At 35.7% G+C, this 68623-nt stretch overlaps 2 protein-coding genes and 1 long non-coding RNA gene across 9 annotated transcripts; 2 read left to right on the forward strand and 1 right to left on the reverse strand.

Annotated features, from left to right (window-relative positions):
• Positions 1-1338: 1338 nt before the first annotated feature.
• Positions 1339-8462, forward strand: LOC148875523 (cysteine-rich receptor-like protein kinase 25). Of its 5 annotated transcripts, XM_088962323.1 has the most exons (8): positions 1339-1469; positions 1805-2540; positions 3113-3238; positions 4029-4150; positions 4311-4521; positions 4831-5068; positions 7435-7582; positions 7765-8462. In XM_088962323.1, exons 2-8 carry the CDS (start codon positions 1805-1807, stop codon positions 8068-8070), a joined length of 1887 nt encoding a protein of 628 aa, XP_088818449.1. In that variant the 5' UTR covers positions 1339-1469; the 3' UTR covers positions 8071-8462. The 5 variants fall into 5 exon arrangements, with proteins under 5 accessions (XP_088818449.1, XP_088818440.1, XP_088818459.1 ...); XM_088962314.1 differs by lacking the exon at positions 1339-1469 and having other exon boundaries at positions 1553-2540; XM_088962333.1 differs by lacking the exon at positions 1339-1469 and having other exon boundaries at positions 1553-2540; positions 7882-8462.
• Positions 8463-23815: 15353 nt separating this feature from the next.
• LOC148875524 (uncharacterized) lies at positions 23816-27654 on the reverse strand. Of its 2 annotated transcripts, XR_016112819.1 has the most exons (6): positions 27326-27654; positions 27168-27220; positions 27033-27078; positions 25463-25553; positions 24081-24338; positions 23816-23987 (listed from the first exon to the last, which is right to left on the reverse strand). It is a non-coding gene; the product is annotated as an uncharacterized LOC148875524 (long non-coding RNA). The 2 variants fall into 2 exon arrangements; XR_016112820.1 differs by lacking the exon at positions 23816-23987 and having other exon boundaries at positions 24194-24331.
• Positions 27655-46741: 19087 nt separating this feature from the next.
• LOC148875525 (cysteine-rich receptor-like protein kinase 10) lies at positions 46742-50854 on the forward strand. 2 transcript variants are annotated; one of them, XM_088942100.1, is made up of 7 exons: positions 46742-47681; positions 48538-48663; positions 48858-48979; positions 49093-49303; positions 49522-49759; positions 50011-50161; positions 50331-50854. In XM_088942100.1, exons 1-7 carry the CDS (start codon positions 46877-46879, stop codon positions 50676-50678), a joined length of 2001 nt encoding a protein of 666 aa, XP_088798226.1. In that variant the 5' UTR covers positions 46742-46876; the 3' UTR covers positions 50679-50854. The 2 variants fall into 2 exon arrangements, with proteins under 2 accessions (XP_088798226.1, XP_088798225.1); XM_088942099.1 differs by having other exon boundaries at positions 46742-47687; positions 50331-50819.
• The last annotated feature ends 17769 nt before the right edge of the window (positions 50855-68623 follow it).

The raw sequence follows: 68623 nt of genomic DNA on the forward strand, positions 1-68623 counted from the left end.
TTAGGTGAATAGCTGATGGAGGAATGATTCTTATTTGAAAGTCTTATTCTCTGAATCAGAACTCTCGGTGGAACTTTCACTTAAAAGATTCAGACCTCGTTTTTCTGCCTCTTTTTATACGAGAAGACAAGTTAACTCATCACTCTTCTTCTTCCAACTCTCGGTGGAACCTATTTCAGCACCTTGCTTAAATCGAACCAAATACGATCCAAGAAGTCATTCGACTGACTAATATACATGAACGACAATCATTCAAATTCTGGATAGAGGTATAAAAGGGTAATATCAGTCACATGACGCTATATGTGACGGAAAATTAACGTAGGGAAGTTTTAGACAATAAAAGTAATAAATAATATATAAACAATATTATTTATATAAGGATAGTCTTAAAAGTACTTTAATACAATATATAAACAATAAGAATAGTATTAATCAGTGTACAACTTCAAGTAATTATTGCCCGGCTGTATATAACCCCGTTTCTTACAAAATGATTTTGGCCCCGTGACTGAAGAACGATCTGTTTGCAAAACAAGTTCTAACAAATTGGTTATTGATGGAATCCATCCATCTAAAGTTTGGCAATAGCAGGCCCTTGATTTGAGTTTCCCGGTTTATTTTGTTGTTGATGAAAGGTAAATTTCTTTCTTTCTACTTTTTTGTATTATTTTCAAAGTATCAAACATTGAATTGTAAAGACATAATAACTTGTTTAGTTTTCTCCAGTGCCGTACAAATCGCAGGCCCTTGATTTGAGTTTCCCGATTTATTTTGTTGTTGATGAAAAGGAAAATTTCTTTTTTTCTTTCTACCTTTTTTGTATTATTGTCAAACTATCAAACATTGAATTTTAAAGTCACAAGTCAAGTCAATACGCGTTTACCTTTTTCCCAGTGCCTTACAAATTGGTTATTCATGGCATCCCTCCATCTAAATTTTGGCAAATCGCAGACCCTCGATTTGAGTTTCCCGCTTTATTTTGTTGTTGATGGAAGGAAAGTTTCAAACATTGAATTTTGAAGTCACAAGTCATAACGCGTTTAGTTTTTCCCAGTGCCGTACAAATGTGTGACGTGGTTAATTCTGATCGAAAGTTCATCAGTTCACAGTCAAGCGAATGCAAGCTCACATCGTCTGTCACCTTCTGTCCCGTCCAATAGAAATCGCAATTTAAACGGAGTTTCAGATTTAACGGCCGTCTGGACTCCAAAAATCATTCTGGTTTTATTAACCTGCCCAACCCCTCTCTCTCTTACCCACGTGCTTCTTTCTCTCTCTCACTTTCTCTCTGTCCCAATCTGCCATTTTACCCTCCCACTACTCGACATAAGTGAAAGGGCGGTTTGATGTTGTGCAAGAACGGTAGAGAGGGAATGAAAAAGAAAGAAAGAAGCTGAGTGTTAATTAGATTTCATAAACGTTGGTGTACCGACCGCCTTTACGTCTGAATTCCGTCAGTTTGGAAGGTAAGAGGGAGAGGGTGGCGTGTTCCATTTTAATTGGATGGGACAGAAAAATATATGTCCTAGGTACAGACGATGTTTCACTTGACCTACATTATTTTAAGAGCCAAAGATAAACTCCATCTATGGTAATAGCATCAATGCGAGGTTATTCATTCTTTTCCTGCTGATTGCTTGCTGCAACTCTTGTACAGCTTCTGTAACAATTTACAAAGGCTGTTCACGAGAGAAACTCGGCAAACAGATTCGTCCCTGGGCTCATAAAAAATATGCTTTTGTTTCGGTCGTGTGCTATGAAGAAGCTACTACTTTACCATATTTGTCTACTTGTCTTTCAGATGCACACTCGAGCTCAAGAACCTTTCCTTCCCCACTGCTTCGACTCGGGTAATTATACATCCGGCAGCCAATTCGAGAAGAATCTGGTGAATATACTTCTCCCTTCCCTCGTCTCCAATGGCTCCCGCAATGGTTTCTTCAACACCAGCTATGGAGGCAACCCTGCTGACACCGTCTATGGACTTGCTCAGTGCAGAGGAGATATCGCCATGGATGAGTGCCAGAGTTGGTTGAATACCTCCAGCAAACAAATCGTCCAGAGATGCCCCAATAGGAAGGGCGCGTACATCCGTTTCGACAAATGCATCTTACGCTATTCTAATCTCAATTTCTTTTCCCAGGAAGAACCTAATATTTGGGACGCTAGTTACCATACGCAAAGGGCATCAAATACGGATGTTTTTAATAGAAAATTAGATGAACTGTTGACCAATCTTTCATCTACAGCGCCATCTAGGGCATCCAAGTTCTCTTCCGGGAAGATCGAGACCAACCTGCCTCATCAAAATACTATATATGGTTTTGTGGATTGTACTCGGGATTTGACGGAACTTGGCTGCTCCTCTTGCCTCCAGCATCTTATTAACAGGATTCCTCAGTGTTGTAATGGCCAACAAGGAGCCTATATAAATTCTGTGAGTTGTACCGTGAGATTTGAGATTTATCCATTCCTTGTTGATCATGTAGCAGCTCCCCCAACTAAAGACACCGGTAATACGATGGGAGGTGAATCAGGTGATGGGTTAAGATTTTTTTCCTTGTTTCTTTTTACTTTCATAATTTTTTTGAGTTCAAAGCCCCCACAAGACTATTCCCCACAACGTCCCACAGCACATTCCCTTTGTATATTTTAGAAACATTTTTCGATGATAATATCCAGAATGATGATATCATCATTGAGACGATATTTTGGAGATATATTGGTATGAGACATTGTGGGGGTAGATTCGATCTCTTTTTTTTTTTCCTTGAATCGTTATTATTTTTGGAGTTTTTGCTTTTATTTCTCAAGTGCAGTCTATTTATCCTTAAAACCAAAAAAAAAAAAATCCAAGTAGCAAAAGAAATGGTCGAACCCTTTTTGTTCCCTATTTTAGTACTCTAAATCCAACAATTAATTGAATTTAATTCTCACAACCATTGAGAGGGAGAGGGAGAGGGACACCTTTCAAATATATATTTATATATATTTATATCACATATATATATATTTTATTTATACTGTACCCATAACAGTTACTAATTTATGTTCTTAGGGTCCGACTATGATATCCTTTATAATTTTTTCTTTTACCTTCCCAATGCAGAAAAAGGTAAACGGATATCAGTTGGAACTATTCTTGCCACTGCTGTTTCAATTGCCATTGGAGTGTTGCTATTATCAACACTCAGCTGGTGTTGGGTGACTAGGAAGAAAGAGAAAATGATAGGTGGTAAGAGCTCAATTCCTTTACGAAATCTTCATTTTTCATTCGGGGTTCAATATATACTTCAGTCCATGGTTTTTAAAATCGAACTGGTGACTGAACCAGTCAGAGCTCTAGTTATTGGTTTGAATGATCCAATCGTTCAACTTGAATAACTGCCTGTTCTGACAAAAATTTAAAAAAAAATTAAAAAAATTGAGAAATGATCAAAATAGTTTGACAGGTTAACCAGCCGATTTAAAGATTTGTTGATCAAAATCAACAGTTTTGGGGGAAAATGGAACCGATCGGGTGACCAGTTCCCATCCCCAGTTTTTCTGGTTCGACCGTCCAATCCAATCCGATTTTAAAAACCATGCTTCTATTATTTCAAAAGCTTGATAAAAGTAAGCCCATGCATTGTTGAATTATTTTGCTTTCTTATATTTATTATATATTATATATAATATATATATATATATATATAATATAAAAAACATTTTTTGGTTTTTATTCTTTCATTACTCTTACTTAACAAAGCTCATGCATCTCATCGGGGAAAGAAGCACTATTGATGAGATAGACAACAAAAAATTACTGGATTTGTTTGGATTAAATTTTGGTTTTATTCTTAAAAATTTCAATGTTTTTATTTTAATGACAGCAATTTACTTTTATTTTATTTAAAAATACAATTTAAAATTTAGAAAGATTCTTATATCATTAATTTTTCATCATGCCATTTGCCCCTTGCAAAGCTGGGGCCCCTCACTGGTCCATTTTAAAATCTTATTCTTTTCTCTTTATATTGGTCTAGATGCGAATGATATCATAAACGTGGAGTCGTTGCAATTTGATCTGAGTACAGTCATAGCAGCTACAAACAACTTCTCTCACGACAATAAAATTGGTCAAGGTGGATTTGGTTGGGTTTACAAGGTAAGGAGATTTAAACATATTCAGTGACTAAAATTCAGAAAAATGAAAAAGAATTTTATGATAAAGTCTAATTGCATGTTGAACATTTCTTTAAGGTATATCACGAAATTAGAATAAGTTTAATAGGCTAATAACTGTTTATGATGAATTACATTGTCAGGGTAAACTTTGTAATGGACAAGAAATTGCTGTGAAAAGGCTCTCTAAAAGCTCAGGACAAGGAGCAGAAGAATTTAAGAATGAAGTTGTATTGGTTGCCAAGCTTCAACACAGGAATCTTGTTAGGTTATTGGGATTTTGTTTAGAAGGAGAAGAAAAGATACTTATTTATGAATTTGTCCCCAACAAAAGCCTCGACTACTTTCTATTTGGTTTGTTCTCTTTAATCTTTTAAACAACCATCGTTTATGCTTCCTGACAAGCTGATTTATTCAGCACCCCACAGCTGTCTCACGTACACAAAACATTTTTTATATTTTTCATTAAGAGATATTCCCTTTATATAGTTGAGATGTGCCATTGGGCACGTCCTGTGGGGCGTCATTTAAACTCTGATCTAGTGCTGTTTCCCATCCTTACGTGGGTTCAGATCAGCTACCAAAATACGGTTGCAACAATGTCTCCCAACCGGCCATTACAGCCGTACCTAAATCTCTGACTCGTTTTGGTTAATTGTGCAGATTCAGATAAACGTGCATGTCTGGATTGGCCAACACGTTACAAGATTATAGGAGGCATTGCTCGAGGCCTTCTTTATCTCCATGAAGATTCTCGATTCAAGATTATTCATCGTGATCTTAAAGCTAGCAACGTCTTGTTAGATGGTGATATGAACCCCAAAATATCTGATTTTGGGATGGCAAGAATTTTTGGCGTGGATCAATCTCAAGCCAATACAAATAGAGTTGTTGGAACATTGTAAGCCTTCACCGTTTAGTTATTTTTCTTAACCCCAAAATTTACTTAGTTGGAGGGGTGCCAGCCTTAGAAATTTTATTAATCATTAATAAAAAAAATAGTATAGAAAGATACAGAGGAGGACGAAACCCATTTTGCCCTAAACCCTAAAAACAGTAAGTTCTCCCTCAACCACTTGGTCCCACCCAAATAAGAAGGGATTTCATTGGTTCTAGAATAAGAACTGGAATCAGAATAGAAATTAGAATCAACAAGAATACAATTTCATTCTCAAAAGAGTGGCAGGGCCTCAAATAGGAAAATGCCATTCTAGGAATGAAAATTGGATTCTAATTCCATCCAACCAAAGAGTTGGAATCAGAATAGCCCATTCTGATTCCAATTCTAGACCCCTATTCTCCATGAACCAAACAGGCCCAAGATTCTGAGCTGACATGGAATTTCAGATAACTGAGTAAAGGGACTGGAATTTTCTTCGTTCATGGCTTGTTTTGCAAGATTCCTAACCTATATTTTTGTCCTAAAAATGCCTTTTTAACTTCAAATCTCAAATTTTTGTATAAAATATTGAAACTATAATTATATAATTTGTATATAGTTATATAATTTTAAATATTACATGTTATATATATTATATAATATTTTCTATTTATTACTTCCTCATGGTTTCATCTCTGACCTGGGAACCTCTCCCTTTTCGAGTTTGATTAGTGGGGAAGCCCCTGTTTTCTAGGGACAAAATTGAAAATTCCCATTTGAAGATACAATAATAAATTAGGTTATACTTTTTAAATAAAATAACTATAACTATATTATTATAAATAATAAATAATTATAGTGGGATCCAATTTGGTTTAGGGTTGTCAATAAATTAGGACTAAGTAGAACCAGTCATGAACAAGTTATTTAATTCAGATCAAATCAGAGACATGATTATATTGAAAACAATAGTTAAAATAATACTGATTAATTTTATGTTAATAAGTTAATCATTTTTAACTAATATTATCTTATTTATTATTTATCAAATTTGCTATTTCAAACATGAAACACAATAGAAATTACAAGAAAAAAAATATATTTTTCATAAAATATTTGGTTCTAGACTTGAATCAATTTTGGACTGGTAAAAATGAGAGTCGATCCAATAATTAATCAAAGAAAAATCATGGAATCAAAACTTTTATAATTGTTTTCAATCAATTTAGCTCTACAAGGATAGACCTCACTCATTGGTTCAGCCATAGCTTTTCTTAAATAAATTAATGTTTATATAATAAGTTATTAAGTTGAATAAAATAAAAAATAAAAGTTTATTGGGATGAGACTGGTATAGACTATCTCAAGCTAGATCCAACTCATTGACAACACTAAATATGAACTCAAGGGGAGATAATAATTTGATAGTAAATTATTTCTAAATAAATAAATAATTTAGTAAAATAAATGAATAAATAAATGTTTATTAAAATCTTTCGCTCAATGTCACATCTCCTTTATTTTATTGATTTATTTGATTAAAATAAATAGTTTATTTAATTTTATTAAATAAATAAATGTTTAGATAATAATAATAAAATAAGTAAATAAAAAAAATAAAAATTGAGATAAGATGGCATAATCGTAAATAATTGTATGTTGTACACTCTTGTAATTTTCAAATGCCATAGAATCAATTCAATAAGAGGTTTGTCTTATATGTGACATTTTTGTAATTTTTGAATATCATAGAGACAATTACATGGCAAGATAAATAAGGTGCATTTGCCTTAAATATTATAGAATCAATTATAGAGAGAGAGGTTGTCTTCGATGGAGATCAAATCAGCCCCCCACAAGACGGTACCCCACAACGTCCCATAGCACATCCCCACCGTGTACTAGGAACATTTCCTGATGATAGTACCATAAATGGTGAGGTATTCGCAGGAGATGTTCCTACTACACGGTAGGGATGTGTTGTAGGACGTTGTAGGGTGCTGTCTTGTGGGGGGCTGATTTGAATTCTTCTTCTATATGATATTCTTGTAATTTTCGAATGCAAGGTAAGAGAGAGAGAGAGAGAGTAAGAAGAAAATGGAGGGAGAAACACCTGTCAAGCCAAAAGCAAATCATGTATCAACTTTCAAATGCTGCCATACATCTTCACAATGCTTGAAGTATATAGTTATAGATGCCTGAACTGATTCTTTGAACATTAATATTTTATGTTTGAGTGGGTTATATGACAATATTTACAGCTAGTAGTAAAGTAAGATAGAGAAATATAGAATGACCAAATATCAGGTTCTGGTGGTGCTATAATGATCTCAATCAGATTTAAAGTTCATGACTGAGTGTATTTTCCTGTCTATAATTGCTTGCAGTGGTTATATGCCTCCGGAATATGTGAGGCAAGGACTGTTCTCCGTCAAATCTGATATCTATAGCTTTGGTGTTTTGCTTTTAGAGATTATAACTGGCAAGAAGAACTCTTTCTATCATTCAGAGTATGCAGAGTATCTTCTAAGCTTTGTAAGTATAAATCCTTAATTTCAAGTAAATCCCTTTTATTTGGTATAATAATTCATAGATTGTTATTTTTTACATAGAAAGAAGCCAGAATTTCAGTAACAACAATTTATTCTCCATTCACAACAATACATCCAGAAGAGGTCACTGGCAAATTACATAATATATTAATTGAACTGTTATAGGCCTGGAGGAATTGGAATGAAGGAACAGCTTTGGAACTGCTGGATCCAATTTTAAGGGAGTTCTACTCAAGAGAAGAAGTGATGAGATGCATTCATATTGGGTTATTGTGTGTTCAGGATAATGTAGATCAGAGACCTACTATGGCAACGGTAGTACGCATTCTGAATATTCATTCCGTCGCTCTTGAATTGCCTCAGCGACCAGCATTTTTGGGATACGAAAGAATGGAACCAACTCAATCTACAAGTAGATCAATACCAGAGTCTATGAATGATGTCACAAATACAGAATTAGCTCCCAGGTAGTGAGGCCTGCGAAGAGCTTCCAGTGATCTGGTCAGCCCACGGAGCTGGTTTTTTGAAGGTAAATCTAGATGGCTGTTTCTTGAATGATAGTTCTTTTGGAGCTGTGGTGAGAGACGAAGCTGAAGAGTGCTGTCGGGGTATCAAGAGAGGGCCCTGTGGAGCCTCATCTTCTTTACTAGTGGCTGAAGCAAAGACCTTGAAAGAAGCTGTACTTTTTGCTGTCTCTTTAAACCTGATGAAAATGTGCTGTTTGAATCTGATCGCAAGAGTTAATAAACAGTATTTCAAAGATATTCTGATCGCAAGAGTTAATAAACATCAAGAGTTAAACTTGATGAAAATGTGCTGTCTCTTTAAACTTGCTATAAAGACATTTGATTTATTTGCAAAGATATTCTGAATCTTGTTGCAGGTAAAGATTAATTCTAAGTTCTGCTGGGCTCCACGTCAATCAAATAGCGTCAGCCATGATCTTGCTAGGCGTGCTATTAGATCAAGTTTCTGTTGTGTTGATCTTCAATTCTTCCTGTTATTATTTCAGACCTATAAGCGTCTGTTTGCCATCGATGCCATTACTCCAGAAAATGGTGATAGATCAAAATCACAATGGAAAAATCGGTGCTTCAGGAAACATCAATATGTTGGAACTGTTTTTCCATAAAAAAACGGTGCTCCAAGTCATGCCTTGGTAATCAAGAAGGTGTGGTTTGGAGCAATGCTGAACTCAACGTTTTCTCAAATTGGAGCTCGTTGCTTTCAACAAGGACATGATATGGCAGTGACGTGGATTTCCTATAATGGGTACCAATGTTGAAAATAAATATGGAGCACTGGTACCAAACAGAAGGTGCTGTTATTGCTCCAAGAAATATTCTACCTAGCAGCAACCTTTCCAAAAAGAAGAAAAAACATTGTTTTCTCAGAAAATGATGCTTCCAACGTCCCACATATCAGCAAACGGTGTTGTATCCACAGCATCAATGCCAAACAGATGCTAAGTTTTTTTCTTTCTTCCCCTAGCTTGTTTCTTTCTTTCTTTTTGTGTTTGTTATGCTTGGTGTTGCATTGTTTATATACCAGCATTGTAAGATGTTAAATGCATCTTAGCTAAAGTGGTGCTTTTAGTGGTTGTCAATTTAAAGTTGTGGGAATGGTACAGTAGATAATATAATTTGTATGTGCATAAAAGAAACAAATGCAGATAGCAAGAAAGTGAAAGAAAGAAAGAAGAGAGAGAGAACACTAGATTTAACATGATTCAGCCAAAATGCTTACATCCATGAGCAGTAACTCGGAGTTTTATTTCTTCACTATAAACAAGAGAAATACAATACCAAAATGACCTCACCAGAACCTCACCCATACCCAACATGCAATACACCCAACACTACATTCTTATCAATACATTATATACAATGTATACAATGAAATGAAAATGGAATGAAAAGAATAGAGGGGACCCTATTTATACTTGTATAGAGGGGTATAATGGGAATTTTCAAGACTTAATACTTAAGCGGTAAAATAGTCTTCACCACTAAGTAATAACAAAAGGTGGATTCATACGGTGGGCCACCAATTGTAATTTGGTGGGCTCAATCAATGGGTCACTGTTTTGTTAATTCGGTGAACCACCGATTGGTCCACCTATTGTACTTTAACATTCTCCCACTTGAAGATTATTTTTGTAGTGAAAAACCCTCTCGATAATAGATGTTGATCATCTTTTGTTAGGAGGCTTCAAGTGCTAGATAAGTTCTGCACCAAATAAGCTTCTCTCTTATCACAAGCTTTGTTAGCATATCAAGAATGTTATCGTTGATGTGAATCTTTTGTAATGAGACATACCCATCCTTAACTACTTTACGAACAAAGTGGTATTAGTGTAATGTGCTTTGAGTCTTTGACTGTTGCTTGATGTAGAATTCTTCAATCAATCACTTTAGCCAATACTTTCTTTTCATGCTTGTGTAGTTGACATATATTCTGATTTTGTTGTAGATAAAGTCACTATAGATTGCAATTTCGATGCCTAGATCATTGTGCCATTAGTTAAAGAAAACACATAAGCAATAGTTGATTTTTTATTAATACGATCTCTTGCATATTTTGCATCTATATAACCAACTAGCTTCAAGCTTTGGCCACTATAGCAAATGGAGATTTCAGAAGTATCCTTCAAATAATGAAGGATTCTTTTCATTGTAATCTAATGATCTCTTATTGGATTTGCAATGAATTTATTGATTGCTCCCATTGCTTGTATAATGTCTAGTTTGGTGCACACCATGGCAAACATAAGGCTCCTTAGATGGTATGGTATGTGGGACATCTCTATATTCTCAGCTTAGTGCTAGAGGATTTTTCTGAAGACAATTTTCAATCAACAGGAAATGGGGTTCTGACTAGTTTGGGTTTTTGCATATTAAAGCGACATCCTTTTTGAGTTTGTACACCCATCTACAACCAATGGTCTTTTGACCCTTAAGTAGTTTAACTAACTCCTAAGTTTTGTTTTTCTTCAAAGCTTTCATTTGTTCCTCCATAGCCACTAGCCAATGACAAGCATTTACACATTTGCATGTTTTCTAGTATGAACAAAGCTCATGTTCTTATGTAATCCAAGCATAAGTCGTTACATAATCCTGAAGCCAGACAGAAGGTCTTGTAACTCTCTTCAATCAACCTTGATCGTCACGAGTCTCTCCTTCAAAATTTTTAACATACTCTTCATCAGTTTCATCAATAGTTGCATTAATTTGTTACTCTTAAATCCTTTGAAAAGACTCCACTTCAACTTTCTCTATTATCTTAGACTTGATTGTATATTTTCTTTCTACATCAAATCTTCATTGAAGAAAACATTTTGGTTAATAACTATCTTGTGGCTAGTAGGATTCTACAATCTGTACCCCTATGTACTTTCTGCATAGCCAAGAAAAATACACTTTTTGGACCTTACATCTAGCTTGGTCTTTTGCTCCTTAGGAATCTAAACATAAGCATCACAATCAAAGGTATGTAGGAAAGAATAATCAACAGGTTTTCCTAACCATACCTCTTCTGGAACTTTACAATCAAGTGTCTTAGTGGAAGAGTGATTTACTAGATAAATGTTGTATTGACTGCTTCTGCCAAAAGCACCGCTCTAGCCCAATTGCACTTAACATGCTTTTACCTTGATCCATAAGTGTACGGTTCATTCATTCACCAACTCCGTTTTATTATGGAGTTTGAGGAACTATATATTGTCTCGAAATTATGTGCTCAGTGCAAAATTCCTCAAATTCATTTGAGGTATATTTCCCATTGTTGATTCTCAAACACTTCATTCTTTTTCCCTTCTGATTTTCAACTAGAGCTTCAAATTTTTAAAATAGAAAAATGTATCACTCTTCCTTCAAAGCATATACACTTATACTTTCTTGGAGAAATCATCAATAAAGGATATAAAGAATAGAAAACCTCCAAGAGATTTCATAGTAGCTTCCCACGTATTAGAGTGTATTAAATCTAATACCTCTCTACTTCTAGCTTTAAGCTTAGGAAAACTACCTCTATAGTGTTTCTCAAATAAACAATCTTTATAGAAATTCAAATTAGTAGATTTTAAACCATGAATTAGATTTTGATCAAGAGGTACCTTTAGTCCTTGCTTGCTCATATGACCCAAACATCTGTGCCAAATCATATTAAAATCGGTCACAGCATTTGCAATGATGGCATCGCCGACCATGGTATCTTCGATCAAGTGGTATAGCTTTCCTAATAATTTTTCGTTTTCAAGCACCATAGCTCCTTTACTAATCTTCAATTGGCCATTTTCTCCAAAAAACTTGTAATCGTCCTCATCAGAGTTATACGAGTGGTGCGGTCAAACATAGTAAGTCTGACGTCTCCAACTCTCACTATTTTACATGTGTTATTGTCGCCCATGTAAACAATCCCACCATCATTGGTATGAGTAGAACCAATATCTACATGGTGCCATATGGTAAGAAGCACCATAATCTAATACCCAATTGTGATTTAAGTTTTCACATGAATCAACAAACAATACCTCACCATCTTTTGATGAATCACTTCCTTCTGCGATGTTTCCTTGAGGATAATTTGAAGTCGGATCTTTATTAGAGTTGGACTGATTTTGTTCTGCTTTAGGTTGTCTATAATCTTTCTAAAGGTGACCCTTCTTACCACAGTTCCAACACTTGAGTCATTTCCTTTTCCCTCTTGACTTGGATCTCGTTTGATTTCTATTAGAGTTGTTTCTCATTCGATCTATCTCATACCATCATTGCATCACCTAAAGAACTCTCACTAACTTTTTTACGAGATTCTCTCATAAGCAACATAGAAATAATAGATTCTAATGACATTTTTAGTATTTCTCAAATTCATTATCAAGCTATCCTAAGATTCTAGGATAGAGCAAAGTAAAAGAGCACCATTTTCTTCATCATTAATATCTACCTCGGTAGTTGATAATTTTCTTACTAAAGTGTTGAACTCATTCAAGTTTTCTTGTAGAGAAGCTCCGCCATTCATCCTTAGGTTGTAAAGTTGTTTTCAGAAAAGATTCTATTGGACATCGATTTTCCTTCATAGAAATTCCGCAATTTGTTCCCTAAGCCTTTGGTAGCGGTTTTCTCGGATATCAGTCATGGCTATATGGTTTTTTTTCTCAAAATCTTTGTCCTTCATATCAGCAAGCTTCTTCTCTTTTCCTTATAAGGAAATTGCATAATCTTCTTTCACCAACACAACATACATCTTCAGCTTCCCGATTGCATAGTTGGATCCGTTAAATTTTGGTATATCAAACTGAGTAGAGCTCGAGCTTGCCATGTTCAAAACATGCAATATCAAAATAGCAAATACATATTTGGTAGAACCCCGGAATAGAACTATGAAGCTTTTATACCAATTGATGGAATGGCACATCGCATAATATAATTTGTATGTGCATAGAAAGAAGCAAATGCAAATAACAAGAAAGAAAAAAAAAAGAAAGAAGAGAGAGAACATCAGATTTAACGTGGTTCGGCCAAATTGCCTACATCCATGGACAGTAGGTTGGAGTTTTACTTCTTCACTATAAACAAGAGAAAAGACAATAACAAAATGATCTTACCAGAACCTCACCCGTACCTAATACCCAATACACCCAATACTACATTCTTAACACACTGCATACAATGTATACAATGAAATGAAAAGAACAGAAGAGAGGACCCCTATTTATACTTGTAGAGGGGGATAATGGGAATTTTCAAGACTTAATACTTAAAAGAATAAATAGTCTTCACCGCTAAGTAATAACAAAAGATGGACTCATACCTGTGGGCCACAGATTCTAATTTGGTGGGTTCGGTTGGTGGGCCATTGTTTTGTTAATGCGGTGAGCCACACACTGGCACACCGATTGTACTTTAACAAAAGTTGTTTTCTTAGTCCATAAAGGTGCAAAGGTAAAGAGAAAACTTATTTTGGGGCTATGAAAAGCTCAAAGAAGTGGTTACTCTCATGAGAGTACAGATATCTTATAGTCATCATCATCTGTTGCCAACAACAAGTTTTCTAAGATATATATCAACTCTCATGAGATGAGGGAACACATAATGTAGGATTGTAGGTACATGACAAGTGATTCCGTTATCACACTCTTATTTTGACACCGAATCATGAAGAAATCAGTGTTTTAGATTGAAATAATTTGCCTTTGGGTCAGACAAATGGTTCAACGGTATAGGTTGAATGGGTTGGACCATGACACACATATACATATGTGCTTTAAGTGTAATATTCTTTTGGACCATGATATTCAACTCCAAAAATTATGCTTTTGGCAAAAAATAGTGAGGCAAAAGCATCTTGGGATTACAAAAAAGTTTCCTAAAATAAATATACCCAAATTGAATAAATGAATGCAAAGCAATGTTTTAAAAATTGACCCGGAGGTTGAACCATTTTTGCCTTCGGGTCATGCATTTACATCATTATCTATATGCGTGTGTGTGTGTGTAGAAATACATATTTTATCAATAAATAATGTATTATAATGTTTTAGATAGGTTATATGTATTATTTTATGCTTAAAATTTTGTTTTTAAATTCAGTTTTTTATTTTTTATCTATAAAAATATTAAAAATAGTGATTTGAGGCTAAAAAAAGAGTTTTTTCAAAAAAAAATAGCAGGGCAAGGTGCTTACAACTCCTTGGAATGCATAGATCTCAAAAAGTTACCTAAAATAAAAAAAAAATGTGCTTACAACTCCTTGGAATGCATAGTTAGACATTAGAATGCAAAGTTATGGTCTTCTAAAGTTTGCATGCATTGAATGTGCAACCCACGACCCATTAATCGAGTCGAACGAGTAAACAATTAAACCAATCAGGACAAACTGTTTTTGATTGATTGAGTAATGGATTTGAAAAAAACTAGACCAAAAATCTTGATCAAGTAACAATTCAAATGGTTCAATCAACCGGATCAATAGGATGCAAAGTTTCCAAAAGTTTTCAATAAGATATTGTATATAACCTATCATCTAGTGAAGGATCAAGTAGATCAATATTGTATGTGTAAAATGGGCCTTGACTAAATTAACCAACACTTTTTGACAAACTAATTAAATTGGGTCAATAGCGGATTGGAAAAAATAATTCTATACAATCCAACAAAGATTATATCATCACTAAATAGAGCCTTCCACACCAAAATTTCAACTAACTTGTTCACCCTTCACAGTCATCACTCCCGTATGGTTGTTGCTTCTATTAATTTATGTCATGTCGTGTTTGTCTTTGTCTTTTATCTTTGAAATCTACAAGATTATGTCAAACTAAGTCTGTCTAAACTCTAAACTATGCCAAACGTGTGGGGAGGTTTTTTACAATTGAAAGATCAAACCATACGAAAATTCAAGAGATTATCAATAAACTAGTCATTATTTTATGGGTTATTGTAAATAAAATAGTCAATGGACCGAATTATATGTACAATTCAATCCAAACAAGGGTCAATCCATTCTATTTGTTGGGTCCCAATAGCCAATTAAGGTTTATATTGAATGACACGTCAATTCAATCAGACTTCTTTTTATCTTTTTGCTCAAAAATCATTAATAGTAAAGTGTTCTTTTTTATTCTTTTGTCTTTTGTCTTCTTGCATCACACACTATGCTAGCATGCTGCATGGGTGTGGGAAAAAGTTGCCTTCCATATATCACCAAAAAAACAGAAAGCAAAAGCACAAGGCTTCAATGTGAAATTTAATCAAGCTTTAAAATATTGGAAACATAAGGTGTACTGGAAAAATAATTTTAAGAGATGCATCTAAATATGCTTTAGATACGTATGGATACAGATGAAAAATCAAAATACACATAAATACGCTAAAAAACTCAGATAAATCCTAAAAAATATATTAATAATGATAGTTACAAGTTTTATATGATTGTAAATAAGTTATTTAAAAGTAAAAAAAAAAATTATAATTTAATGGTTATATAAAATTCGAGATATCAGGACATACTTAGTAAGTATTGTCAAATGATGGAATAACTAAAACATGAAAAAACACAAAAAAAAACTAAAATGTATATTGATATATATATTAGTTTTAAAATAATCAATATAATTTATCTTTTATTAATACATAAATTTTAATAATTAATTCTAACATTTATTGATAAGCGTACACTAAGAAAAAGAGAAAATTTACTTAAAAATAAAAATTCATAAACCTATAGCAAGCAAATGGGCGTGGATTAGTGGTGAACCGCTATTTGTTAAAGCCTAATGGCTAGGGTTTGAATCTTTCTATTTCTAAGGTTGTAGTTTTATACTAATAAAATGAATTTAATGAGAAAGAGGATTATTAATTAATGAAATTAATGAGAAGAGAATTCCAATTAGGCACTAAAATTGAAATTCAAATTTAAAATGATGCATTAGTTATAGGAGTAATTAACTAATTAATGAGAGAGAAATATAGGAATAAATATAAAATTAATGATAGTTAATTCGGCCCTAAATATAATTTAATGAAGTTAATGAGAACCGTATTGACCAATACAAACCCGAAAAAGACTGATACATACAAAAAAGAATGCTATAGATAATTTCTTGCATTTCATGTATTAGACTTGTACCGTAATGATATGTATCGGCCAATACGGTCTGATACATTGTGAAATTTTGAACCTTGAATCCAACTCTATTATATGTTCGTAAGTTGGAGGCCCGCATTAACACGTGTGAAGATATATCACACATGAACTCCTTTCTTTTTGTGGAAGTCCTATCTTTGAAAGTATTGTAAAGCTTTTGAGGATGAAAGCTGTCTACCGGTTGGCAACTCGTTAAGACAATGAAGTTCTGGGCCCTCAAAAGCCAAAGAAGTCTAACCAACAACTTGTCTATTTTTCTTTCAAGTAAGTATAGACTTGAGTTGAAGACATCCGTATCATGAACTTAACCTTTTGTTCCAACTCGATGACTTATACCTTTGGCAAAAAGTTTTAGAAAAATCTATTCAACCTCCTCTTTCCTTCACTAATATCAAATGGCTCCCAAAATCTTTTTTGAACACTAGTTTTGGCGATAATTCCGACATTGTTTATGAACTTGTTCAGTGCAGAGGCGATATCTCCATGAATGACTTCTAGATGTCCTTGCACAACTTGAGCATAATAATCGTGTAGAGATGCCCCAGTAAGAGGACAGACATTGATTAAATGCAGTAATTACATTGTTCTAGGTCAATGCTTTGATTGAATGTAATTACATTGCATTGCATTGCATTGATTGAATGTAGTAATTATTGCCTCTTGCGTTATTCCAATCTCAATTTTTTCTAGGTCGATGCTTTTCCATGGGACTCTATTCTTATTGATGTTTTTAATAGTGTTAGATTTCATAGAAAGCCATTAAAACATTGCTATGATTGAATGTAGTAATTACATCATATTTATAGACTAAAATAGACCAAACCTATTGAAGCTCAAATTCAAACTCTTAGACTTTATCTAGGACTCTATGTAGTCTATTTCAATCCATCTCAAACTCTATCATAACATAACAAACTCAATCTATATCCTTAATATGCCCCCTCAAACACATGGGGATCAATGATCATCATGTATTTGACCAAAAACAATTGTAAGTTGATGATGATGGCTTCCACCCTTCAAGTCTTGATGTGATTCAAAGGATGTTTAAAATATGGCATTGCTTTAACCTTGTTGCAATGATGATGATGTATTTATATCTTCTAGCTATGATATAATGTGGTAAGGAGGTGGTGATGTGCATATATCTAGAACTTGAAGTTGCAGTAATGACAATGTAGTAAGTGGTCCAGCCGTGAAGATGGTGTGACATTACTAATGGATGACCAGTTATGGCAATCAATAGACCTCAATGGATCAACTATGTGCTTCTACTGTGGACTAATACAAGCCACAGTGAAGTTAGGCCAAAATAGGCCACCAATAGACCTCAATGGATCAACTAAGATACCTTAATGGGTTGGCTCTTGGAGCCTATCTAAAATGAGCCAGCAATGGCCATATACAAATAGAAATAGAGAGGGAGACAAGTAGAGGAGAGAGAAGATAGAAGTAAAGAGGGTAAGTTGTGTAGCAAGAAGTTCAATAATAGGGCAAATGAGAGGAATATACACAAGAATGAATCATTAGTGAAGTGATAAGAGGGTAAGAAAAGGTGGGGAAGGGTTAAATCTGTTTCTGAAAATGATATGATTGAAAATCCCAGTAACAAGGAGTTGTTGAGGGTAATGTTAAATGCAAAAGGTGTCCGAACAAATAGGGTCCTAAGTTATGTTGGAATAGGGGCTTGAAATCCGATTGGTGAGCTTGTCTCTAGAAGTTAATAAATAGAAAAATGGGAGAAACTGAAAGTAATATTAAAAATAGATCTAGAAGAATAAAGATAACAAGAATAATAAAAACAGAGGAAATTAAAAAAGTGATTGAATGGGAAACATAACAAGTAAATGAAAAGAGCAGACCTGACAGGTGGCTAAACTGGTGAAGAGAATCAAGTGACTAAATGGGAAATCTAGTACGTAAATAGAGATAGTGGACTCGGTGGGTGGCTAGGATTTAGGCCACCTGCCAGAAACACAAGCATGGTGGGAAAACTTTAAGTTTAGACCTTTGTCTATGATACCATATTGTCAGATTTCAGAGAAAGCAAATAAAACATTGCATTGATTGAATGTAGTAACTACATCATATTTATAGACTAATATAAACTAAACCTATTTAAACTTAAAGTCAAACTCTTAGACTCTATATAGGACTTTATGTAGTCTATGTCAATTCATCTCAAATTCTGTCATAACATAACAAACTCAATATATATCCTTAATAAGTAGCAAAATAGACCAACTCTTCACCAATCTTTCAACTATGAGCTCTCTAAGGTATCCAAGTTTGCCATCGGGACAATCAACACCAACTTGACCTACCAAAGCACTATATATGGTTTGATGCAGTGTACTCTGGATTTAATGGAGCTTGGCTGCAATAGTTGTCTCCAATAGATGATTGGCTAGATCCCTTCCTATTGTATTGGAAAAGTAGAAAACTATATATTTTCTGAGTTGTATCTTGAGATTTGAGATTTACCCATTCTTTGAATTTTCATCCCTACCACCCCCCCTGCCATCATCTGTTGAAGCAATTTGTCCTCTAGTAAATATCAACAACACTGGTAAATATTTTTCCTTTTATTTTCGTACTAGTCTAGACCTATCTGATGCATAAGCTTTGTTAAGAAGAGCCCATCTAAGTCCAATTTTCAAGTATTATTTTTTGAGTTATATCTAATCCAGGTTGCACTTTAGTAAAAGTCACCAATTTTCTATGCTCTAGACAAATTATTATTATTATTTTCTTACTTTATTGTTAAAAAATGTTTTATTAATTTTTAAATTTTACTGGTTCATTATTATTTTCATATTATTTTTAGTTAAAATTATAAAAAAAAAAACCTCCTCTTATTACAATCTAATAAGCCTCCTTTGTATTCTATGACCCTTAAAAAAGACCTCAGTTTTGAAAAAATAGGTGTGTATACTTCCTTCCCTTAGCTTTTCAGTAACAAAGACAATAAAGTTACCAAAATGCCCTTATTGTTGTTGAAGCATTATAGTACACAATTTAAAGTTTCATATTTACGGTTTGAATGGATATTAGTTTTAATCTATTTTATTACTTTAATTATTTTTATTATGCTAATAAACTATTTTCACAAAAAATAATAATTAATAATTAATTTTTTATTTAATAAGTAGTTTCTTAATTTATTTTCCTATGTTTAAATAACTTTTATTATTTTCAAATAGAATATAAAAGGATTATAATTTTTATGATGTTTTAACTTGTGTTTTCAATTCCTTGACCCTTATTGATCGGGATGGTCAAACCATTTAAATTGTCACCAGCTTTATTTTTAGTTATGGGTTTCCTAAAATCCATTCTTTGGTCAAAACTTGTTTGACCGTTCACTTGCATGGCCCAATCGCTAGGTCATGGGTTACAATGTACAATGTATCGAAGTTTTCCAAAAGGCATAACTTTTTTGCATTCAGTTGTCCAATTGGAGTTAACTTTTAAAATACATATGGATGGTGTGTTTATGGTCTAATATAGATCATTGAACCATTATCCCATGACCTAGAGGCAAAAATAGTTAAACCTTCAAGTTAGTTTTTAAAATACTAGTTAATTTGTCAAGTGAAGTAAATAAAATTATTCTAAAATGCAACTTACTTGATTAATTAATTATCTTTTAGTTGGAAGTAGATTATTTAGCTTGATAATGTACCTTTGAATATTAGATAGGATATAAATTATAATTAAATAGAATTTAATTTTACTATGAAGTAAATAATGCTTATATTAATTTAATTTAATTAAGTTAATTATGTTATAAATTGTAATTTGATAAAATTTATATTTTATTAATAATTATAATTTAATGCAAACATATCTAATAGATACAAAATTATAGTTAAATTTAATTGGATATGAACAAAGATAGAGTTTATGAATTTTAGAGACTTTAATGGAGTAATTGAGATAGAAGAGAATTAGTGGCATAAGTTATTGGAGTAAAGGGAGAGTTAATGGCATAATTATTGAGCAGAGATATTAAAACATATTGCTTGGTATATATTCTTTTTGCTCATATTGAAGACTAAATAATCATCGATAAAAGTTCCTTTTTTTAATTTTTTTCCGTTTCCTCTCAAAGCAACAAAACAAAACGATATTAGCAACAACTATTCTTGCTATTGCTGTTTCAGGCCATGTTTGGTTCAATTCTCATTCTTTCTCATTCCTATCCAAGATGAAATTCTAAAATGGAAAAGAATGGGTAAAAATAGGTAGAATGAGAAAATATTTCTATGAACTAAACACTTTTTTCCTAAAAATGAATTCTTTTCAAATTGACAAGTGTCCTATGTGCTCATTTTCATTATTCAAAAAAAGAAAAAAGTGTCGGTATTTACAAACCGCCAGCCTAGGTCTCAATAGTCAATGTTTACCAATTGGCATAAATGTTTTGTAAAAGTACTTTCGTAAAAGTGCTTTTATAAAAAACTTTCACAATTGTGCTTTATAAAAGTGCTTTCCTAAAAGTACTTCTGTAAAAGTGCTTTCACAAAAGTACTTTCATAAAAGTTTTTTTGTAAAAGTACTTTCACAAAAATGCTTTTGTAAAAGTACTTTCACAATTTTTTCGTAGAAGTGCTTTTATAAAAGTGCTTTCGTAAAAGTACTACTTACATAAAAGTGCTTTTATAAAAGTACTTTCATAAGAGTACTTTTGTAAAAGTGATTTTATAAGTGTTTTCGTAAAAGTACTTTCATAAAAGTATTACTTTCATAAAAGTGCTTTTATAAAAGTACTTCTGTAAAAGTGCTTTTGTAAAAGTACTTCTATGAAAGTGCTTCTATAGAAGTACTTTCGTAAAAGTGCTTTCATAAAAGTGTATTTCCATAAATGTTCTTTTATAAAAGTACTTCGTAAAAGTGCTTTTATAAAAGTACTTTCGTATAAGTGCTTTCATTAAAGTACTTCCATAAAAGTGCTTTTATAAAAGTAATTTCGTAAAAGTATTTTTGTAAAAGTGCTTTCGTTAAAATGCTTTCATGTAAATGTGCTTTCGCAAAAGTAAACATCAATGGCAACAGTTTTATAAGTAGAGTTTCCTCAAAGAATGAAATGAGTAAGATGGGGCATGATTATTTTTCATGGTGCAGGTTAGTCAATTTTTGTGCTATGGGACTGATTTTTCATTCTAAAGAATTTTGTAACCAAAAACTCTAATATTATTCATTTTTGCCCATTCTTGCCTAAAATGAACAAGAATTAAGAGAATGAATCCTACAGCAATGAATCAAACATGGCCTCAGTTGCTATTGCAGTGTTGCTCTTATCAATTCTCAGCTGGTGTTGGCTGATTAGGAAGAAAAGAGAAATTGATCAGTGGTAAGAGCTGAATTCCTTTAAGAAATCTTCATTCATCATTCAAGGCTCAAATGTGCAGTCATTGAAATTTAATATGAGTGCAGTCATAGTAGCTACAAACAGCTTCTGATGACAATAAAATTGGTCAAGGTGGATTTCGTTGTGTTTACAAGGTAAGAAGATTTAAAGATATCTACTTAATTGTAAAGTCCGACTTCTTGGATTGGATTGCTTATGATGAACTGTGTTGTGTTTATGATGAATTTTGTTGCCAGGGCAAGCTTTCTGATGGACAGGAAATTGCTGTGAAAAGGCTCTCTAGAAGCACTGGACAAGGTGCAACAGAATTTAAGGATGAGTTTGTATTGGTTGCGAAGCTTCAACACAGGAATCTTGTTAGCTATAGACTCTTGGGCTTTTGCTTAGAAGGAGAAGAGAAGATACTAATTAATCTATGAGTTCGTCCCCAACAAAAGCCTCGACAACAGAATTCACGTCAAGCTTCTTTTGCTTACGAAAAAAAATCTGAAAAAGCTTTATATTTTATTATTTTTTTTCAAATGATTTTGGTTGTGTTTCTGTACCATTTCCATTTATAACTGTAATGTTTTCCAAAAATTTGTCTTATTACAACAAATAAGAACTACAGTTGAATTAGACAAATGCATTAACGTAATTGAACATCAAATTTGAGATTTCAGTTAGAAATAGCAAGTTGTATATATTCAGCAACTCAAAACGTTTCTGGTCAAAAAATGTCTTTTACAAAGTTGTATTGACGAACCCCAAACATTGCAAATAGAAAATGACAATGATACCAAGGACAGCCTTAAACATTGTCTATCTATTTAAATCCTATATCCTAACTTATTGGATAAATGTACAGATCTGGATGAATGTGCACGTTTGGATTGGCCAACGCGTTACAAGATTATACGATCTAGGTATTGCTCGATGGCTTCTTCATCTTCATGAGGATGAAACATCAAACTCAATATCTGATTTTGGGATGGCAAGATTTTTTGGCGTGGATCAAACATCAAACTCAAGCCAACACAAATAGAGTAGTTGGATCATCGTAAGCCATCACTGTTAAATCTTTTGCATTTAAGAAGGTAATCTGACAATATTTATACCCTACAAGTAGGGGTGTCAATTGGACTGGATATGGTCTAATCCGATCCAGTCCAATGTGAGTCCATTATAAATGGACCAGGTCCAATCCAATCCAATGAATGTTTTGGATCAATATTCAATGTTTGAACAAATTCATTTTGATTTTGATTGGTTTTAACCCAATTCCAGTCCATTCACACATATATTCTTATCTTATGTCAATGAACCAGATATTGGCTTAATCCGATCCAATCCAATATAAATTTATTATGGACAGACCGGGTCCAATCCAGTCTAATAAATATTTTGAATCAGATTGGTCCAATCTAATATGTCTTGTTAGTCCGTCCAATCCAATCCAACCAAAATGATTTTGTACTGGATGGGGTCCAATCCAAAACCGGTCCATTGACACCCTTACCTAGAAGTAGGGCTGGCATTTGGATACGGAGAGATCATAGTTCTGGTGGTGCTCTAATGATACCAGATTTAAGTTCAGACCAATCAGATTAAGAAATACGAGCCACTACTTACGATAGAAAGTATTTGTTCAAATTAAGTAGCTAGTTGCTTGGAACCTCAAATAGTTATCTGCTGTCATGATTGAGTGTATTCCCGTTTATAATTTCTTGCAGTGGTTATATGCCTCCGGAATATGTGATGCATGGGCTGTTATCAGTCAAATCAGATGTCTATAGCTTTGGTGTTTTGCTTTTCGAGATTTTGACGGGAAAAATTAGAACAGCAAGAAGATACAAATAATAATAGTAAAAGCAATAATAGGAGAGACTAACAATAAAATTAAATCGGCTAATCTTGTGGCTTATGGCCGATTGCCACTCTATTTATACTGTGAGAGAGTTCAGATTACAGTAGGATTACAGGAGATAAGAATTGAGGAGTTTTACATTAGCCAAATTAGATGAGAGTTATCTAGGATAGGGTTTATCCTATATGAGAGTTGAGTTATCTGGCTGTTTTCTGTTTATAATTAATGAAAACTTGAGTTGTTAAAAAGCCCAAAAAAAAACTCAGATTGACATGGACTGGCCTCCCCAAGTTGCAATCATGCTAGTAAACATGCATGTATCATGTCTAAGACATTAAAACTATTCCTGCTTTGGAAATTAACATACTTGGTGTCCAAAACCTATCCCAAGCACATTCTTATATATACGTAGCGTACAGTGTTTGTATCAAAACAAGAAGTCCAAGCCATACATAATCCAAGCCTATTAGAACTATATGGGTACAATCATGCAACTGCAAGCATATGGGTACAATCATGCAACTGCAAACATATGGGTACAATCATTAGTTATTATGATTAAGCTAATGAACTGACCTTAATTATGACCTTAAGGACATCAGAACCATGATTTACCACTGTCCTGGCAATTCAGAAGTGAGAGTAAGATCAGTTGTCAGTTGGTCTGTAACTGCTTCAGTTTCTCTGCAACATGCTTCATTGATGGTCTCACAGAAAGTGCCTCCATTGTGCAATTTGATGCCAGGCTTAACATGCCTAATAGATTCTCCTTTGGCCATGCTTCCCACAGCTCTGGTGAGAAAAGCTCAGAAGCACGCCCCTCCACAATCAGCAACTTGCTCCAGGCAACCATATTAAATCCATTCCTGTACTCTGAGAATGATGGATCAAGAAACCTCTTCCAACATATATATTTTTAGGAGATGATTTGAGAGAGAGAGAGAAGTAAGAGTCTTCTGAAGATGATTGAGAACCTTGAACAAGGAGAAGAATAATGGTATATTTATAGGAGATGATTTCACGTCTGCAATGAACTAATTGACCAGGAAGTATATATTGAACTTGCTTTTCCCTTGGTTATAACCAACTTTTAATTGTTTAGTATATGTTTCATTAATAATATTCATTAAGCTTATTTTAGCTTGTGCAAAATAAGACCTAATATCTTGTTTCTTGGTCGTCTAGGATGTGTAGAAACTGTCTTGTTAATTTCCAACATATATATTAACTGTTTATAACTCCAATTTTCGTTGGTCGTGTGGCTCCCATTGAATGGGTCCAACCTAACAGATTGACTGGACAATTAGCTTGATCATGAGCCGTCTTTTTACTGTAGACTTGATTTCTTGGGAAAGATGGGTTGAGTAAATGTCGTTTTGATGAGCAGGTTGTAACCTGCCGTATATATGAAATTCAGTCTTGACTTCCTGAATATATGAAACGTCAGAGTCTGATATATATAGTCACTATATATACAACAGACTCAACCCAGGAGTTTGTGAACATGCATGTTGGCAGACCTTGGAATCCATGCAACAGAATAGAACCTCCCAAAGTGTTTATTAGTGGTCTTGCTTCTTGAACTTGATGCCTCAACTGCCAGGTTCCCCTATAACCACTCTACAATTACCTCTAAATCCTCTTCAATAATCAGATTTCTATAAATTGATCAATGAAATAATAATCAGTTACAATCCTGAAGAAATGAGTTTATAAGGATGAGGACATCAAAAGAAAAAATCTTATGGCTAAACCATAGTGGAATCAAATAGTTAGAAGAAAATCCTCTTCATCTGGTTGACATCATATACAAATTACTAAATCTTGCATACATCGGCCCAGTCAACAACTCATTCATCAGAAACACCACATATTCTACCTTCTCCATCTATAGATCCACTGATGAAAGCATCCATCAGCATTTAGTCAAGTTTAAATAATCCAGTTGGCCCAACAAGGGAAATCTTCATATAAATATCAACAGAATCAAGAATTACCTTTCTCAGTGTGCCAATCAGGAGAAAGTATCTCACCAGTGCCGCCACCACTCCCAAGTCCCAACACCGGCATGAAACCCAGGGAGTCTTTCTGCTCTTGCAAAATCTCATTGTAAGCTTAGCTATGCAGAAGAATTGGTTGCACAGAATAAAGAGATGAAACAAAAGATGATTTAAGACAAATAGGAGATGGAATTAATGTGTAGACTCATAACTAATTTAGAAGTTAGCCAAACATATCATATTTCATAAATTCTAGCCTTTATGAAAACAGAAAATCTAAGGCATCTAGAAGTTAGCCAAAACAGAAATTAGACAGAAGCAAAATAAGCCTAATGAACAAGAAAAGTAAAATGTATCATTCAAAATTTCACCAGTTATGAGCAGAAGTCAAATGACACTCCAATGTTTAGTAGTGATTTCTAGAAAAGAAAGAATCTCAGGGCAATGTATTAATAGATCAAATTGATGCAGTTTCCATTACAAAGATTAATAACTAGTTGTTATCTAGGTATCTGTAATTTGAAAATATAGTGTTTAAGGATTGAGTTAAATTGAGTTTTCAGAATTGCAACTTGGGAAAATAGGATTCATTGCAGAAAAAGAAAAAACATTCTGGTAAAAATAAGAAAATAAGATGAACTAAGAAATAGAAAGAACTAAATTAGGCATTGAGCCTCCAGTGTGTGCTCGGTATCAGTATTGGACCTCCAAAGTGATTGGTATCAAAACTAAATTAGAAAGAACTAAAATGCAAAATTTTACTTTAAAGTTGATATTCTCATGTTTGTGGATCTTACATAAACTTCTTTCCCTTATTGAAATTCTCCTAAACATTCCCCACATTGTAACCATGCCATAATAAAAGAATCCATAACTAACTATTTTTTCTTGATAATAGAAAAACAAAGTACTACATTATCAGCCTAGGTAGCTTCTGAAGATACAACCTTTATTCTAATTTCTAAACATATAATTGTTTCTTGAACTTATTGGACTAGCCAAACTAAATCCTAAAACTAATAAAAATTCTACCTTAAAATGCAAACAACCCATAAATATTATAATTACATCAATGAATAGCTATCAACATTGGTCGCCTTTACAGAATCAGCTTTACAACTTTACATGAACTCTTCTTTACAACAGAATCAGCCTTTACAGAATTATTCCTACTAATAATTGCCCTAGTTGATCACCTACAAGGGGATTCATCATGTTTACCATACAGTCATCTGCACAATTATATGTGAAAATGCTATTTTCCCAGAATCAAATTTTTCAAATTTGATTTGTCATGAGAAAAATTAGATAATGGAACATAGTCAACCAAAAAAGTTGTAATTCCTATGTACCATCTGCTTAAAGATTGAAATTAAGATAACCGAAAATGCTACTCCTGTGTACCAACAGCTTTAGAAAATGAAATGCAATAATCTACTAAACATTTGGCCGGTTAAAGCTGGCTATGATAACCAAATGAAATGATAATACCATTATGACAAGCAAAAAATAAATGAGACAACTACCTGTAATTGAAATAAACATTCAGAGGGTTTGCAGAACATACAATATAAGCAAGCCCAGAATGTTTGATAACTCTGGTTCGATCTTTCCTGAAACAAACAAAAAAAGATAAACATTAAATTGGGCGAGAGAGAAAGGGATATCCTACATTGGGCGAGAGAGAAAGATAAAACATTACTTGAATGTCTTCCCCCTATCTAGCTTGCTCGACCATAGCCAATCTTGCTCGACCTAATGTTCCAATCATGACAAACAGGGAGATTTATAACCTAAATATGCAATCAAAAACCAGTATGAGGGATTTCTAACCTCTACGGATATGGAAATTTTGGTTACCTCAGCGTCTTCACCCTATTTGACTTGTTCGACCACAATGCCCCCGTCTTGCTCGGCCTAAATCGTGACTTGTTCGACCACCACAACGTAAATCTATGAACCAGAAACGAGTGAGTAGGAGGAGAGATTAAAGTCGATCCTCTGATGGTGTTCTAATTCTAGCGGAAGACGAAGAGTGGGAGCAGAGATTAATTTGTAAGGGAGAGTTGAACTATTTGATGGTGTTTGATTGCAGTTGAAGAGGAAGAGTCGGAAGAGAGATGTAGGAAGGGAGAATTGGAATTGGCGCGTTATCATGGAGGGAAAAAGTATAAATTAAACACCATGGCATTCATGGCTGGAAAAGGGAAGTTTTTAATTATGTTTTCTAACAAAATATTAAGATTTATTAGTATGCTAATAAAAAATAGTAATGATTATTTTGATTAGTAACTAAGGTTCTTGTCTTAGAAACTAAAATAAGTTTCTAATTATGGTTAGGGGTGAGAAAAAAAAAACCGAAAAACCAAATCAACTCAAACCGAACCGAAAAATTGGTTAGGTTCGGTTTCAGTTTTGGTGTTTTTTAAAAATCAAAGGTACCGGTTCGGTTTCGGTTAACCAATATAGAAAACCGACGGTTAACTGAACCGATCGGTATACATATATTTCTATTTATTTTATATATATAATTATGTATATTATATATTATATATATTTATGTATATTATATTATATATTTTTTATATTTTTATATATTATAAATTAATAAATATGCATTATATATAAATATATATTATAAAAATTAAAAAACCAAAAAACTGATGAACTGAATCGATGGTTAACCGACTAGCTTTGGTTCAATTCCAATTACCAATTTTCCAAAAATCGGTAGTATTGGTTCGATTCCAAAAATTGCCCCAACCACCGTGAGCCCCCCTAATTATGGTTTCTTGTTTTTTCTTCTGGGTCGCAAGTCACTGGTTTGGCCGATTAGGTCAAGCAAGTCAGATCGTACCGGTGTCTATATATAGTTTGCATACACAATTAGTATGTAACTTGCGACCCAGTAAATGGATCAATTGATTCAACGAACCAACTATTTGGTTTGGTAATTTTTTACCAATCCAATGGGTTTTGGCCTGGGTTTCACTCAAACTAGACCTAGAATCTTGACTATGTAACTATTTGAATGGTTCAACCAACTAAATTAACAACGGGTTGAAAACATTGCTTTGTGCTCAGATATCTAATTGAGATGATCTTTATTTTTTATTTTGCGTAACTTTTTGAGATCTATATATCCTAGGTGCCTTGCCCCACTATTTTCACGAAATAAAACCTTTTTTGGCCCTAAATCACAATTTTTATAATTTTTATAAATAAAAAGATTAAAAATGAATTAAGAATATAAATTAAATATACATATATTACATCTAAAAAATTTTAACCCATCTGACCCAAAACGATCAAACTAGTGACCCATGGCCTAGAGGCAAAAATAGTCCAACCTTCCGGGGGATGCAAATGGTTCAAATCATGATCTGATTTGATTCGAGCTAAATCCAATATATCCTGTTTTGTCAGATTCTGACCTCCACACTTCAGATATTCGGATTAGATCGAATAGAAAATAGGATTTGACTAGAAATTGGATCGGATTTGGATCCCCCGTATCCAATCGATATGTCATTTATTTATTTATATAAATATATATTACACATACATATGTTATTTATTTATTTATATTGAATTTTTGTAAATTTGTTATATTATTTATTTTTTATAAAAAACATGTATATAAATGATGAAAATAGTTGAAATATACTTGCATTTTTTGTTTTGCTTTATTTAAATTGTTATATTTATTTTATTTTAATAAATTATTAAGGTTTGAAAAAAATAAATCAGATCGGATCAGATCCCAAATATCTAATGTCTTGCCCCTAGGTGGTACATTTGTTTGATTATTTGGGTCAAACATGTCAATTACATGTATACATATAAAGTTTAATTTTTGTTTACCTTATATTTATATTTTAATTTTAATTGCTTATTTAGACAAAAAATTTCTAAATATTAGGATCTAAGTTCAATTTAGTGTGTAATTTGTGACCCAAGGACCATGATTGGTTAATGATATCGGTTCATTGATGGTTAACAATTAAAAACCAAACAAATGTTGTGACCCAAGGACCATGATTGGTCTAACCTATTAGACCCAAGACTAGTTAAATTTGTTATCATAGTTGAACTCCAAAAATAGAAATAAAAGTTAAAACTCAAAAGAATTGAGTTTTCTTCCCGTTTTTTCATTTTTCTATATTTATAACATCTCAACCATTATATTTAAGTATTTAATATAATTGTTACATGTTTTCTTCAATTTTTTATATTGTATTATCTTATTTAATAATTTTTTGTATATGATTATTTTAAATTTTGATTAATTAATTACTTGGTTGTCCAATAATCAAATCATTGTAGTTAATTCAAGCTTGACTCATTAAAATAAATTTTTGTTATTTATTCCATTTGTTGATGTATTAAATATGTTTATAACTACAATTTTCAATGATTGTTGCTAAAGATTCAATGGCATTATACACGTCACTTTCCAATTCGCTGATTTAACAATTGGATATTCAATAAGTAAACAATCGTAAGCTTTGATTTCAATTCATTGCTTTAGCAACAGTTAAAAATAAAATGAGCAACAATTAGGTAACTTTTGTTGCCAATTCATTCGATTTAGCAACAATGTTGATCAATTGTTGCTAATGTTTATTTTTGGCAACAACCATTTAGAACTGTAATGAAGTCTTTGTTGTCAAAGGTCAATTTTCTTGTAGTGGTGGAATTCCACCTATTTGATACTTCATGCTGCTATAGGCTATAAGGATGTTTTTTTCTCGTTTAAAGCAACGATATCCATTATACAAATGTGTGCCATTTGAGAGTAATTCGGAAATGGCAAAAGAATTTTGTAAGAAGTTGAAAGTGTTTTATAATGTGACTGAGTTGTTCTCTGAGACCAAATATCCTACAACTAATCTTTATTTCCCTAAAATTTGTGAGATTAAGTTAGCTTTGAGGTGGTGGCTTAATTGCGGGCATGATGGCATAAAATTAATGGCATAAAAAAAGACATCCAAGCTTGACAAGTATTGGTGTGAAATTCATAGTATTATGGCTGTAGCTATTGTCTTAAATCCTAGATACAAGTTGACATTATTGGAATATTAATATAAACTTATTTATAAACAAACTACATATTTAGATGGAATTAGAAAAGTCCAAAAAAATTTGTGTTAACTCGGTTACTCAGTATCAATCAAAATCTAGAGTGGAAGCTATGAGTTCAAACCTTCAATGGTTACGACTTCTCAATTAGGGATTGCTACTATTGATGAGTTGGATGACATGTGTAACTATAACTTGTATGTGGCTTCAAAGAGTAATGTTGCATATGTTAAGTCCGAGTTAGATCATTATTTGGAAGAACCTGTTATACCTAGAATGGTTGATTTTAACATATTGGAGTGGTGAAAGATAACTGGGATTAGGTATCCTACTTTGCAATTGATTGCTAAAGATGTCTTGGCTATTCCAGTGGATCAGAATCTGCTTTTAGTAGTAATGGAAGATTTGTTAGCCCACATCATAGCAGGCTTCATCCAGATACATTAGAGGCATTAATGTGTGCACAAGATTGATTATGGGCTGAAATACAAGGTATTTAAGTATTTTATTATAATTATTTAAAAAAATTATATATTTTATAGAATGCATGGATAATTAAATTGAATTGTTTTTTATCAGATTCTTGTTCCGCTACTCATTTGGGATGTTACACTTTTTAAAGATATGGATATAAATGAGGTATATTAAAATTTGTGTTTTCTATGCTATCTTTATTTTTTTGTCACCTCTTTAAGTATATTAAATTTAATTAATAATGATTAAACAAAATGTATGATTTTATAATATTGTAGGACAAAGAATCATTTTGCGACAATGCTTCAAGTTGAAAGGTAGTTTTTGAAGAAAGTAAGATTACATGGAGATGTTAAACACTTGAGTTGATTAGTTTCGCATGGCTAATTAAAAGTATGCTTTTATATTTCTTGAGACTTTGAGTAAATGTGTTTATTTCTTAATTAGTTTATTAGTTTCGTATGGCTTAATTGTTTCTTTTGACATTTAAATATTTATACATTTATTTTTTTTCAAACTATTGTTATTTTGTTTGAGTTTAAGACGAATTTAATATTGGAACATGAATTCCTTTCTTTTCCATGTAAACTCCTGTATTTGAAAGTTATTGATAGACCCACAATTCCGAATGCTAATTGGAACTTTCTAGTTCATATTTGGTGGTCCTCTCCTATTAATAATAATCAAATTCTGTTTTGAAGAATCCTTTTAATATGCCAAAATATGCCAAAAGTTTAAGGTTTGAAAGTTATTGACCAAAACTCGTGTCATGCTTTTAATGTAAGAGGGAGCAAGAATCTTTTTAATAATGCCAATATATGTTTATGGAAAAAATTCAGTCGGCTAAATTTAAGGTTTGGCGTGTTTTTGGGAAAAAGTCCAAACGATCTTGATTGCATGGTTGTCAATGAGTATTTGACCTTAATAGTTAAATGATGTAATTTACTTTGACCTTAGTAGGTTATATATAGTAAGAGGATTGGCGGGGTGTGGGGACCCTACGGGGATGGGGATCCTCACGGGTACTGGGACGGGGATAGTCTTGTCTCCATTAGCAGGTACGGGGATAGGTTTTTTCTCAAGGATGGGGAGTGGCTCCCTGTCCATACCCTGCCCCATTGCAATTCCTATAGCAGATGTTGACAATCTACAAGTTAGAACTGAATACCAAGGTTCTTATCAAGTCAAGATTAGTAATGGCACATGTTTGATTATAAATAATACATGATCGACTTCTTTAATTTGCAATGATAATCAATTTAGTTTGAAGAATCTTTTTCATGTTCATTCTTTATTAAGAATTTACTCTCTGTAAGTAAATTTACAAAGAATAATAATCTGATTTTTGAATTTCATCTAGATTTCTTTGTCTTGAAGAATCATATAGGGAGAGTTTTACTTTGAGGACCCAGTAGAGATAGACTATATCAATTTCTTGGAATAGTTCATCAAAGACAGAAAACTTGGAAGCCTTTGTTGGTGAGAAAACATCCTTGGCAAAGTGGCATTAATGACTTGGTCATGCTTCCCTAAGAGTTGTGAAAAATATTAATTTTAAATTTGGTTTACCTTATTCTGGATCTCTTAATTGTCTTTTTGTGTGTGAAGCTTGCCAGATGGGCAAAGCCCATCGTTTAAGTTTACCATCTTCAAATACAACTTTTTCCTCTCCTCTTGAATTAGTATTTTCTGATGTATGAGAACCTGCCCCAATTTTATCCAATAAAGGATTTCGGTATTATGTTTTATTTATGGATGCATATTCAAAATTTTCATGGATTTTTCCTCTTGAGAAGAAGTTGGATGTGTTTAATATGTTTTTAAAATTCAAAAATCATGTTGAGACTTTGTTTTTTACAAAAATCAAAATGTTTCAAAGTGACTAGGGTGGTGAATTTTGCTCTCTTTCTTGATATCTTGACAATGCCGGTATTACTCATTGTCTCAACTGTCATCATATGCATGAACAAAATGGCAATGCTGAATGCAAACATTAGCACATTATTGAATCCATGTTATTTCTACTGGCATCCACCTTTCTCCTCCAATCCTTATGGACGGATGCTGTTGAAATTGTAGTCTTTTTTATCAATCGGTTGTCGACTCTGGATCTTAGTATGAGAAATTGTTTGGCAAACCTCCTAATTATTCTATGTTAAAGGTGTTTGGTTGCAAATGTTTTTCTCTTTTTTGGCCTTATAATTTGCATAAGATGGATTTTTGATCTACTTCTTATATCTTTATTAGTTTTAGCAACATTCACAAAGGGTATCGTTGTTATAACCCTGCAACTGGCAAAGAAATCATTGCTTGACATGTTGTTTCTAATAAGCATTCCTTTTTCGGATTTGTACAGCCCTCGCCATTTTCTAACTTGTGCTCCCACTGGCATTACTCTACCTTCTTTGGGTATCATTAATGCTAATACGTGTCTAGTCCTGCTGCTACTACCCATGAGGTATCTCCTGCTACCTTGCCATCTATACCTATTACTAATGAAGAATCTGCTGCTTCTTCCTCTACACCAAAACAAAAAGCTTTCATCATTGATGATCTCTTATTAGTTTGACGCACCAGACCTATTCAAGAACTGCTTGACACAACTCACTACAAGAAAATAGACCTATAGCTATGGCCAGAACTGTAGCTGTAGATGCAAATAACTATAGCTACGGACTAATTACGGTCAAGAAACAGTAGCTATTGTCGCGGAGGCTATAGATAATAGCTATGGATGATAGAACCCGTAGTTAAAACTAAACTATAGCTACAGACTAACTATGGTCAAGAAACAGTAGTTGTTGTCACAGTGGTTATAAATAATAGCTACGGATGATAGAACCTATAGTTAAAACTAACCTATAGCTACGGTTTGTATTTGTAGCTAAAGCCTGAATTACGAATTGTATGTGCATTTTTAGCTACGATTTTTAGTTGTCCATAGCTACAAAATTGACTTTTTAGCTACGGATCATTTTATAGTTTCAGTTTCGAAATATCCGTAACTACAAAATTTAGATCTATAGCTACGGATTTGAAGCGTCCATAGCTAAAAATATAAATCTATAATTACAGTACAAGGTGACTGTAGTAAAAGTATAAATGTATAACTACTGATAGGTTGTAGGTAGCCAAAAAATGAAAACCTATAACTACGGTTTAGGGCCTTTAGGAAATTGGTATAAAAAAATTATAAATCTATAGCTATGGTTTTTAACTATCCATAGCTAAAATTGTTAATCTATGGTTGATGACTGGATCCTGGAATTTTTTTCATTGATTTTCTGAAGTGTTTTTCCTGTATTGAATACAAACACAACTTATTTCATTCATAATATAAGATGGTACTTGAATGCAAAATTCCAATAAAAGATAATACAATAATAAAATGAATTGCATTTCAAAGGTGCTTTAATACATTTGTTTAAAATTTATTACAAATTCAAGGTTTTGCATACAAGAAACTCGACAAAAAAACTTCATGTGAAAAGCAAATATCCAAAATGTGGGTTTCAACCCTGACTACATTTCAAGAAAATATCCAAAAGTATACAATCGCAATATATACACAAAACTATACGGTGGGAATATACACCATACAACTTTACATCTATTGATTTACAAAAGAGTTCCTTTAACAAAAAAGAAGAAAAAAAAAAAGTCAGAATTTCTTTTACAACAAGATATGCACACCAGCCGGAGATAAAATTGTAGCCTTCAACTTAGCTGGTAGAAACCAAGAGGGCTACACAAGACGGGGGGTAGCGCGTCCCCATAAATCAGACTTACAAAGGGTTCTAAAATTGGGGTGAGAAAGGCTCAAACTCTCGACCTAGTTTTATAGTTATTTTCAAATATCCTTAAGTTCCTTTCATTCCAAATAGTCCAGATTACCGGAAGAACAGTCTTCCACACAATAGCTCATTCTTTTTCTCTACAAATCAAATTCAGCATAACAAATACTCAATCCCTTAATCTTTTTGTAGGGGTGATCATTGTTAGCAAGTCCCAAAAAGCCCCGCCCATCCAACCTGTAAATTTCTAATCCCAGGCAAAGGTTTTATATGCAATCCCAGCCTAGCTCAGGCCTATACAGATATAAGATTGACCAGGCCTGGGCCTACATTTCAGGCCTGATGCGCAATAGCTGGACTAGGTCAGGTTTAAATGAAGCCACACCAAGCTAAATTACCCAAACTTTTTGTATAAAAATATCACCTAAGCAACACCAAAGTAGGCCAGTCACCTGGATCCTAGACTCACCTTGACCATTGCAACATATAGACACAAAACAAAGAAAATCCAAAAGTAATTCTGTTGTGGAATTTGTGATAATTTTGTCTTTCCTCGTAAAGTAATGCATAATCTATTCCGCTCAGGAAATTTCTGTTCATTTGATGCCATTTATTGGTCATACAATTTACGCCCAGTTTCTTTAAATTTATGGACCAATCATGCAACTTTGAATGCTAGATCCTCTTACCCATATACCAAAAAATCTGACAACTTTCTTATTAGATAGATATGATTTTAATAATCAGTCATGTTCCTAGTTTCTTCCAATCACTTAATTGGTAAACATGAAAGCTCCAAGATGCAACCAAGAAAACCTATACCTTCTCATCCTCCATTTGGAACTGGAAGAGAGAGTTCAAATTCCCCTCTCTAGTGAGACTTCCATCCATTGAAATAACAGGTTTTGGAGAAGTCTACACTGCACTGAAAGTCATACGACAAAACCATGCAATACAATTCATCCTTTAACCAAGAAAATGAAGTTTAGGAACATAAACATCAAAGCCACTCCCAATAGTCTAAGACCTAGTAAATGCATGATGTTTTCATTTTGTAAACTACAAGAATAAAGACAACTAGAGTTGTATCACAGAAGCACTAATTCCACATTTATCATAGAAAAAGCTGAATGGTTGGTTTAATGTAAGGGGATTCAAATAGCAATTAACAAATCAAGCCAAATATCTACATATATGTATCATATATGAATTTAGAAGATTGTTAATTAGTTTTGAGTTTCTTTCACGGGAGTAGTGATGTAGGAAATAATAGTCAATCTGTTATGGATGTTTTCAATTGGAAAATATTCAGTACCCACTAAACAACAACAACAACCCATTTTCATTTGGAATCTTGTCCTAAGCCATCTAGCTAGTAACTGGAATTCCAATTTTTCCACATAAAGTGAGAAAAGGGTTTTCTGTTTCCAAATAGCTAAATTTTCTTAACTAACTTGGATGTATGGACTATGGGCTGAATGTTGAGCCCCTTTTGGCAAGATGGAAGATGCAAAATTTCTAGGCTGAAAATACATATATATGTCAGGTGCAACATAACACTAGTAAGCTCATGCATCTGACTCATGTTATTGATCCAAATTATTGGAACCAAATTATTCCAGATTATAAATCTTTGGAGATAAAGCTAGATGTTACCACCAACATGATCACAAAACCTTTAAATGTTGATTTTGCAAACATTTATCCAGAAGAATAAGGAAGGACCACATTGATTCTAGAAGTAGCCTATTTTCAGCTAGTAGATAGAACTGTAAAATGTGCATTCTAGATTAAGCATTATGAAAATAATATTGAATCAATTATCCCTTCTCCCTTTACCTTTTCTCCCAATAGGGTGCAGAAACTCAAACTTATTTCTCATGAATCTATCTCTAATCACATACTCAAATCTAAATAAAATTACAGGAAAACAACAAAATTCTGGTGCACAAGACCCTGTAAACTATCCAAACATTTTGAAGCATTGGTACAATCAAATGCAGTTTGATCTAGTACCATTCTCCTAATGTCTTGTCCTGTAAAAATTCACTAATTGACCACTAACTAGACATGTCAATGGGTTGGTTCAATAGACCCAGTCCTGACCAAACCCTATGGAGTCTGTCAGTAAGAGGCCAAGAACCAATGCTACCATTGATCATGCTTATTGGGTCTGACCTAATAAACTTGATTGGGCTAACAAACCAAGTTATTTAATAATAAATCTTGTAAATAACATGTTTAGACATACTATTTGAAGGTATTACACTTAAACATAAGAAAGAAATAAATAAAAAAAGGTAGGATTTCTATCATCTACTTAATATATAATCTATATATGCACATGTCAGGTCCTAGTGTTGTCAATTCAGTGAGTGATGACTAGTTGTTTTGAGCTCCCTAGGCAATGGAGTGAATAGTCAATGTCAAGGAACTGATTGGTCAATCATAAAAAAGATATCTTGTAAACTAAAAAGATTGATACATCCATTAAAAAAAATAAGATATTGATTCAATCTCATATTAAGCTAATATAGAATGCAAATATGTAATAAAAGAATGATAATAGAGTGTTTGCTTACAATCTTCATATTGAAAACATAAAAAGGGTGGATGTGCGAACATAAGGAGTAATGGTATATGCTTTACAGAGAAAAAGTGCAACATTGACTACTTGGCAAGATCCTCTTGTTTGTGGCAACAACATATCAGCAAACTAATGGTTGGAAGAAGTCCTCAAAGAACTCATCTTTCTTATATATCATCCAACCAAAGGGGAATACTTTTAGGTTAAGAGGGACAAACCTGCTATGGTCCTAGACAATAACCACCTTTCCCTTAGGGGGGTACTTCACAATCAATCCCAATAGTCAAAAAAAAAAAGGAAGGAAGATTAAGCCTTTCCCCTATGCTGTCAACAAAGTTCTATTTACTGATCCTCCGGGATCCGACCTTTGGAACTTCTAAAGAAAACTGATAACTTGCTATCTCCGGTGTCCACTCACTCTTCAAAGAGTTATCTCTATTGCTATTGGACAAGTAGCCAAGAAGATAAATGAGATAAATGGGGGATCATACCATTCCAAATACTTTCAACAATCAATTCAAGGACTTCATAAATTTTATTAATTCATCCTGGTTCCCTAATTCAAGTTAAGGCCACTCTTATCCAATTAAGAGCTAGCCCAAACCTAAACCTAGGACTATAATAAGCAAATTTGATGGGTTCTCATCCTTTATATTATATTAATAATTTAATATATAATGGGGAACATGATATAATGATACTTCAACTTTTATTTATAATATTCTTATTATGAAAAACTAGCTTAAAAGGTACAATTATATCAAACATACACTACAACTCTAAGCATTTTCTTAGTACCCTCACTAGGAGGAATGAGTACATTTCGAAACATTGCTCGTTACAAATATGGACTATTTCATAGATGCTACAGGGCTAATCAAATTCTCTTTCATGCAGATTAGGGATGCAAATCATGTACCTGATTAGGCCCAGGCCCAGGCCCTTGAACTAGGCTGCTTTAAATTTAGCCTACTGTGTATAAAGACTGGGGAATAGAATAACAGAATGAATGAATCTCGTCATGTGGATTGCTATAAATGGACATGTTGAGTGAGTGTTAACCTATACAGCATCAAAAGTGCCTCCTAGGACTCCTAGTATTTTCTCCTTACACCTACTCGATCAGTTTAACATCGGATGGGTCCAGTGATGAGATATATGGTTTTCCTCCAGCTCCGATCACAATGTGAAAAGCAAATGATAAAGGTTCAATAGAGTAGTTAAGATGGTTCCAACCTGTATCAAAATTGGCCTTATATCATGGGAGCTAACCTGTTACATCACACTAATCTTTTGTAAAGCAAAGGTGATGCCAAATTAAATTAGGGTGGCATACATTTCCTTTTTATCCCAATAATACCTTTTCAATCAAAATCAACTGCACCATGACGTAAATCCTCTATCATTTTGGCAAAGATAAAAAGGGTTTTTAACCAGTAGCATGGATGCAATCAACAAAGCAAAAAACTAGACTAGCATAGAGCAAGATAAAGTAATAATCAAAATGAACATATAGGAATCAGCCAAGAGCAAAGAAAAATGAACTACAACATTACAAGGGACAGGATCAACAAAACAATTTAACATAAGAAAGAGGACTACACTAACTTTTTTCAAGTGAACATGGAGCCAAAGTTAACTAGGTATTTCATCGAGCACTTAGAAGACATTTACCTGATAATGCCTCTAATGATCATCCTTTCCTTAAGTAAATAAATCAGTGATTGTCTAAAGACAGTATTCCAAAGTTTCCTCCAACAACTCATCTTAATCTCGTTACAAGATGGGAGCTGAAATTCAGCATTTGGAAATGGGAACAACGAACGGCAATAATGAGTGGCAAACAATGAAGCCTCTCTTCACAAACTTTCCTTTTCTGTGATTGGAAGTCTCTGCTTGTCCATGGTTCAACTTCAGTCTTCAATGAAAGCACAATTTTAATCAATGCACAACCTAATAGGTGGTTAATATTAATCGACCTGCCTGCATTTAGAATTGGAGTAACAATTGCCTTAGAGTAGAAATGATTTTGAATAGAGAAGAAAGTTTTTTATCCCTATTTCACATCGGAGACTTTGGCTGCTTACTTTGATGCTGATTGGGCTGGCTACCATGATGATAGACAATCTACTGGTGGATATGACATTTTTCTTGCCTCTCACTTGATCTCGTGGAGTGCTAAGAAATAGCCAACTATTGCTCGACCTAGTACAGAGGATGAGTTTCGGGCTCTAGCTAATGCCACCATGAAACTCTTATTGCTGCATTCTCTTCTCTTTGATCTGGGAGTCAAAATCCAGTCACCACTAATGCTATAATGTGATAATATTGGGGCCACATATCTTGCAACTCATCCCATTTTTCGTGCCCGTACTAAACATATTGAGGTCGATTTTCATTTCCTTTGAGATCTTATTGTTAAGAAGTCTTTGATAATGCAATTTCTTCCCACACAGGACCAACTTGCTGATATTTTCACTAAGCTGCTCTCCTCTCACCGGTTTGAGTGGCTTCTGTCCAAGCTTCGACTGCTTCCATCCCACTTTCACTTGAGGGGGTATATTGAGGAGTCGACCAACCCTAGCTCTCCTCCTCTTACCAAAGAGAGCTCTAGTCTTCCTACTGAAGAGAGCTCTAGAACTCTTACCAAAGAGATCTCTAGATCTCTTACCAAAACAGGTTAGTCTTCCTGCTAAAGAAGGACCAACTACTATACAAAGAGTTCTTACTATAGAGAGGTCAATCAAACTAAAAACGAAACTCTCCTCTTAGGAAGTTTCCTACTGAAGATCCTTCCTTATTTCTCTGTTTCTATACTTGTAATTATTTCCAATATATTCAAACTTGTACAATCATTTTACAATCAATTTAATTCGACTCATTCTTTGAAGACTACACCTCATATTACTTTTAACTATCATACATATTTTCACTTTGGGAACTCATCCTCTCTCTCTCTCTCTCTCTCTCTCTCTCTCTCTCTCTTTATGAACATTTGCATTCCATTTTTGTCTTCGCTTTTGCCAACTAAGGTATTCATAAAACCAAAAGGGTTCGACTATGATATGGAAAATATATGATATCCAATGAAATCAAACTAAAAATTTTGGTTAACTAAACTAATCAGTTAAGTACAAGGTACAAGTTGGGTTTCAGTTAATCAATATAAAAAATTGGATATATATATATATATATATATATATATATATATATATATATATATATAGACACACACATACATACATACACACTAGCAGGGACCCATGCGATGCACAAGAAAATCTAAAAGATTGAATCATCTTATTTACTATTCATTAATTGATAAATTAATTATCAAAATTTGTTGTTAATTAACTAAAAATATTCAAAGTTATTGTTAATATCTAAAATTTTAATAATTATATTTTTCATTTAATGTTGATTTACAAACAATAATTATTGTTAATAAATTTAATTTTATTAATCATTTGTAGTAATTTTAATAATTGTTATTATTTTCATTATTTTTAAATGAAATTTTGATTAACGTTAAATAAATAAAAAATTACAAAAAGCTAACATTTTTATTAATTCCTATCTCTACCTCATGGTCAAGACACTTTACCCTATCCCCACACTGTCCCTAGTGTCAAGCGGGTTCAAGGCAAGTCACGATGAGTTAATTAATAACAATATTTATTAACTTTTGGTAATAACACTTTTTAATACTCATTGAATATGGGTTGGATTAAATATTGACTCTATTTAACTATTTATTAATTAATCTAAATATTTTAAATGAGGGAGAGTGGATATAGATTGGGGGGAGAAATTTTAGGAATTGATTTGGGAGTGGGGGTAACATGATAATTTCATAATGGCTTAGAGGAAATATCTTAGCACTACAAAAAAACGATGTGTGCCAGCGGTCTTAGTGACCACCGCTAGAGTGATATCTGAGGGGGTGGTCTTCTAAAGACTGCCACCTACATTTGTTTTAAAAGATGGCACAACGGTCTACTTGATAGATTTTACATTGGACGGGATTTAAACCAGCTCTTTCTCCCATGCAAAGAGAACCCTTCTTGTTCGACAAGACAAAAGGTTCTCTACAAAGAGACAGAGAACCCTTGTAGAAAAATTTTGGAGAAGGCGCTAAGTTTTTCTCCTTTTCACAAGTAATAAAAATTTAGGAGAAGACGACAACCATTGTTTGTGCAAAAATTGGGAAGGAAATCTAGGGTTAGGGTTATAAGAAGGTAGCAAACTTTATTCATTCTTCGTTTGTGCTTGAGAAGGGGGAAATTTCTAGGCGATATCCAATCCAACACTGAATCTTATTTGTTTGAGTAGGAGAAGAGAAGGTAACGTTTTAAATCTCTTTCTTTTAATTGTTTTCATGATCAGTGGTAGTGAACAGTAAGAACCAATCGACCATCTTCTTCCTCCTCTGTCATTCTCTCCACTTTCACTCTTTCTTTCTTTCTTTCTTTTTCTCACCAAATCCCCCATTTCCATTCATCTTCTTCTTTGGAATGGCAATGGTGAACTAGATTTTTTTTTTCAGGTATAATCAACTTCCATTTCTCTCTCTTTTTTTTTCAAATTCCATTGGGTTTTAAGTGGTATTGATGCATTGATTTCTAGAATAATGAATTTGTAAGAATTTAAATTTTGATCTGTAGCTTGTTTTGCCTTTCATTGTCATTTATCTTGTTTAATTGACAATGCTCATTTGTGGATTTGTTTGCTACTTTTCAAGTTTGGTAAAAAAAAGTGTTATAGTTTGTGACATGTCTTTGCTCTGAGTTCTTGAACTAGGTAAAGAACTCACATCAACTGAATTTTGTAAATGATGCATTGTTAGTATGCCCTTATGAATGCTATAGAATATTTTGAACTACTATTGATATTCCAATTAATTGCTTAGAATTCAGCCCAAATAAATTTTAGTTACTATTCCTATCTTTATAGTTAAAACACTTGAATATAATTCTAATATTTATATGTTTTGATTTGCAGGTTCAACCAATATGTTAAGTGGATTTGCATTGGAAGATGTGACACATTATTAGAGAATTTGATTATTTTTTTTAAGTTCTTTACTATTTGTATGTCAATTGAATTTTGTATTTGAACAATGTCTTTTGGATATTTTAATATATAATATTTGAATTAATATATTTCATTTAAAATTGATTTTTATCAAATGGTTTTTCTATATTAAATAAGTATGAAAATGCTAAATCAATAAACAATTCAGGTACCACAAAAATACTGTAATTAAGCGGGTATATGATTTTTTTTTGAAAAAAAATAGGTTTATGCTAGTGGTCATGTCCGTCGGCTTAGCTATCAACCTGGTATAAATAAAAATGAAAAAGAAAAGATCTAAGTGGCAGTCATGCAACCGTCGGTTTAGCCACAAACAACACCTAAGGCGGTAGTCTTTTAACACCTAAGCCGGTAGTTCGGACCTCGACCTAAGAACATGAAGGATTTTGACAAAAATCTAAGGTGGTGGTCTTTTGGTATCTAAAACAGCGGTCAAAACTGATGCCTAATTAATGCTAAGCCAGTGACTTGGTAAGACCACCACTTCAGAGCATTTTAAACCATCTTCAACCGGCCATATAAGGCAGCGGTCTTTTGCATCTAAGCTGACAGTCCTAATCTAAGGCAGGGCTTTTATAAGGGGGTGGGCGCTTGACCACGACCTTAGATCTAAGGCGGCGGTTTTTTCTTGTAGCAGGAGAGAGATTCTATGAATACTTTTAGATAGTTGGGTTGGAAATGGTGATATAACTTAATGGGAGTGGTGGAAAGGGGAGACGAGAGAGTCAAGGAGAATGGAGGGTGGGGGTAATGGAGCAAGGAGAGGCATGTCGACATGGGGACCCATGCGTTGCATGAGATTTGTTAAGTGATAGCTAAACAATAGAAACACATAAGAGTATACAATTTTTTTATATTTTATATTTTTTAAATAATTAATTAATTTCAGCTAAGGTTGTTCATCAAATTAATGAAACCCACCAACCTGACCAACACGACCCGAGATGGTCAATTTTCTAGTATTTCCGGTCAGCTTTGGTTCAATAATTTCCTAACTTGACTAGGTTGGATTAGTTTCGCTTTCGCCATTTGTAAATTGACAAAAATTGAACGACCTGGCCATATATATGTATATTAACGTTTTATATTTTTAATATGAGAAAGTGGAAAAATTCCAATATTTCTTAGTCTAAAATATTTTAAATCATAAAATTTATTTTTAAATTTATTTTTTAATAATGTTACTGTAATTTTTAAATTTAAATTTAATTTTTTATGTTTAAATACTTTGAACCGACTAACTAAATCGAAAATCGACCTAAATCGGTACAACCTATAGGGATGGCAATTTCCCTAGTAAAATCAAGGCCCCCCACCCCGTATGGGCTAGGTTTTCCCTAACTGTAAACGAGGATGGGATGGGGCGGGGAAAATATTTTTTTCCCGAACCAGAGATGGGGCAGGGATGGATTTTGTATATAATTCACTGAACCTAAAAGTAAATTAATTAAATATACCTAGGTTTAAAATATCTCTAAGTTTTCCCTAAATTCTTAAAATCTTAGAATCCCATAATTCTATTTTTAAACTACACCCAAAGTATCATAATTCAATTTCTAAAATACCTCCAAATTCCCATAATCCTATTTGTAAATTATCCACAAAATAGATAATTTTTAGGTGTTTGCCTTAAAGCATGGAAAATTCGGGGATTCCCTATCCCTGACAAGGAGTGGGTGCCCTGCTCCGAACCTTCCCCACCATTGGGGACGGCTGGAAGGGGCAAAGTATCTTGACTAAAGGGCGGGGATGGGAAGGGGGGGTGCCCTGCCCGTTGCCATTCCTACAGCCCGAGTTGGCCTATTTTCACTAATGGTAAGTCGGTTTCGAGTAACCAATTCCCTAACTTGACCATGTCGATTTGGTTGGTCAAACAACCTACAACCAAACTAAGCCAACCCATGAACACTCCTAGTTTCAACTAAATTAATAGTCTAATCTCCAATAAATAACAATAGTCTAATCTCTAAAGTAATTGTCCATTGATTTATTTTGAGTAAAAATAAAAGCATGCCTGTGAATTGGTGAACTGCTGTGAACGTGCCCAACTCAGAAACTCTCTCAACAGGAAGGGTTATTAGCCCCCAACAGCCAAGGTTAACCCATCATTCTCTAGTTTAATATTGAAAACAGCATGTTCCACACAGGAAAAATTGTGGGAACATGAATGACCCATATAGCACACAGATAGGTTGATCTGTTTTCTTCGTCCTTTTCACCCGAACATCAAAATGGTCATGTGTGATCCATTTCACCTCTTCCTCTATTTATTCTCCCTTTTATTGTAACCTGTCAATCCTTCTGAACTTCCTATATTTTCTTGTCTTTCTGTTATTTCCAACAATTTATCTTGTTTCTTAGGGTGCGTTTGGTAGAGGTGTAAATGAGAATCGGGTAAACTTTACACCCTAGTTCGATTTTGTAGACATTTGGTAGGGGTGTTGATATACTTCATCAATGGGTGTAAAAGTCCATTCTTGTCAGTATATTCATTAAAAATCAATGGAAAGTTTAAAGTTTACATCGATAAAATTGATGTAAAACTTTACCTTCATCTTCCTCTGTCCAGTGGTTACATTGCATCTCCTCTATCCAACGGCTGCATCTCTTTGTTCGGTCAAAGAAGAGAGTGAACTAGTGTGACGGCGACAACGTATTAGTGAGCAGCGGCGTATCAGCAAATGGTGAGCGTATCAGTGAGCAGTGAGTGGCGGTGATGTATTAGAGTTTGATCCAAGAAGAGAGTGAACCAGCTCTGGCATATCAGTGAGCGGCGATCGGCGTATTAGTACAAATCATGCAATCCTCCTTACCGATAAACAGATTAGGATTCGACATTATCAGTTAGCGGTGAGCGGTGAGCGGCGAGTGGCATATTAGAGTTCTGTCCAGACCCAATTCTGGCGTATCAGAGTTCCCGGTGGCGGCGAGCGGCATATCAGCGCAAATCCTTCCGGTGTACACATTGAAGCACTACGTAAAATTCAATGTATAAGCGTTTTTTGTTCACCTTTTTCCATCGAGACCCAGTTTGTTCACCTTTAATCAAATAGCTTTTTAATTTACACTTTAAAAAACCAAACATGATCGATGTAAATTTTCAAAATCAACCGGTCCCGATTTTCATCGATCACTAAACCGGTTCACATTTTTCCATGATATAAAATTTAAATTTACACCTCAAACAAATGCATGTTTATGGTATTTGTTCACATCTTCTAGTTTTGCTCCTTTGGGGTTAGATTCACACTGTAATTACAAATTCAACATCGTTATATTCATAATTATAGTGGCCATTAACAAATCGATTAAAAGCCTACACAAAAGTTTTGTTACTCTCAGCTGGATATGATGCATAAACTAATGCCCTCACACCCCACTATTGATGCTTCTTTACGAAAATAGAGAAAAATGGATCCAATTGATCCCACTCACGGGGAATCAAATCCAACAAATTTTATACAGCGCTTACATTTTGATACAACAGTTAAAAATAAAATGACTCACCATTCAGTTCCTCCGCTTCCCTGTGCGCCTAATGTTTTAAAAGCATAAGTTGAGGATATAAAAAAAAAAAAGCAAAGGAATATTTTGCGGCACAAGACAAGGTATTAAAAAAGATATTAAATAAAAATTTAAAAATAAAATTAATCATAACATATAAAACATATTAAGAATGTACTTACTCTTTTCCTAATTGCGTTACTTCAAATAATAATATTAAACACTACATATTCCTAATTTTACAAATCGCTTGATTTTATAATTGATTCAATTTGCTCCGCAAAACCTAAGCTATTTAATGTAAATAGGCTGTTCACCATATCCGATATTTGCATTAGAAAAATGAGGACCAGAGAATATCCCTTGCTCAAGTTTGAGACGTTGATATTTGACTGGGTGTGTTCTTTAAGATCCTATTTTTATTTTATTTTTTAATTGGAGTTGCAGGACTCTTGAATATCCAATATGTGTGAGGAGGAGAATGAGATCCTTTTTGCTTGTCTTTCTCGTAGGGGTAGTTTGGTTATAAAATATTTGATCGTCTCCATCGATGGGCAAATTTGGGATTTTCACATGTTTTAAACTATGATACCAGCAATTTCTCTCAGGGTTTTAACGTCACACCAATGGAAGGATCGAAATTACATTTATCCAAAGTCACGGTAGGTTTTTAGGAAGGTCAAAGTTCAAAGGAGTTTAAGGTATTGTCAGAAAAAGGCAGGGGAAGTTTAAGGCTGTGCACTCAACTTCTACGTGTCCGTCGAGATTATCGGCTTCGGTCAGGGCAAAGCTTCCCGCTTTTCCCGTTCTCCTGTGAGTATGCTTTTGTTTCTTTAATCAAAAGTTGAAAAATCAAAACAAGAAAGAAGTATTCTTATGTTTGGGTCATGTGCCATGAAGTTACTACTCCTTTTCCTTCCTTGTCTATTTCTCTTTCAAATGCCCACTCGAGCTCAAGACCCCATCCTTGACTCCTGCTACGGCTCGGAAAATTACACCTCCGGAAGCCAATTCGAGAAAAATCTGGTGAACCTCCTCCTTCCTTCCCTAGTCTCCAGTGGCTCCCGCAATGGCTTCTTCAACACTAGTGCTGGCGACAACCCCGACATGGTTTATGGACTTGTTCAGTGCAGAGGCGATATCTCCATGGATGACTGCCAGAACTGCTTATACAACTCGAGCATACAAATCGTCCAGAGATGCTCAAATACGAAGGCCGCGTTCATCTGTTACGATAACTGCGTCTTACGCTACTCCAACCTCAACTTCTTTTCCCTGTACAAAGCTAGTCCTGTAGGATATCTTTGGAATGACACCAGTGCATCCAATACGGATGCTTTGGATAAAGTAGGAGAACTCTTGACCAGCCTTATAAATACGGCGTCCTCTAAGGCTTCCAGGTTCGCTACTGGGACGATCAACACCGACTTGACCGGCAAAAGCACTGTATATGGTTTGGTGCAGTGTACTCTGGATTTAACGGAGCTTGGCTGCTCCTCTTGTCTCAAGCAGATGATTAGCTGGATCCCTTCCTGCTGTAGTGGCAAAATAGGAGCCCATATATTTTCTGCGAGTTGTAACGTAAGATATGAGACTTACCCATTCTTTGACTTAAAGTCGCTGCCACCATTGCCTCCTCCACCACCGATTGAAGCAGATCCTCCGTCTAAAGATGGGTCAGGTGACGGTAATATTTTTCCGTCTTTGGTTTTCCTTACCTTGAATTAGCCTTTTGTTATTGTTTTCCTTCAGTCATTGTTTTTATTATTTTGCCTCTATTTTAGTACTCGAAATTCAATGAATCTTTTGCTATTGTCTCGTCTCTTAAAGAAACAAATCTCCGTATCCCGTAGGTAGGTACCTCTTCCCGGAGAAAAATGGCTTTCTAGTTTCTACATTCGTTGCCCACCCCATTTCACTTTCCAATTATCAGAACTAGCAACTCAGAGTTCAGTGATTCTTTCAATTGGATAAAATATTCGGCAACAGGGGAGTGTTACTCTGTCTCCTACTAATAGGGGAGCTAAAGAATCTTAACTCCCCAGGAAAGGATAAATCCCAAGCTGGAAAAGAACAAAACAAATACATTTGAGCCCAGAACCCAGAAATCCTATTGACTCCTTGCCTAGCCAGACCATCAGCAGACGAGTTTGCACTTCTCTTAACCCAATTACACTGAACTTCCATATTCTTGGACAACCATTTGAATTTTCTCTTCTCATTACTGTAACTCCAGAACTTAGAATTGTCTTCTTTCAACTAGTTAACTACCACCATAGAATCTCCCTCTACAATCAGCTTCTTGACCTTTAGGTCTTTAGCCCTTTGTTCCTCTTCCAAAGCATAAAAGTAAAGGAGAGTTTGAAGACTATTTCTTCTATGAAGAAAAGGGAGTTGTTTATAAGATTACCCTGAAACGAACAGTTGTTGAAAATGCAGTCGTTTGGTATTAACATTTTGTGTCGTGTTTATCTTCAAGATTCAATTATCGTCGGCAAATGTTCTTTCTTTAATGTTTTTTTTCCCTATCAATGCAGGAAAAGGGAAAAGGATATCAGCTGGAACTTTTGTTGCAATTGTTGTTTCAATTGCTATTGCAGTGTTGCTATTGTCAGTTCTAAGGTGGTGTTGGCGGAGTAGAAAAAAAGAGGAAACAATCAATGGTAAGAGATAAGTCTTTTATCTACTCTTGGTAAACTTCATTTGTCATTTGAGATTCAATACTTCAGGCTAGGTAGGCATAATCATAGCTCCATGGACGCCTGTAATTTCAATTGTTTGATAAAATAAATAACCCATGTTCAATAATTACAAGTTCATTTTAACATCTTACACTTTCCTCTTCACATTTGTCTAGATGGGAATGATATTACAAATGTGGAGTCGTTGCAATTTAATTTCAGTATAGTCATAGCAGCTACAAACAACTTCTCTGATGACAACAAAATTGGTCAAGGTGGATTCGGTTGTGTTTACAAGGTAATGAGATTAAACATAGAGTAAACATGTGAGTATAGTTTTAAACATAGAGTAAACATGTGAGTATAGTCATAGGTGAGTAGCTGTTTATGATGAATTATATATATTGCCAGGGTATACTTTCCAATGGACAAGAAATTGCTGTGAAAAGGCTCTCTAGAAGCTCTAGACAAGGTGCAGAAGAATTTAAGAATGAGGCTGTATTAGTTGCAAAGCTTCAACACAGGAATCTTGTTAGGCTATTGGGATTTTGCTTAGAAGGAGAAGAGAAGATACTTATCTATGAATTCGTCCCCAACAAAAGCCTTGATTACCTTCTATTCGGTTTGTTCTTTAATCTTTCGAGAACCCCACTCACGCTTTCTGACCTACTGCTGTTCTCTTCTCTAATGCTCTGTGGATTTTGGAAAATAGTATTTTCTAAGCTTTGTGCTTTAAAATTTTTCTTAATAGATTTAAACATTTAGAATGGTGGTAAAACAATTCTCTATCTATTCAAATCCTATATCCTAAATTCCTAACTTGTTTTGGATATTGTACAGATCCAGATGAAAGTGAATGTTTGGATTGGCCAACACGTTACAAGATTATAGTGGGCATAGCTCGAGGGCTTCTTTATCTTCATGAAGGTTCTCAGCTCAGGATTATTCATCGAGATCTTAAAGCTAGCAACATCTTGTTAGATGGTAATATGGACCCCAAAATATCTGATTTTGGGATGGCAAGAATTTTTTGTGTGGATCAAAATCAAGCCAATACAAACAGAGTGGTTGGGACATTGTAAGCCTTCACTATTGAATCCTTTGTATATGAGGGTTATAACTTATAAGACAATATGTATACTTTAGTGGTAGAATGATTTGGATATGGAGAGACCTGATCTCAACTATACTTAAGTTCAGACCAGTTGGATTGTGAAATGCAGACCACTATTTAAGCTATAAATTATTTCTTCAAATTCAGTAGGAATAAAACATTATTAGTTTTAGTGTCATGACTTAAAGTGCATTCCCATTTATAATTCTTTACAGTGGTTATATGTCTCCGGAATATGTGATGCGTGGACAATTCTCCGTTAAATCTGATGTCTACAGCTTTGGTGTGTTGCTTCTAGAGATTATTACTGGCAGGAAGAACAATTCTTTCTATCGAGCAGAGTCTGCAGAGTATCTTCTAAGCTTTGTAAGTGTGAATCCTTAATTTCATGTACTTATCTTTTCTTTGGTATGACAATAGATTGCTATTATTTACAATAGAAAGAAGTCAGAATTACCAGAACGTCAATTTGTTGTTCAATTCACAATGCACCCAGAAGTAAACTGAGTAGTTGCATATTGATGAACTGTTGTAGGCCTGGAGAAATTGGAAGGAAGGAAAAGCTTTAGAGTTGCTGGATCCAATTTTAAGAGAGTTCTACTCAAGAGATGAAGTGATGAGATGCATTCATATTGGATTATTGTGTGTTCAGGATAATGTTGCTCGGAGACCCACCATGGAAACAGTAGTTCTCATGCTGAGTAGTTATTCTGTCACTCTTGAAGTGCCTCAACCACCAGCGTTTTTGGGATACAGAAAAATGGAACCAAAGAAACCCACGAGGGAGATTGAAGAACAATCAACAGAATCAGATCGATCTACAAGTAGATCACAAGCGGGGTCTATCAATGATGTAACAATTACAGAATTAGACCCCAGGTAGAGTTATAGCATGGTATCAAGAATACAAAAGAAGACTTTTCTTGATTTGCAAATCTAGTTCTATTTGTGTACTATTAAAGTGCTTTCGAAGGAGAGCAATATACTGAAATAAGTAAATTAATTTGTTTTTGACAGAAAGAAAGGATAACAACAGAAAAAAACAATGATGAAAAAGAAGCATAGGCTCTGTTTGGATAGACTTATGCTTTTATGTTTTTTAAAGTCCCAAAACAGAAGCCTAATTGTGGGCTTTTACTATGTACTTTAGGCTCAGTTTGGAAAGAGTACAAATACATAGAAAATAATACAAGGTTTTTCACTCCACATATTTGCATTTGTACTCCTTCCAAACTGAGCCTTTGTGTGTGAAATGGGTTTGGTAAAATGTGCTTTCATGGCATTCTTTTTGCAATAGAAAGCAAAAACATGCTTTTTTTTTATAAGAAATAAAATTAGCCATCAAAAGAGAATGGATTATACAAAGATAGGCCCAAAAAAGGGGGAGGAGAATACCACACTCTTTCACTAAAATGTTTAGCCTTAATAACAAGATAGTGAGCCAAACTATTTACAGATCTATTCACAAACAAAAAGGAAATTGAAGAGAATGAAGATAAAAGAGTTCCAATGTCATCCAAAGTAGTAAAAGAAGACCAAGCAAAAGAAGAGGGAAGTCCATTTAAAGGAGAAACAGAAAGTAAGGAGTCTGAGATAACAGCCAACGAAGATAGCCCTAGCACTTGATGGCAAAAAGTTCTTCCTCGATCAACCCAGCAGAGACTATAAACTTTCCTCCTACAGGGAAAAGAAAATTACCGTTAGTTTCATCAAATGCCACACAACCATAGGAGCCTATAGAACAATTTAAACACCCTCCATCACAAAACACAACAAAGGAATGAGAGCACCAATTCTTGTCAAAGGAAAAAACAGAAGCTAGGCAGGGATCAATCTTCACACCGATCCAAAGAAAAACAATCCATCACATAAGATTTAAGCCGTGAAACAAAGTTAGCAAGATAAACATACTCCCCATTAAATAAGATAGAATTGTGAAATAACCATATATTATAACACCTAGCCATATAAACTTGTCATGATACTCCTAGCAGTCCAAGCTCGATAACAAGGATAAAATGACATCAATTAAATCCCTAGATTGAACATTCTCTAAACTGAGACCCCAAGGAGAGGCACTCTAGACAGCTCTAGCACTGGGGCAACCAAGAAACAAATGATAAATAGTTTTTTCCTCTGCAATTCGTAATAGAAGAAATATAAATAAAACCCCTAACTGCCCTCCAGTGGAACAACTTATAATGAAACAAAGCTTTCAATTTCCAAATCTTAGAGAGAAGGCCCTTCACATTTTGAGGAAGAACAGAACCCCACCTAGCTTATAGATAACCTTCTTAATAGAAAGATTTGTAGAGGAAGAAACTTTCCAAAGGAAGGGTAAACAATCCATGGATTTAAAGATATGAGTATTGATAATAGCTTCTGCCCATGCTTCCCCAAACATATTTCTAACTTTATTCACATCCCAAACATTATTTGCACCCACCAAAACCTAGAAGGAATAATCTTTACAATTTTCTATAGGAGGGCCTATAGGGGCTGTAAAACTGTTACCTAACTGGATCTGGAGAACATTCCAGATATTCATATTAAAGTCTACTTTAACCAAGCCCCCAACTCTAACTAAAGCTTCTTCAAAGGGAAAAACTTTGGCTATTGGTAAAAAAAAAAAAATAGCCTGGGCTGTTCTGGGAGCCTGTCACAATGAGTGTGGGTAAAATAGTATTTACACTCAATACATTTTTAACCAAGTAGTTTACCAGCTTGGGATAAATTAGCTGCCCTCCAACCATTTAGTTTATTCCTCAAGTCCTCTAAGATAAAAGCCAAAGAACGGGCCTTGTTCTAGGCCTAGAAGGGGGGAACACCTAGATACTTAGATTGACAGGTCAAATTTCCCATACACAACAACCTTTTCAACAATTTTTCCTCTTTGTGACTAACCAACTTTACTGCAAAATATGCCAAATTTAGAACACTTTCTTAGTTCAACAGACATATTTTGAAAATTCTCAACAATATCAAAAAAATTTGCCACATCCACCCTAAAGGGCTTAAGAAAAATAAACACATTATCCACAAAAAAAAAAAAAACAAATGATTTATAGAAAGAGCCTCTCAAGAGATTTTAATACCATGAATTAGATTCATTTATTTAGTTTTACCCTACAACTAAGAGAGATCTTTCATAGATAAGGAGAAAGAGAATACCCTTGCCATAGAACCCTAAAAAGAGACTAGGCATCATGAGGACAACCATTTACCAAGACAAAAAAAAGAAACAATAGAAATGCAAAAATAAATCATCTCACACTACTCATTATTGAACCCCAAGGCCTTCAAAACAATAGAACTCTGTTTTATTTCGATTTTTTAATAAAAAAGGTAAAATTAAGGACTTAACCTCATAAGGTAAAAAAAGCAACAACCACCAATCAACCGAACCAGCCAAACAACAAATACAGATCACTAATGCAATAGGGTTTAAAAGCCAAAAATCAAAGACATTGGCAGGGAGAGGAAACATTAATGGACCAAGAATCCCAATACCTAGAATCTCTGAATTGAATGGATGAGAGATCCATCATATGGATGGCCGAACCATGCAGGAAGGTTTGGAAAATTTTCAAAAATTTCTCTCTCTCCCATGTGGGAATCACATTCCATATTTTAGAAAACTGCATTTTCAATGATCAATCTTAAAACAAACCAGACCAGATCTGAAACCAAAAGGGTAGGAGAGAGATATACATGATATGGAGTAACAGTAACTCCCAATGAAGGTGTTCACGCCCAAGGAGAAAACCAAAGACTGCTTCCACCGAAGATGACACAGTGTAAGGTGAAGCAGAATCGGCATGACGGTTCTTCAGCAATAACCGAATTCTTCAACAAGAATATGATGGAGGGCTGATGAGCACGACTTCAGATTGTCTCTTCTAGCAAAAGACAATATCAAGAACCGTTCTAAATCACTCCTACTGGTGGAGATCGAACTGGGTAGGGCGGCAAGAGCAGGAAAGAACAAGAGCAGAAGACAGGAGCAGTCAAATTGTATGTTGTCTTCTTTCTCAATTCAGCAGACTATGAGATGTATTTGGATAGGAGTTTCTTGATCCAAATCTTTATTTGGACCTAGACTCTTTGAGTGGATAGGGATAATCCCTTATCCTATTAACTGATTCAAATCCCATAACCGCCCCTTATTTAATTAATCTTATTAAGCCAGTTCGAATGGGCTTTAGGCCCATTAAGTCTATGTGCTCACTATCCCTCTTAACCTGCTGGCTACTTGGCTATCCTTGTATGGCATGGGACCCAAACATTGATGTACACATTAGCCACATGGGTCTATCCCAACCTTTGCTACAAGGCCTGGCCAAATTCACTGCAGGAGATAGTGAACCTCTGAGTCCATCAACATGGGCTCTTAATGGGCCCAACATTTACACTAAATGGTCCTTGGGTCCAGTCACCTTATGAAAACCCAAGGACTGTGGGAAGATGCAAGATTAGCCCATCAAGTATTACCCTTAATGGTCTTACACATAACCTCTCAGCCCATAATGATCAAACACTGCCTGACAATAGAGGACCTCTCCCTCGGCTACAAGGTGCAGTGTCGCATTCCCTACTCATTTTCAACGGTTGAAATCAACTGCCGGCAGTTTAAGTTTCCATCAAAGAGAGTGCATCCCCGATCATTCACTTTGTCCGACAAAGGGGCTGATCCTGTCACTATGATCACCCACTCAGATGAATTCTCGGACTGTCCCAACATACCTAGGTTTTGATCCCCTCTAAGGATCTCACTGATTGGCATATCAAAGACATCCCAATCCAACACCTAGTGTAGTATCATAATCGAGTCTAGGGGTCAGGTGTAACATTCCAGTTTTGCCCATCTATCTCCAAGGTCTAGGGCAATACTAGAATTTTGGTCCGGTTCAGGGTTTCAAGAAAACCCACACTGCATATACCTTAGGTCTCACCCTGGCAGCTGAGACAAGCCACCCCAACCAACTTGGCAGTACATTAGTGTCAGTCTTGGCAGGATAAATCTCCCCAGATCTATCCAACGACTATGAAGATTCTAAACTAACACAAGTCTCATTAAGTGTCCAGTTTAAGGGTATTACACAGAAACACACCATAATGACATGAATCAATTATGTACTTTATTCATTTACAATAAATGTCAAAAAGATAATCAATTTGATTGGAGCTAAAGGGCATAACTGTCTAATAGCTCCCACTTGCACTTAGGTCCAATCGGGTATAAGTCGGAGTCCCATACTTTCCACGTGTTTCTCAACCACTTTCTGTGTCAATGGCTTAGTCAATGGGTCTGCTACATTTTATGCTACCTTTTCAATCTCCCATAGATTCAGTGTTGTCACACAACAGTGGAATAGGTAATGTGCTGAATTCCAAATTCCAGAATGAACACCTTCATTCTTAAGGCAGCCTCACTTACGACAATGTATTTGGCTCGGGTTGTGGACTGTTATTCTTACTACTCAGGGCCTCATCGTCAAGATGTAACCAGATGTAGTCATTCTACCATCTGGATCTAACTGGCAGTCGGTATCGGTATACCCTTGAATCTGTAGTGAACTACCATCAAATACCAGACAAAACTCTTTTGTCCTTCGAAGGTATTTTAGTATGTTTTTAACAGCGGTCCAATGCTCCTGCCTTGGGTTAGATTGGTATCTACTTACCACACTCACTACTTGAGAAATGTCAGGATGAGTGCACAACATGTCATATATGATGCTCCCTATGGCTGAGGCATAGGGAACATCTTTCATGCCCTCAATCTCTTCGAGAGTCTTGGGAGACATACCCTTGGAGAGAGTTACTCCATGCCTGAAAGGAACATTTCCTTTCTTGGAATTCTCCATGCTGTGTCTATTGACTATTTTATCAATGTAAGCAGATTGGGATAATCCTATTATCCTCTTCGGACTATCTCTATAGAGTCAAAGACCTAGTATGTAGGAGACTTCTCCAAGATCTTTCATGGAGAATTGCTGTGAAAGCCACACTTTCACCATAGTTAACATTCCTACATCATTCCTAATGAGTAGAATGTCATTTACATACGGAACTAAGAACATAACCTTATCACCACTGGTTTTCCTATAGACACAGGGTTCATCCGGATTTTGCTCAAAGTCAAACAGTTTGATGGTAGAGTCAAACCGGATGTTCTAACTCCTAGAAGCTTGCTTAAGTCCATATATGGATTGGTTGAGTTTACATACCATGTGTTCCTGACCTGCAGCTATGAAACCTTGCTGTTGCTACATATATATATTCAGTAAGATCTCCATTCAGGAACGCAATTTTGACATCCATTTGCCAAATCTCGTAGTCATGGTAAGCTGCTACAACTAGCAGGATCCTAATGGATTTAAGCATGACCACAAGCGAGAAGGTTTCCTCATAATCGATTCCCTCTTTCTGAGTGTACCCTTTCGCCACAAGACGAGCCTTGTAGGTCTCAACTTTGCCATCGAGGCCCTTCTTCCTCTTATAAATCCATTTGCAACCAATTGCCTATACCCCAGGGGGCGGATTTACTAGAGTCCAGACTCCATTGGTCTCCATTGAGTCCATTTCAGCTCTCATGTCATCTACCCACTTCAAGGAATCTATATCCAACATAGCTTCCGCATAAGTCACGGGATCCTCCTCACTGGTCGTGGCTTCCACCAAGTAACTTTCTTAGTCATAGCCAAAATGAACTAGAGCCTTAGAAACCCAGGAAGATCTCCTAGGTTGGTTATTTTCTGGAGCTGGTGGGACATCTCCCACTACTCCTAGGCTCTCCTCATCAAGAACAACTTCCTGATGATGATTATCCAAGATGTAATCTTCTTCTAAGAAGTGGGCATTTCGAATGCAAAACACCTTTTGCTCTTTCGGATCATAGAATAAGTAACCCACAAAGCCTTTGGGGTAGCTTATAAATAGGCAACGGTTGGTCTTGGATTCCAATTTGTCAGCACTAGTTCTTTTAACATGTGCTGGACAACCCCAAATCTTCAAGTGTCTTACACTTGGTTTCTTGCCGGTCCAAAGCTCATAGGGAGTCTTCGGAACGGATTTGGTTGGAACCTAGTTCAGCACGTATATCGCAGTCTCTAATGCATAACCTCAAAAGGATGTGGGAAGCTCTGAGTGTACGAGAAGTGATCGGGCCATATCCAATAAAGTCCGGTAACTCCTTTTTGACACACCATTTAACTGTGGTGTAGCAGGAGGAGCAAGTTGTGATACTATCTCATTGTCCTTTAAGTAGTTCTTGAAGTCGTCAAAGAGATATTCGCCACCTCAATCTGATCGAAGGGTCTTAATTTCTCTCCCTAACTGTTTCTCAACCTCTTGTCTGAATTCTTTGAACTTTTTAAAAGATTCAAACTTATGTCTCATTAGGTACACGTAACCATACCGTGAGTAATCATCGGTAAAGGTTATGAAATAAATATGTTGGTTGCGTGTCCTAACATTCAGGGGACCACATACATCAATATGTATAAAGTTAAGTGTGCATGTACATCTTTCAGGCTTACCATTAAATGGTTGTTTCGTCATCTTACCTTGAAGGCAAGGTTCACAAGTTAGAAGATCTTCTACAGTTAGAAAATTCAAAGGACTATCATTTACCAACCTTGTGATACGATCTATATTAGTGTAGCCAAGTCGGTAATGCCACAGACACGTGGGATTCACTATATCACGGGTCCTCTTCTTGGGGATTATTTTCGACGTAGTTTCGGTAAGGTTTGTTTCCAGAGAAAGATGGAGAACATAGAGACCATTCTCAAGTTCTCCATATGCGAGGAATTTGTTATTCCGTTTAATAGTAATCACATTACTGAATAAGATAGAATAACCATCCATGTACAATTTGGGTCCTTATATAAATATATTTTGTATGTATGTGTGTGTATGTGTGTGTGTATATGTTTATATAAATATATTTTGCAAAACAAATTTCAACGGTTGAAATCAACTGCCAGTAGTTTAGGTTTCCATCAAAGAGAGTGCATCCCCGATCATTCACTTTGTCCGACAAAGGGGTTGATCCTATCACTATGATCACCTACTCAGATGAATTCTTAGACTGTCCCAACATACCCAGGTTTTGACTCTCCTCTAAGGATCTCACTGATTGGCATATCAAAGACAGCCCAATCCGACACCTAGTGTACTATCATAATTGAGTCTAGGGGTCAGGTGTAACATTCCAGTTTTGTCCATCTATCTCCAAAGTCTAGGGCAATATTGGAATTTTGGTTCGGTTCAGGGTTTCAAGAAAACCCACACTGCATGTACCTCAGGTCTTACCCTGGCAGCTGAGACAAGCCACCCTAACCAACTTTGCGGCACATCAGTGTCAGCCTTGGCAAGATAAATATCCCCAGATCTATACAACGGCTGTGAAGATTCTAAACTAACACGAGTCTCATTAAGTGTCCAATTTAAGGGTATTACATTGAAACACACCACAATGACATGAATCAATTATGTACTTTATTCATTTACAATAAATGTCAAAAAGGTACATCAATCTGATTGGAGATAAAGGGCATAATTGTCTAACACCTAAAACCTGGTATTTGGCCTCGAGCATCTTGATCTCAGTCCTGTGAGCTAAGATCTTGAATTTTGGCCTCATTCTTCAACTCCCTGAATTGATGGGCCATAACCTAGTATTTAGCATTGAGCATCTTGATCTCTGTTCACCGTCAAGAAGGCAATGAACAGAGATGATGATGGAGGAATGAGTAGAAGAGGAGGAAGGAGAAACAAAAGAAGATGAAGAAGAGGGGGAAAGAGAGAGTGAAGAGGAGAGAGAGAGATTGGGGAAGGGTCCTGGTTGGAGGTGGAGAGGGTCAATGCCGATTTGCCACTGTTGTGCCAAGAATTGGAAGAGACGATGAACAATGTTTATTTTTTAGTCTCTTGAAAAATGAATTCGGGATAAGGGAGGGGGTAATATTGGGTTTTAAAAGAATTTTAAACACCATATGGTCTCATCATGTGTATACTAGTTTTGTTGGAATAATAGTGGATGTTAACGGTAAGGGAAGTATTAGTCAATTGTCAAAAACAGTAGGGGTAGCATTAGTCAATTTTCAAACAGTAAGGGTATATTTAGTTAATTAGCTAAACCATAAGGGTAGTTTAAGAAATTTACCCTTATTTCTAATCGTAAAAGGGTATCATCATGTTAGACAGTTTTGTATGCCCTTAGCTTCAATCAGAATGATGTACTTTATGAGTTTATTGTAAATGAATAAAAGTGCATATTTGACTCATGTTCCCTTGGTATGTTTCTGTGTAATACCCTTAAACTGGACACTTAATGAGACTCGTGTTAGTTTAGAATGTTCACAGCCAGTGGGTCGGTCTAGGGAGACTTATCCTGATAAAGTTGACACTGTGGTGCCACCAAGTCGGTTGGGGTGGGCCTGTCCCAGCTACCAGGGTGAGACCCTAGGCACATACAGTGTAGGATTACTTGAATCTATGAACTGAACCAGATTTCCAGTATTGCCCTAGACCTTGGAGATTAATGGGCAAAACTGGAAAGTTACACCAACCCCTAGACTCGATTATGATACTGCACTAGATGTCAGATTGGGTTGTCTTTGATATACCAATTAGTGAGATCCTTAGCAGGGGTCAAAACCTGGGTATATTGGGACAGTCCGATAATTCATCTGAGTGGGTGCTCATAGTGACAGGATCAGCCCCTTTGTCAGACAAAGGTAATGATCGGGGATGCACTCTCTCTGATGGAAACCAAGACTGCCGGCAGCCGATTTCAATTCTTGAGATTTTTTTTTTGCAAAATATATATATATATATATACTATGGTTTCGAAATGATTTGCAAAAGGTTTTAATTCCCGGGATCCATGTAAGCAGAGATTGCAACACTGTTCCTTGCAGCCGAGGGAGAGGTCCTCTCTTGTCGGGCAGTGTATGATCATTATGGACTGAGAGGATAAGTGTAAGACCATTGAGGATAATACCCGATGGGCTAATCTTGCATCTGCCCACAGCCCCTGGGTGTTACAAGGTGGCTTGGCCCAGGGACCACTTAGGGTAAGTGTTGGGCCCATAGAGCCCATAAGATGAGTTTCAGGGGGTGCACTGTCCATAACAGTGTATTTGGCCAGGCCTTGTAACAAAAGCTGGGCCGAACCCTTGTGGCAAATGTGTAGATCAATGTTTGGGTCCCACGCCATACAAGGAAGCCTAACTGGGCAGTAGTTTGGAAGACTAAGTGAGTACATAACCTTAATTGGGCCTTAAGCCCATTTCGAACTTGACTGATTTGATCAGTCAATTAAAAGGGGCGAATTCTGATGTGGATCAGCTCATAGGATTGGGCCTAGACCCTATCCACTTAGAGAGTCCAAGATCTAAATAAAATTTAGATCTGGAAGCCTCCTAATTAGATTAGGAGATGGCTGATCTAATCTGCAGATAAGATAAGGGTTCTCCCTTATCACTTGAAGGGACTTCTAATCCAAATATAATTTGGATCAGTAGCTCCTAATAGGATTAGGAGTTGATCCCTTTAAATCTATAAAAGGAGGAAGGGGCGGCAGCCTTTAGATATGCAACCCAAAACTCTTGTCTTTAGAACTGAAATCAAAAAGGGAGAATTCTGCACCCTACGAAATCTCTCTTGCCGCCTCCTTCCTACCGCTGCCATTGTCTCCAATTCGATCTCCACTTCTTGGGAGAAATCAAGATCTGATCTTGATATCAATGTTTTGGGAAAAGATTGATTGGAGTTGTACTCACAAGCCATCTAATTGATTCTTGCGAAGGGTCAAGTTCTTTTGAAGAACATTGCTAATTCTGCTCCATCCTGCACTGCGCCATCTTCAGTGGGAGCAATCTTTGGATCCTTCCTTGGGCGTGAACACCTCCATTGGGAGATATTATTTCTCCATATCAGGTACATCCTCCCTTCTACTCCTTTTGGTTCAGATCTGGTTTGGTTAATGGTTCAAGATTAATCATTGAAAAATATGTTTTTCTAAAATAGGGAATGCGATTCCCAATTGAAGGGAGAGAAAAAATTTTGAAATTCGCCCTTTATTCCGCAATCTTTGGGCGTCCATACGATGGATCTCTCATTCCCATCAGTGGTATCAGAGCCATGGTTCAAATCTTGAACCATTTTGTTTCAGATCTGAACCTGCGCAAATGGGCAGAAGGCATTCTACCCGATTTGCGCAGATATGGGTTTTGGGAAATTTGTTCCCAAAATTAATGGGTGAATAATCTGAAATTAATTTTATTTAGAACTTTTCTTTATGATTTTCTTGATTTATGGGCTGTTCGTACAAGAGGAGATCGAAATCTTGATTTGCGCAGGGAACTTGCGATTTTGCAGTTTTTGGATTGCTTTATTACATTTGGTCTGTAAAATAATTTTTTTTTATTTTTAGACTGAATGTATAGGTATTCGATCTAATGTAATTATTAATAGAAATAGTATTTCTATTTATTTTATTTCTGGATCGAAGTTGGCGGCGCAGAGAAGGAGATTTCGCAGATGGGAGAATTGCAATCTGCGATTTGCAGTTTATGAAACTGCAAACTGTGATCTAACCTCTGTTTTGCAAGATGGATTGTGCGAACAACCCTGTTTGACTGATTCTTGATTTTCTTTTATCAGTATTTAATTTCAGATTATTTTCTTGAATTAAAGATTTAATTAAAGATCAAACCCTAGACCCATTCGAACCAAGATTGGTTCAAACTGTTTGGACCGAATCTAGTGTTTAATCAAGGCTGATAGTCAACCCTAATTTTCCCACTAATGGGTCTGAGGATTGATATTTAATTAAATGGTTAATTCGGCCCAACCTGTAAAGGTCCTGTTTTAAATAGTTAAAACTGCTAAAGGCCCACTTAACTCATAAAGCTATATGGGCTGAACCATTCGACCCATATACCTAGATAATATTATGGATTCAATAAAGGCTTCAAATGGGCCTTACATATGATTAATTGATTGGATCAATTTATCCCTGCATGAGATGTATGGATGTGTGAGGTGCTACGTACATGGGCCATAAGTGCTTGGCCCATGCTCAATCGACAGTGGCCCTTGCGCACACCATGGCTGAATGCACATCATTGCCATGGTGTCCCTTTTTGGTCATTGGATGACCTCCCTCAGTGGTGGGCCCCACACCTCATCAAGAGGTTACGTGCGGAACCCTAGCCGATTTAGGCTCACTGAAATCTGACTTTATGAAAGTCAGTGGGAGCCACTTTGGTTTGACCTAGATCAAACTAGGGCATAATTAACTGTTCCCTCTAGCAAATATGAGTGCATGTGATAGGGAGATTCATATGATGAACTCTCTAAAGGCCTTCCATCATTAGAATGAGGATGGGTCCTTCAGTAATGAGGAAACACACTAGAAAATGGGCTATCCATTTGCTGTTGGGCTTGTCTGAGTGTTTCATAAGATGATAGGGGCGTCATAGACCGATGTGGGAGGGGCTTCACTAGAAAATGGGAACTCTCTCACAGTTCCTTGGTATTCACGAATATGATGGGTAAGCACTCACTGGATAGAATTGTTTACTTGAAAACGACTCTGAACCTTGTCTGACAGATGCCTAAGGGAAAACTCATATGATGAGTGGATATGATCCTTCACAGAAAGGTGGTGGGGTTATGCAGCTGAAACAGTTGGCTCCATGTACCCTATGTGGTTTCCCACATTTCCAGAGACAACCCGTAGTCTCCTGTTAGACAGTTTTGTATGCTCTTAGCTTCAATCAAAATGATGTACTTTTTGATTTTATTGTAAATGAATAAAAATGCATATTTGATTCATGTTCCCTTGGTATGTTTCTCTGTAATACCCTTAAATTGGACACTTAATGAGAATCGTGTTAGTTTAGAACGTTCGCAGCCAGTGGATCGGTCTGGGGAGACCTATCCTAACAAGGCTGACACTGTGGTGCCACCAAGTCGGTTGGGGTGGCCTGTCTCAGTTGCTAGGGTGAGACCCTAGGCACATACAGCCGATTTCAATCGTTGAGATTTGTTTTGCAAAATACATTTATATAAAGATATATATATATATATATGTTATGGTTTTGAAATGGTTTGCAAAAGGTTTTAATTCCCAGGATCCATATAAGCTGAGAGTGCAACACTGTTCCTTACAACCGAGGGAGAGGTCCTCTCTTGTCGTCAGTGTTTGATCATTATGGGCTGAGAGGTTATGTGTAAGACCATTGAGGATAATACCTGATGGGTTAATCTTGCATCTGCCCACAGTCCTTGGGTGTTACAAGGTGGCTTGGCCCAGGGACCACTTAGGGTAAGTGTTGGGCCCATAGAGCCCATAAAATGGGTTTTCAGGGGGTGTACTGTCTTTAACAGTGTATTCAGCCAGGCCTTGTAACAAAGGCTGCACCGAACCCATGTGGCTGATGTGTAGATCAATGTTTGGGTCCCACACTATACAAGGAAGCCCAACTGGGCAGCAGTTTGGAAGGCTAAGTGAGTAAATAACCATAAATGGGCCTTAAGCCCATTTCGAACTGGGCTGATTTGATCAGTCAATTAAAAGGGGGCGAATTTTGAGATGGATCAGCTGTTAGGATTGGGCCTAGACCCTATCCACTTAGAGAGTCCAAGATCTAAATGAGATTTAGATATGGAAACCTCCTAATTAGATTAGGAGATGGTTGATCTGATCTGCAGATAAGATAGGGGTTATCCCTTATCACTTAAAGGGACTTCTAACCCAAATATGATTTGGATTAACAACTCCTAATGAGATTAGGAGCTGATCCCTTTAAGATTAGGAAAGAAAAAAGGGGCGACACACAGAGAGTTAGTGATTGATGTTCAATTCTCTTCAGAGCTGAAAATCACAAGAACAGAGATTTCTGCACCCTGCGAATTCTCTCCTGTCGCTTCCTTTCTACCGTCGCCATTACCTTTAGTTCGATCTCCAGTTCTTGGGAGAAATCAAGATCTGATTTTTATTCCAATCTTTTGGGAAAAGATTGGTTGGAGTTGTACCCACAAGCCATCTAGTTGATTCTTGCGAAGGGTCAAGTTCTTTTGGAAGAACATTGCTGATCCTACTCCATCCTACACTGCGCCATCTTCAGTGGGAGCAGATTTTGGATCCTTCCTTGGGCGTGAACACCTTCATTGGGAGATATTGTTTCTCCGTATCAGGTATATCCTCCCTCCTATTCCTTTTGGTTCAGATTTGATTTGGTTCATGGTTCAAGATTGATCCTTGAAAATATGTTTTCAAAATAGGGAATTCGATTCCCTGCAAAGATGGGAGAAATTTTTTGAAATTCACCCAGTCCATTCCGCAAGACTTGGACGTCCATGTGATGGATATCTCATCCCTTTAGTGGTATCAGAGCCATGGTTCAAATCTTGAACCATTTTGTTTCAGATCTGAACCTGCGCAAATGGACAGAAGGTGTTCTACCCGATTTGCGCAGATATGCGTTTTGGGAAATTTGTTCCCAAAATTAATGGGCTAATAATCTGAAATTAATTTTATATAAATCTGATTATTGTTTAAAATAGTTCTTTATGATTTTATTGATTTATGGGCTGTTCGTACAAGAGGAGATCGAATTCTTGGTTTGCGCAGGGAACCTGCAAGATTTGCAGTTTCTTGATTTATTCATTACATTTGGTTTGTAAATATTTTTTTTTTATTTTTAGACTGAATGTATAGGTATTCAATCTGATGTAATTATAATAGAAATTAGGTTCTCTATTTAATTTATTTTTGGATCGAAGATGGCGGTGCAAGGAAGGAGATTTCACAAATGGGACATTCGCTACCTGCGATTTGCAGTTTATGAAACTGCATTCTGTGATCTAGCCTCTGTTTTGCAGGATGGATTGTACGAACAACCCTAGATTGATTGATTCTTGTTTTCTTTTATCAGTTCTTTAATTTCATATTATTTTCTTGAATTAAAGATTTAATTAAAGATCAAACCCTAGACCCATTCGAACCAAGATTGGTTCAAATTGTTTGGACCGAATCTAGGGTTTAATCAAGGCTGAAAGTCAGCCCTAATTTTCCCACTTATGGGCCTAAGGATTGATGTTTAATTAAATGGTTGATTCAGCCCAACCTGTAAGGCCCAGTTTTAAATTGTTAAAACTACCAAAAGCCCACTTCAAAGGAACAAGCTATATGGGCCGAACTGGGTAACCCTGATTCAGCCCATATACCTAGATGATATTAATTGTTATTATTATAGATGAAAATGGGCTTCAAATGGGCTATTACAGATAATTAATTGATTGGATCAATTCCTCATTGCATGTGATGTATGGATGTATGTGATGTGCTACGTTCATGGGCCATAAGTGCTTGGCCCATGCAGATTCAATAGTGGCTCTTACACACACCATGGCTGAATGCACATCATTACCATGGTGTCCCTCATGGTCATTGGATGACTTTTCTCAATGGTGGGCCCCACACCTCCTGAAGAGGTTACATGTGGAACCCTATCCGATTTAGGCCCACTGAAATCTGGCTTTATGAAAGTCAGTGGGAGCCACTTTGGTTTGACCTAAAATAAGAACTAGGGCGTAATTAACTGTTCCCTCCAACTAATATGAGTGCATGTGATAGGGAGATTCATATGATGAACTCTCTAAAGGCCTTCCATCATTAGCATGAGGATGGGTCCTTCAGTAATGAGGAAACGCACTAGAAATGGGCTATCCATTTATTGTTGGGCTTGTCTGAGTGTTTCATAAGATGATAGGGGCGTCATAGACCGATGTGGGAGGGATTTCACCAGAAAATGGGAACTCTCTCACGGTACCTTGGTATTCACAAACATGATGGGTAAGCACTCACTAGACAAAAAGGTTTACCTAAAAACGACTCTGAACCTTGTCTGACAGAGGCCAAAGGGAAAGCTCATGTGATGAGTGGATATGATCATTCACAGAAAGGTGGTGGGGTTATGCAGCTGAAACAGTTGGCTCCATGCACCCTATGTGATTTCCCACATTTCCAGAGACAACCCGTAGTCTCCGTCACTGAGAAAGGAGGGAAATCTCATAGATGAATAAATGGAAATGGAACGTAGATTAAAATCCATATCTATGTAATGAACATGAATCATATAAGGTTGTGGACTGATATTTGTTGTTTTATCAGAAAATGGCAAACGGACAATTTGCAAAGCTTCTTGACGACAACAAGCTTAAAGGCCCAAACTATGCCGACTGGTACCGTAACCTGATGCTGGTTTTAACATCTGAAAAATTAGATAAGGTAGTCAAGTCTCCTGCCCCGGAATGTCTGGGTGATAGGGCTTCTGAAGCCCGTAGGAGAGAATTCCAAGATTGGGAGGATAAAAACTCCCTAGCCCGCTGCTATGTCGTTGCTTCTTTGGACAACTCAATACTGAGGTAGTTCGATCAGATCGAACTCGCTAAGGACATATTGGACAGTCTGAAAACAATGTATGAAGAGCAGAACCGTTCTACTCGGCAGAAGGTCTTGAAAATGTTCATGACCGCCTAGATGTCCAAGGGGCAGAAAATTCACGACCATTGTCTTCAGATGATGGGTTACATTAACGAGCTGGAAGCCCTTGGATCCGGGCTAGATCTTGGGACTCAAGTAGATGCCTTCTGAACTCCTTGCCCTCTTCCTCCAATGGGTTCATATTAAACTATAATATGAATAAGCTGAATGTCAGCGTCCAAGAGTTGAGCAATATGTTGCAAAGGGCTGAGGACTTACTTAAGAAGGATGAGCCTGTGGTGATGCTTGTTGAAGCTAACAAAACGGGCAAGAAAAAGAGGAAGGCAAAGAAGCCTCAGAAGAAGACTACCAAGCCCAAGAAGCAGAAGAAGGACAGGATAGCAGATGCATGTCACTTCTGCAAACAAACCGGCCACTAGAAGAGGAACTGTCCTCAATATCTGGAATCCAAGAAAGGTAATTTCGAATCTTGTGTCATAGAAACTAACTTATTAGTGGCTTTTGCGTCCTGGTGTATTGACTCCGGGGCTTCAACTCATGCGTGTAACTCACTACAGGGGTTCAAAATAAGCAAAAGGCTGAATGATGGAGAAGTGATGCTCTACTTGGGGACTTCTGCAAGCGTTGCAGCTACGACAATAGGCACCATAGAATTAAAATTTAGAGAAGGAAATATTGTACTTAAAGATTGTCTTTTTGTGCAAAATCTAAGAAGAAATTTGATTTCTGTCTCAAAACTGTGTGCGGATGGATATTCTGTCTTTTTCAGTAATACGATTACTATTAAAAGAAACAATAAATTCATCGCATATGGGGAACTGGAGAACGGTCTCTATGTTCCACATCCTTCTCTAGAAACTAACATAGCTGAAACTACGTCGGCCGAAACCCCCAAGAAAAGAGCACGTGATACAGTTAATCCCACGTGCCTATGGCATTACCGACTTGGCCATATTGGTATTGACCGAATCACAAGACTGGTAAAGGATGGTTCTTTGGATTTTCTAACTGTAGAAGATCTTCCCACTTGTGAGCCTTGCCTTTAGGGTAAGATGACAAAGAGGCCTTTAGTGATGTATGTGGTTCCCTGAGTGTTAGGACCCGTAACCAACACGTGTATTTCATTACATTTACCAAAGATTTTTCACGATATGGTTATGTGTACCTAATGAGACACAAGTCTGAATCCTTTGAAAAGTTCAAAGAGTTCAGACAAGAGGTCGAGAAACAGTTAGGGAGAGAAATTAAAGCCCTTTGATCAGATCGAGGTGGCGAGTATCTCTCTGACGAATTCAGGGACTACTTAAAGGACAATGGGATAGTACCACAATTAGCTCCTCCTGCTACACCACAACTTAACGGTGTTTCAGAGAGGAGGAATAGGACCTTATTGGATATGGTCCGGTCGCTTCTCATACACTTAGAGTTACCCACATCCTTTTGGGGTTACACATTAGAGACTGCGATTTACGTGCTGAATCGGGTTCCAACCAAATCGGTTCCGAATACTCCATATGAACTTTGGACCGGAAAGAAACCAAGTGTCAAACACTTGAAGATTTGGGGTTGTCCAGCACACGTTAAAAGAACGAGTGCAGACAAGTTGGAATCCAAGACCAGCCGTTGCCTATTTGTAGGCTACCCAAAAGGCTCTGTAGGTTACCTATTCTATGACCCAAGTGAGCAGAAAGTGTTCTGCAGTCGAAATGCACAATTCTTGGAAACCGATTACATTCTGGACACCCATCGTCAGGAAATTGTTCTTGATGAGGAGAGCTCAGGAGCAGTGGGAGACGTCCTACAAGTTTCAGGTAGTGACCAACCTAGAAGATCCACTCGGGTATCCAGGCCACCGGTCCGTTATGGTTATGACCAGGATAGTTACCTGGTGGAAACCTTGACTAGTGAGGAGGATCCCGTGACTTACGTGAAAGCTATGTTGGACATAGATTCCTAGAAGTGGGTGGAGGCCATGAGAGTAGAGATGGACTCAATAGAGACCAATGGAGTCTGGGCTCTAGTAGATCCACCCTCCGGGGTAAAAGCAATCGGTTGCAAATGAATTTACAAGAGAAAGAAGGGCCCCGATGGTAGGGTTGAGACCTTCAAAGCTCGACTGGCGGCGAAAGGGTACACTCAGAAAGAGGGCATCGATTATGAGGAAACCTTTTTGCCTATGGCCATGCTTAAATCCATTAGGATTCTGCTAGCTGTAGTAGCATACCAGGATTATGAGATTTGACAGATGGATGACAAAATTGCATTCCTGAATGGAGATCTTACTGAAGATATATATCTGC

The sequence above is a fragment of the Nelumbo lutea genome, chromosome 1 (assembly GCF_056320005.1).
Source record: "Nelumbo lutea isolate HS-2025 chromosome 1, American lotus-T2T, whole genome shotgun sequence".
Lineage (NCBI taxonomy): Eukaryota > Viridiplantae > Streptophyta > Magnoliopsida > Proteales > Nelumbonaceae > Nelumbo > Nelumbo lutea.

Excerpts from the sequence above, each read along its gene's own strand:
- LOC148875523 (XM_088962314.1), top strand. The coding sequence starts at position 1,736 with ATGCTTTTGTTTCGGTCGTGTGCTATGAAGAAGCTACTACTTTACCAT. Across the intron at positions 3,239-4,028 it reads GAAAGAGAAAATGATAGGTG|ATGCGAATGATATCATAAAC; the intron begins GTAAGAGCTCAA and ends ATATTGGTCTAG. Across the intron at positions 4,151-4,310 it reads GATTTGGTTGGGTTTACAAG|GGTAAACTTTGTAATGGACA; the intron begins GTAAGGAGATTT and ends TTACATTGTCAG.
- LOC148875525 (XM_088942099.1), top strand. The coding sequence starts at position 46,877 with ATGTTTGGGTCATGTGCCATGAAGTTACTACTCCTTTTCCTTCCTTGT. Across the intron at positions 48,980-49,092 it reads GATTCGGTTGTGTTTACAAG|GGTATACTTTCCAATGGACA; the intron begins GTAATGAGATTA and ends ATATATTGCCAG. Across the intron at positions 49,760-50,010 it reads AACAGAGTGGTTGGGACATT|TGGTTATATGTCTCCGGAAT; the intron begins GTAAGCCTTCAC and ends AATTCTTTACAG.